Source organism: Acipenser ruthenus, chromosome 14 (genome assembly GCF_902713425.1).
Source record: "Acipenser ruthenus chromosome 14, fAciRut3.2 maternal haplotype, whole genome shotgun sequence".
NCBI classification, from domain to species: Eukaryota; Metazoa; Chordata; class Actinopteri; order Acipenseriformes; family Acipenseridae; genus Acipenser; species Acipenser ruthenus.
Genome location: NC_081202.1, coordinates 8,802,543 through 8,874,631, shown reverse-complemented (window position 1 = coordinate 8,874,631; position 72,089 = coordinate 8,802,543). Strand labels below are relative to the sequence as shown.

At 36.8% G+C, this 72,089-nt stretch overlaps 2 protein-coding genes across 5 annotated transcripts; one reads left to right on the top strand and one right to left on the bottom strand.

Annotated features, from left to right (window-relative positions):
• Nucleotides 1-43,386: 43,386 nt before the first annotated feature.
• LOC117420042 (RNA polymerase II-associated protein 3-like) lies at nucleotides 43,387-63,988 on the bottom strand. Of its 2 annotated transcripts, none has more exons than XM_034033542.3 (17): nucleotides 63,880-63,988; nucleotides 62,625-62,798; nucleotides 62,034-62,180; nucleotides 60,919-61,035; nucleotides 59,517-59,644; nucleotides 59,191-59,312; nucleotides 58,949-59,019; nucleotides 58,179-58,310; nucleotides 57,692-57,819; nucleotides 57,201-57,322; nucleotides 56,575-56,645; nucleotides 55,710-55,826; nucleotides 49,619-49,839; nucleotides 49,038-49,233; nucleotides 47,958-48,055; nucleotides 47,135-47,235; nucleotides 43,387-46,881 (listed from the first exon to the last, which is right to left on the bottom strand). In XM_034033542.3, exons 2-17 carry the CDS (start codon nucleotides 62,778-62,780, stop codon nucleotides 46,796-46,798), a joined length of 2,013 nt encoding a protein of 670 aa, XP_033889433.2. In that variant the 5' UTR covers nucleotides 62,781-62,798; nucleotides 63,880-63,988; the 3' UTR covers nucleotides 43,387-46,795. The 2 variants fall into 2 exon arrangements, with proteins under 2 accessions (XP_033889433.2, XP_033889434.2); XM_034033543.3 differs by having other exon boundaries at nucleotides 62,034-62,177.
• A 35-nt stretch (nucleotides 63,989-64,023) lies between these two features.
• LOC117420043 (mitochondrial inner membrane protease ATP23 homolog) lies at nucleotides 64,024-70,140 on the top strand. Of its 3 annotated transcripts, XM_034033544.2 has the most exons (6): nucleotides 64,433-64,710; nucleotides 64,915-64,960; nucleotides 65,251-65,332; nucleotides 65,632-65,769; nucleotides 66,751-66,834; nucleotides 67,285-70,140. In XM_034033544.2, the coding sequence occupies exons 1-6, from the start codon at nucleotides 64,560-64,562 to the stop codon at nucleotides 67,486-67,488; spliced, it is 705 nt and encodes a 234-aa protein (XP_033889435.1). In that variant the 5' UTR covers nucleotides 64,433-64,559; the 3' UTR covers nucleotides 67,489-70,140. The 3 variants fall into 3 exon arrangements, with proteins under 3 accessions (XP_058841724.1, XP_033889435.1, XP_033889437.1); XM_058985741.1 differs by lacking the exons at nucleotides 64,433-64,710; nucleotides 64,915-64,960 and adding an exon at nucleotides 64,024-64,045; XM_034033546.1 differs by lacking the exon at nucleotides 64,915-64,960 and having other exon boundaries at nucleotides 64,580-64,710.
• The last annotated feature ends 1,949 nt before the right edge of the window (nucleotides 70,141-72,089 follow it).

Here is a 72,089-nt window from a genome sequence, read left to right as displayed (position 1 = left end):
TTTTTTCAGATTAGAATGGCCCAAGATTAAAAGGGTAGAACTGAATAAAAATGTGTATGATACGAGCACCGCATTAAACCTTGCATTAAAGACCTGCTAATCAAATATACAGCATAGAGGTTACTTCATGGACTCTATTGGAGCACAGTAGAGAATCCACGGGTGAGGATGACCGTATAACCGATGAAATAAAGTATGTTTAAACCTAAATTAAACAGCTGCTTAGCAATGCTGTGTTACTCAAGTTATTCAACGCTACAACTTTCAATATAATTATACTCAACTGAAGTTTTAGAAAAATGACAATATACCAACCGTACTGATCTGACAACTGAGCATCCTTTGTATAACAGTTGTTGTTTACAAGAACCCAGCTCAAAGCAGTCTTATAATTGGGCCTACATTGCTGCTCCTGGCATTGCCTGAGCTACTTAGGGGCAAAGAACCGAACACACAAGTAAATTTAATTAACCTCACAAGCCCTCCAAGTGAGAACTGAGGCTCATCTAAAAGAAAGCTGCCCATCTCTCTAGTTGACCTGTATACTGTATAAACAAAACATTGCAATCCATATTGATGTCAATCAATCAGTTCTTAACAGAAATAAAGAACTATAAAGTGATTTAATAAGCTAGCAAAAGAAAATGTAACTACCCCCAACATTTGTGAACACTAGCCATACAATATGAGCATATTGCCCCACAGCCTTGTGCCTCACAATGCTCCCATGTTTACCCTGCCATGAGTATTGCTTACATACAGTACACAAAGCCATTTTATTGTTATAAAACCATTATCTTCCTCAGAGAGAGAGAGAGCAGAATTGAACGAATCCCTTGGCTATGTGAACCTTAACATTGTTTTGTGAATTGCCTTGTATGTGGTGGACTGGTGGTGGGCCAAGCTTGAACTACTTCCGTGTGGGGGGGATGGGAATGAGAAATAAAATGTTTTTAGCTTACCAGCAAAGTAAACCTGAATATGTAGATGTAAACTTCAATGGTTAAGATATGGCTTGCTGCAGTCAGATTCTTCATTATAAAGCTGTGCTATTTCTACTTATACTGGTACTGTAAGTAGATCTCTTCAGATGCACACAAAAGCAAACGAGAACACTCATAGGGAACACAAATATATTTTTAATATATAATAATAAATGTATGATACTTATATTCCTAACATTATTCTTGAATTAAATAGAATATAATAAAAATATATTATCAAGATATTTTATACATTTTATGTATTTAAAATATATAAATGTGTATATATGTTAAATATATTGTTGATGCTTTTAAAATTTAAAATCCATATGAGAAAAATGCATTACACATAATAAAAAACAAACAATATTGCAGACAAGCAGGGAACTTAAAATCACTATTATGGATTAATAAAGAAAACAACTCAGTTCTTCTTATGACAGCAGAGATGTTATTTGGCAGAGATTGCTAAAAGCAGTGACTCAACCCTTACTAACACAAACAGATGCACACAGGCACCTCCCCACTCTTGTGGACGCACACAACACAGGGTGATGTTCGCTGATTAATAACAAATCACAGAAATACTCCCAAATGAACCATAAACATGTAAAACAATAACTTGAACAATATCACAAAAAACAGTAATCAAATATTTACAATAATTGACAAATAATCGCAGTTTCCACACAAAAATGTCCAACCCCCAGCATCCTTTGCAAGCAACTAATTTATAAGTCTGCTCCGGCAATGTCCATATACTGTATGACAAATACATATATAAAATTTTAAATAACCCTTAGAATTAGGCAAAATTCCTGACATAGGAAAAATTACAGGATCAGAAAGTTATGGCCACCTTTTGAACCTGTTCTGGCAAATGTATCATCAGTTTTGTTTACTGCTGGTCATTTAAGCAGTTCAGGGGACATGGAACATTTTAAATTACAAGGAATTAAGCAGCATGTCTTCTTGGCTTGGCATCTTACACATTTCACATTGAGTTATGGATGAGACATGAGATGGTACAGTAGCAACAGTTGGTTATGAGGTAGAGGGTGGTATGTCTGGCATCTTGTGCCATAGGGAGCGCTACTGGGTGAATTCATCATTATAATGAGCAACCTTAAAACTTTGAGCTAAATAGAGGAACTAAAGGAGTAATTTGTGCACGAATATCACAGTCTACATGTTATAATTCTCACCATGCTCACCCTTTGTTGCATACTCTGGGTTTATTGTCTTTGTCCGTCCATGCGGTTGTGGAAGATCGATGGGTTACTAGCCAGGGCTAGTGTTTCCAGTTGGGGTGTTTATAAAATTGTTAACATGGTTTGCTCAAAATATGGCATCTCACAAAATAATTCCAATACAAACTCCTGTGTCTTTAAAAGTTTAGTACACCACTGGAAATGTAAGAGATAAAGGGCTTGTTCACAAAACGGGGGAGAAAGAACATTGTACACGTGACAGGTACCAGGGGGCTGTTTATACAGATGTTCAGGAAAACAAACTTTGGATAATGAGGGTTTTAAAGCTAGTTAACCCACATATTTTTAAGCACACAGTAGCCAAATAGCCTGACAGGAATATAACATCTCCTATTAACAGGACTTTTTTTATTTTTATTTTTTTTACTCATGGCCACATTCATTAATCTCACACTGGTACTTAATCATTTTACAAAACAACTGGCTTCAATTTACAAAACAGAGATTAAATATGCCTACAAAAATGTGTCCCCTTAATTATATTCACGCACTCACAACCATATAACAAATTGTTTTTAACCTAGCATCTCAACTATGGGCAGATATTTCTACAGTCTTTATTGGTGTGGTTCAGTTGTTTACCAACCGCTCTGTGTTCAGATATTATTGTTAAGAGGAAAACAATATTTTAACACAAAGACATTCGTTAAGATATGCATTGAGCACTCACACCCACACAGACGCTGTACTTATGAAAGGAAAACAGCGGCTGGATGTTTGGATAAAGTCGGTATGGGAAGAAAACATCAGACAATTATCAAATGGTAATAGCCAAGGGAGGTTGTTGTGACTGGAAATGATAAAATGTATTATAGTGAACCAAAGGAAGATGCAAGGGAAGTAATCATGCTTAAAGAGCAATTAAACACCTGTCCAGGACAACTTCACAGGAGATTTGATTACAAATGGAGAGGGCAACATGCTCTAGTGAACAATGCTATTGTACACAGAGCAGAAACAAGCCTGGAGTAACAAAAAAAGAACATCAAGTCGCTCAGGAGATGAGGAAGATACTGATCTTACATAGAGTACATAGAGACTGAAGGGCATAATTTTCAACTGAGCTGCAAATGGCTCTTAAATTATATTCATTTTAACATTGCATGTCCCTTAAACTGGAAAACCTAACCTAAACTTATTTGGCAATAACATCAACATTATAAGCAACACTTATTGCACTGTACCCACTATATAAGTCCTTGTCTATTATGTTCGATGCTAGTAATGATACTTACTATGTACCCATGCATCAAACTGCTTTATTTAAACAGTGAACTTACACAACTAAAGGTGTACTGTACATCTGCTTGAGGCAGACTGGCTGGTGGATGACGTCAGACCCGGAAAAAGAAACACACAGACAGGCAGCTGCAGGGCAAGACTGAGATGTAACGGCACTCAGTTCTTTATTAAACAACAAAAATAAAAGGTTTAAACAAAACACACAAAATAAACCGACGTGGTGGCCAAAACAGACACTAACAAACACGGTGAGACCGACAAACAAGTACCGTGCTGGTGCTTCCAGCATGAAATAGCAAATGTTATTTATATTTTAATTAATTCTCCACTCACTGAACACACAACCCAGAGTGAGTGAAACACTGCATCTTTTATGCAGTTGTAACGAGACTCGATTGCTAATCAATCATTCAATTTGAATCTGGGCACAGCTGCACGTGAACTAATTGTGCTTCCCCTTGCTTCCATGCTTATACCCACTTTAATCTGCACGTGGAGTGATTGTGCATTTCCCTGTGCCTAAATACAAATATACACTTTACATCCCCTGTGCTACATAACCCGCACTCTGTGCACCACTACAATAATACATATAACAGACAAATGATCACTCCACATACAACATAAAAGACTATACACAGGGGCAGGGGTACCCCGTCACACTGCTTTCACTGGTCAGTACCTTAACTGGATACTGAACACTTTCCTGTACACAGGTGCTTCTGTGGTGGAGTACAGAGCTTTTGGAAAACCACATGGCTAATTTGCATAAAGCACAAACACACACCAAGTGCAGTTTTCACATTCATCTAACATTCTGCAAATCAGAAAGGTGACTTACACAAGCAAACTAATAATAACAATAAAATAACTTTACAAAAAAATGGTCTTAGCATGTATTTTTTAACATGGAGGTTGGTTATATACAGTCATGATTATTTGACTATTCTCCTAACTTTTACCCATAGAGTCTCCTGTTCCAAATAGAGAGGAAACATAAATAATTTGTTTACAATGTTGACACTGCATCATGATAAACAAGCAATGCATTTTACACTCCACAAGGTGCAATTGCCTAGACCAGTTTACAATAAGAGGAGAAGGAATAGGAAAATAAATGTTTCTGATAATTATATGGAAATATGACAATGGGTTTAAAAAACAAAATAAACTGGTATGTTGGTCTTTGTTTTCCTTGGAACTGATACACTTTCTTCACCAGCCTCCACACTATATGCATTTTATCATGCTCCCTGTTGACAAGCCACAGCCTTACTGGAGTGCATATTGCTCTTTCTCATCATTATCTCGAAGTATTTATTAGCAGAGGAAAGACCACCCTCTGAAGAACAAGGCTAAGGCAGCTGGGTTTTCCATTTACTTCTATCTTTATTCATCACACTGAGTGAGAGCAAATTATCATAATTAAATTGAAAATTGCAGGAACTAGCCTTTCAAATAAAAGTGAACTTCACAAAATAACCATGCAGTGTTCTGCTTGCACCTGACAAGCAAATGCATCAATGTCCAACTGTATCTAGCACAAGCTGGAATAGAAATGATACAGTTTTACTTGCACATTTCTACTTGTATGTTTTCAAATTAAAAGGCATATTTCCTTCCACCAAATCAAATATATCCTTAACAATGTTGGTATCTATAGTGCTGCCTGTAAGTATGGACACCCGGGCCATATTCGATGAATCTTATTAACGTCAAGTCTAAAGCGGGATAGTGACTGGGTAAAAAAAAGAAAAAGACAAAATCAAGTAATCAATATTTCATTCGCCCTCCATCAAAGCACCCCACTGTAAAGCCTGGAGCTGTATATTATTCATTTCCAAAGTTACCATGGTGGTTCCTCCATTATTAAACACTCAATCTAAATTCCTAATCTAGTACTCAACATACTAATATAAAGTAGTGCTGTACTGCCTCCACTACTAGGCATTTCCACAATATCCTTGGTGGGTTTCGTTGCTCCAGTAAAGTATTAAGTTATTATAATTTTTTTCTCTAATTGACTTCACCTGGTTTTGACCGTGTTTTGATCTGCCCTGGAGATCCCATGCCTGCACCGAACAGACTTCTCCATTCTGATCATGTAGAGCACCATCTAGTACATATTTACAGGAACTAACATTAGGTTGGGCCATCATGTGTCATGATTACAGCCTTGGCATACACTCCACAAGGTTCTGAAAGGTGTTTAGAGGGGTGTTAATCAATACAGTCGTTATAATCTCATGCAATCTGAGCAGAGGCTTAGACAGAGGACTGTGATGAGAAAGGTTTTGTTTAAGTCCATGCTCATTAGATTGAGATCCAGGGATTGTGGTGGCCAAGGAAGACACATGAAGTATATTTCATGCTAAAACCATTTGTGCACAATTCTGGCACAGTCGATGGGTGTATTATGATATAATTGCTGCATTGTTGGGATCCAAGATGAATGTTTTTTTTTTGTTTGTTTTTGAAGCAGTATTGACAAGTGTCTCTGTCTATTCCCTCTGCCTATCTAAATGTGGTCAGCACTTTTCCTTATAGCTGATACACTTTGATGACTGATTTCTTGGAGTTGCATACCAACATGACAAGCTCTGCATGCTCCCGCTATCATGCTGATCTTGAATGTTGCCTTTCACAATTTCTGTTAGACTAGTTGCAATTGTGCTGCTCCCACAGCTTCATAGTGATGCTGGGATCACATCACGTCTCATCATGACACGCAGCATGGTCAACCTAATTTGCATCTCCAATTTGAGGGCAATGTCAAATATGCATAGATACAGTGCCTTGCGAAAGTATTCGGCCCCCTTGAACTTTGCGACCTTTTGCCACATTTCAGGCTTCAAACATAAAGATATGAAACTGTAATTTTTTGTGAAGAATCAACAACAAGTGGGACACAATCATGAAGTGGAACGAAATTTATTGGATATTTCAAACTTTTTTAACAAATAAAAAACTGAAAAATTGGGCGTGCAAAATTATTCAGCCCCCTTAAATTAATACTTTGTAGCGCCACCTTTTGCTGCGATTACAGCTGTAAGTCGCTTGGGGTATGTCTCTATCAGTTTTGCACATCGAGAGACTGACATTTTTGCCCATTCCTCCTTGCAAAACAGCTCGAGCTCAGTGAGGTTGGATGGAGAGCATTTGTGAACAGCAGTTTTCAGTTCTTTCCACAGATTCTCGATTGGATTCAGGTCTGGACTTTGACTTGGCCATTCTAACACCTGGATATGTTTATTTGTGAACCATTCCATTGTAGATTTTGCTTTATGTTTTGGATCATTGTCTTGTTGGAAGACAAATCTCCGTCCCAGTCTCAGGTCTTTTGCAGACTCCATCAGGTTTTCTTCCAGAATGGTCCTGTATTTGGCTCCATCCATCTTCCCATCAATTTTAACCATCTTCCCTGTCCCTGCTGAAGAAAAGCAGGCCCAAACCATGATGCTGCCACCACCATGTTTGACAGTGGGGATGGTGTGTTCAGGGTGATGAGCTGTGTTGCTTTTACGCCAAACATAACGTTTTGCATTGTTGCCAAAAAGTTCGATTTTGGTTTCATCTGACCAGAGCACCTTCTTCCACATGTTTGGTGTGTCTCCCAGGTGGCTTGTGGCAAACTGTAAACGACACTTTTTATGGATATCTTTAAGAAATGGCTTTCTTCTTGCCACTCTTCCATAAAGGCCAGATTTGTGCAGTATACGACTGATTGTTGTCCTATGGACAGAGTCTCCCACCTCAGCTGTAGATCTCTGCAGTTCATCCAGAGTGATCATGGGCCTCTTGGCTGCATCTCTGATCAGTCTTCTCCTTGTATGAGCTGAAAGTTTAGAGGGACGGCCAGGTCTTGGTAGATTTGCAGTGGTCTGATACTCCTTCCATTTCAATATTATCGCTTGCACAGTGCTCCTTGGGATGTTTAAAGCTTGGGAAATCTTTTTGTATCCAAATCCGGCTTTAAACTTCTCCACAACAGTATCTCGGACCTGCCTGGTGTGTTCCTTGTTCTTCATGATGCTCTCTGCGCTTTAAACGGACCTCTGAGACTATCACAGTGCAGGTGCATTTATACGGAGACTTGATTACACACAGGTGGATTCTATTTATCATCATTAGTCATTTAGGTCAACATTGGATCATTCAGAGATCCTCACTGAACTTCTGGAGAGAGTTTGCTGCACTGAAAGTAAAGGGGCTGAATAATTTTGCACGCCCAATTTTTCAGTTTTTTATTTGTTAAAAAAGTTTGAAATATCCAATAAATTTCGTTCCACTTCATGATTGTGTCCCACTTGTTGTTGATTCTTCACAAAAAATCACAGTTTCATATCTTTATGTTTGAAGCCTGAAATGTGGCAAAAGGTCGCAAAGTTCAAGGGGGCCGAATACTTTCGCAAGGCACTGTAGTATATATATATATAAAGAGTATGTGGTGCTGGTAGTCTTGAAGGTCAATTTGTCACATGGCTTAAATGGAATGAGATACTAACTCAATTACATCAACTCAAAAATGGAGCAACTGAACCCAGAACCAATTATTATAATTATTGCAAACATTATAATATAGAAAGGGAAACGTTAAAAGGAAATTAAACTGACATTTTTAAATGCTATATTCCATAAACACAATGAACAGGTTAATACAACTGCCATTCATTCTCTGAGAAAAAAAGGGCATTAGTTGACCTACAGGACATCAATTATCATAGAGTGAATGAAGACTTGTGATGAATACACACTGGCTCATCCTGAAGAACTAATTTAAAGAGCTGAAAATCCCAGCAGGTTAAAGACGCTTCCCTGTAACGTCTGCCTCAGAGGTGATGATTAGGCTTTTCTAAAAGCCAGTTACTCGGGTAATATAGAGCCCTGTAGAGAAGCTAACATTTCCAGCGCTGCACAATCAATGAAAAACACTTCTTCTAAAATGATCTTTTTTTTGTAGTCTTTTGTAGACACATCTGGCAGGATTTATCAAGGTCTTTATTCCAATGTTTGCCCCTTCCTTTGTGTAAAAAAACCCCAAAAACACAGATATATTGCTATTACAAAACCAATAACAAGCAGCTCAGAAGGATAATTCATCATGCTATGGCTTAGTATATATTTAAAAATATATGGATTGGAAATGAAAATAAGCAATGACCAAAGTTTCAAATGCAGGTCTTTCTCAGTGTCTGAGAAATAAGAATTATGTTTGTTTGACGCTGAAGTTTGTAAGTTTCTTGCAGAAAACTCTGATTGTAATTATATACACACATTTCATACTCTGTTCGGCCCAATATTTTGTCTGTAAATGTTATCCATTGTCTTTCTCTTACTCTATTTCGCTTTTCATGGTTACCATAAGAGCAGGGTTTTGGTGTTAATAGTTAAGAGTAATTTACAATGGCTGATCTCAATATTATTTCTCTCCAGAAAATAGAGAGGTACTATTGCTCTGCCATAAATTGGGCATTTGTAATTTAATTTTTTACAAAAGGGGACCAGTAATAATGTTAATAAAGCTAATAAAATGTAAAAACAGTATTGAGGTTAGTACAATAAAGGGTTAAAGACTCAAACATGTTTTGCCTTGGCATTTTAAATGCATAAACGTCCTAGCTAATTATGACTGTCTTAAGAAAAAAAATGCATTAAAACATTCTTGTACATTTATTACTGTATATAAAAAGCATATTAATAAGTTATTAGAAATGATGGCATTTTGGCAGTATTTCTATGTTAGTTTAAACAAAAATAAACCAGGAAATCTGCATAACTGGTCTCCTGGGGAGGTAAACATTGTCCTGCTTTATTAATTTATGAAAGAAAATATCCATAAAACATATTATATATTTATACAAAACAGACTTAATCCAATATGCAGGATCTATCTGGCAATGACTTATCAGGCTTGTATGCACTACTATGTTATGCAGTGGGCGATCCCTGACAATTATACAGTCACTTGCATCTGCAGAAAGAAGATACTGTAACAAGGCCATTAATGAAAGAGGTCAAGTCTGCAGGGGAGGGAGTTTATGCTAATGAACCACAATACATCAAAGCTTAACACCAACTATAACTTGAGGATACAGCTCCTTTGTTTACTGTATATAAACAACTTGTTTCATTGTTCATAGTCAGATTACACAGTTTTTTTATGCTTGTTGCATCCTTTAGTTAAACACTTACGTATGTGGTTGAAAGATTCAGACATTGAAGGCGGCGTTTGTCGAAAGTTTACTACTAGAGTAAGATTAGTTTTATTGAGATGTTTAAATTCAAAATAACATATGTGATTCATGGTTTATGATAAGATTACTCTTCCATGTGGACATACCAGAGTAATATATTTTAAATTGCCATTCCGCACATCATATAGCATAATGTGGTTTGATAAGATTATGTGGATGAGACTGAAAGCAGTCTCGTTATGAAACTGGAAACTCATTATGTTAAAAGCTGTCACGTTATTTTCTCTTTATTTTTTGTGTGTGTTCTGTTATTACTTTTATTTCACTATTTCCATAACTATACAACACTTGTGGTATATGTAAAATTTTAATTTAAATTCTGTTTTTGAAAGTAGAAAAACAACTTGTTAAGGTAAAACCAAACAAGTAAGTAATAGAATTCAAGGTTTCTTAAGCACGCTCAAGTTGTTTGTATCTTAGTTTTGAACACATTGAATTCTCTTTTCACAAATAGGAAAACAACAGCACAACATCATCATCTGCTCAGAGCTACACTATCCTGAGAGGTTCCTGGAAAAACTACTCTGAATCTATGTGATTCTCATATAAGATCAAGGCACATGACATAACATTGCTTTTTCTTCTACCAAATTCCATATCATATTTCCATGTGACACAATCCTTAGGCAATGTTTTCATGTACCTCCAGCTAGCTACACAGCATTGCTCTGTAGCAAACATGTCCTTGAATGGTCTAAACAAAAGGAGATGGATCTATAGGGATGTTTGTGGCCCGTGGTTTATTTTGTCAATAGAATTGCACTATTGTATGCTGTATTTGATTCTTATGACTATAAAATAAACTTATGGTGCTCATCTAGAGCGCCTGTCTTAGGCATTGCATTCCGAACTTGCAATGTTACAATGGGTAAAACAGTACATAGACATTTCTATAACTTTCTCATTCTAAATAAACCACAGGCCAGGGAGACAACATGGGTGTGCATTCTGAGAACCTTACGATAATTGTGCACCTTTCCAGTTTTGCAGTTTCTCAGAACCAAAGTTAAAATTTCAACAAATTGGAGCAATTTACACTAAAATAAAAGAAGGGACTGGAACCGCACAGATACCTGCGTCAGGAGCATGAAAGCAGTAGAAGGGAGAAAACATGTATTTTGTAATGTATTAATTGCAGCATCTCATCCAGTTATTTGTTTATTTAGAAACATATAGTAGCTTAATGTGACTGCGTGGTTTGAGGGATCACTCCGATTGGCTAGTGACATTCCGAAAGCGGTAGATTCATCTCTGGGGGACCACTAGCTGCCACCTCATCACACAAACTTAACACATCACTCCAAACTAAAATTCTATAAACTGTTAAAAATAAATTTAAAACGATACTTCTACTGTACCTCTACTTATGTCCTATGTATTAGTTTTAAAAATGTGGCACTGACTAACATCATTCCCTGGTTTTCCAAAATGCTTACAAATAAAATAATATGGAAATTAAGATTCACCACAGTCAGGCCAGTGATTTTTACTGGGTTTCACAAAGTTAAGCTCTGTTAAGTTTATCAAAATGGGCATTGAAAACGTTCAAAACATTACTTTAAAAAGTCAGAAGACGTATGTTGTTTGAATCGTGTCTTCCAGGTCACATTTCAAAATGAGATGTAGATTTTAGTAGTTTTCATCTTGGTTAAACAATAGGTAACTGAACTGAATAAAAACTGCCTTACAACACCCTTGATACTCCCAGGATATTGGGCATCTATATGCTGATTAGTAGAACTGAGTTCCTGCGTTTAAAGTGCAAGGTCATTCTCTTGTACTTTGATTATCAAGTAATTCTAAATCGATTCTTAGCAAACACATAACAGCAGGATTATGTTTGCTGGCTACAATGTCTTATTTTTCAATACTGCTAACGTCAACCCTGTAGGGAGCACTGGATAATCCATTAATGGAATTTAAAAAGTAATAACATTTTTAGGGCCTCTGGTTGATGTCACAAGCTGTGTGTACTTTTAACAAATCTGCCCCAGAGGCAAACCCTTATGTGCCCATGATTCACCCATTACTTTCTATTACCTACCGTGAAATTAAGTAACAAGAACAGCATGATATTAAAATATGTTTTAGCCTAATTACAATATAATTCAGTCTCAATATGAACAAAACAAAAGCCTGGAAGGACGGGAAATGTGGGGCTTTGGTTGAGGTAAAGGGAATCAAATCCAAGAAACACATATTATTTTTGATGTTACACTGACTGCCTCCTTTGTACGGTATTTGAAAGTGCAACACCAGGAGTCACGTCTATCATTATCAGCCTCTACAATTTATGCAGTCAGTGCTTGATTGCTTTATTTGTCTGTCATGTTTTCGAATGTCTGCAATATCAAAGAGGCCATGCTGTTCCCATTCATTTCATTTTCTCAAGTTATATAGCTATAATGTAAATATGTTATTTCTGTAAGATATTGCTTTCTAAAACTCATTTGACAACACTCAGTTTAAAAGATTTATACACTGTCTATATTGGACTGAATCGAATGAATCTTGTCAAGCAGCAAGCACCTCTTATAAATGAACCACCCATGCAGTGGTGTTTCTCAGACTGAGAGTTTGGTAGCAATTGATGAATCCCCACAGATTTGAGTGGCTTTATTCAGGGCTGAACTCAAGCTGGAGACCAATTACCTGAGATTGCATTGTATTTTTTTTCAGGGGCTTGTGGGTTATTCAGCTAATCTTATTTGTGGAATAAATATGCATCTGCATCCTCTATACAATGTACTTCTAAATATATATATATATATATATATATATATATATATATATATAATGTGAAAGAACCGCTGCCACACGGGTTCATTGCCCCTTTAAAAACACGACCCAACACACACAGGAATGGATTTTTTTATGCAACTGACGCGCTATTTTAATTCACAACACAAAACAAACAAAATAAATACCTAGCTCTTTCAGAGCACTAACTAACTTTCGGGAACACCCTGACTACAAGTGGGACGGCTAAGTCATTTCCCCATCAAACACAACAACTCAAAACAAAACCACACAGGATTACACTGCTTATGCTTTTCTCTGGACTGCTCGGAAGCAGAGCACCTCTTCTGCCTCCTTCTACTCAGCGGCCCCGGTCAAACTGACTGCTATCTTTAAATAACCTGCACCTGGTTCTAATTTAACAATAGTTACCAGGTGCAGGGGATAATTAATAATAAAACAATGAACAAATTAAATTCCACAATAAAGCAAAACAATTAAACAATAAACCAAATACAATTAAATTAAACAACCCCTTCCCTGCTGTCTTATATATATATATAAAGGTCCCAAAGGCAAAAGGACAGTTCCTAGGGTCAAATCTTTAATACCGTTTCCCTCTTAACAATATCATGTTTCATTAAAATGCTTCTACACGGTACAAAAAATGTCATCAAATGCTTACTGGCTGGTGACTAGCAAGAGTTGGGAACTGAAACTAATATTTACTGGTTTTCTACTAGATGCCAGGCAGGTATATTAAAAAGTGCTCAGGTTTACACACAGAAACAGAACAATGAGTTTAAATTGACTGTTTTTCTTGAATCATCTTAACCCTCTCAAATTGGTTTAACCAGTAAAAAACCAGAAACCAACAGCTCTGACCTGGTCCTGCTGGGGTTTCCAACAGGACTTAAACAGTTAACATATATATGCCAATTTTACAAAAATATACAATGAATCAAGCACATTAATTCCTTGCCCATAATCCCTTACCATTCACATTTTCATCTTTATTACCTATTTAACATACAAAGCATAGAAAAAGAAGCCACAAAATGAGCATTTACTGTAACATAAAAAACAAATTCTATGTGTGTAAACAGTATAAACAAATCCCATTCCTTTAGCACTGGCAGTGTTTTGACTTTCACTTAAAAACATCTGTCTATAAAAATCGTGTTATGCTTTGGGGGTAGCATATAATTGTAGCTTTAATACCAGACCAGCTGCATGCTGAAAGTGTCCATACAAGTTAAAAAAATGCTTTCCTACAGCATAATACCATAGAGAAAAAGCCTACAATTATGAACACAGCCTCATAGACACTGTAAAGGAAGAGAGATAATACATTAAATGTGTCTGTCTAACTACTGCCCCCAAAGCTTTTCAAATTCAATTAACTTTTTATGCAATAACATAATTTGATTACATTTGAGCTTTTTTTTGGATAATCATTATGTAAATGGTACATTTATTTTGTTTATTAAATTATACTTTAATTTGTTAACTTGAAATGTGTTGGTTTAAAAAATACATCTCTGGGTAACCATTGAAACATTAGGTTATGGATGTAACCCTGGTTCCCTGAAAGAGAAGACAACCACCAACCAATACTTTTGGGATATGTCTGCCACAGTTCAGGTATTTATTGAGAATTCTATGTCAGAGCAGCCGATAGGCCCCTCCAGGGAGTGAAATCCTCGGTCCCACCTCCCGAGGGAACAAACAGTCACTCCAGTGAGCTCACTTCCTTGTTTGCATCGAACCTCCGGAAGCGACCAATGCGACCTTGCAAGGTTTGTTGGTCGTCTTCTCTTTCAGGGAACCAGGGTTACATCCGTAACCTAACATTCCCTTTCAATTCGAAGATGACCACCAACCTTTTGGGAAAAGTATACCAAAGCCACTGCGAGGGAGCGTGAGCGAAGACAGCAGACGAGGGACGTCTCACTACTGCAAAACCAGAGTTTGTGGTGCAAGCGTGGAAACCTCAAGGACCCTTGTGCCTAATGAAGGCATAGAGGGATCTACCAAATTAAGTCGGTAGAACCTGGTGAAAGTATGCGGAGTAGCCCAGCTAGCCGCAGTACATATATCAGCCAATGAGGCTCCTCCAAAGAGGGCCCATGACGTAGCCACTCCTTGGGTAGAGTACGCGGCCACCCGCCCAGGTGGAGGTAGGCTGGCATTAGTATATGCAGTCGAAACTGTGTCCACAATCCAGTGAGACAGCTGCTGCTTTGAGAGGGCTTGACCCAGGGTCCTTACACCACAACAGACAGAGGCAGATGGCTTGCTTGAGAAGTAATGAAGCTACTTCTTGTTTGAGGGCCGAGACCTGAAGAGGGTTGCTCACGGATGTAATCGTGAACCCTCGAAAGGGACGAGGACCTGCGTGGAATTGAAGCACGTAACCAGTGTGTACAGTGGCGAGCACCCAGTTGTTTGAGGTGCAAGTGCACTAATATTGTAGCTGGTGGTGTGTGAAGCTGGTGGGTCTGAGGCCGCAAGCCTTCAGGGGTTCTGCGGGGCTGCTGAGCCTGAGGCGGAGCCCATTGTGGGGGCTGCCTGGGGCGGCGTTGTAACTGCCTCCAAGATCACTGTTGTGCTGGGATCCCACACCCATCGCTTTCCGTCATTGCCTCAAGTCATTACGTGGAGCAGTGGGGATCGGGACCGTCCGCGTCACTGGAGCACGGGAAGGGGCATTTAGGCTATGTGCCGAGACGCCTTGCATTCTCGGTTGGAGCGCTGCAATATCTCCTCCATGGCTGGGGGATATCGCCGCAACCAGCAACGCTGCCTTGTCCTTGTCCGGGACCCTCGCTTGGGACAGTCAAAGCTGCCTGCGAGCTACCACGAGGCTTGCCAAGCTCCGGCCAAGGGCTTGCCCTTGGAAGCCTGATATGTGAAGCAGTGTTTCTGAAAGTAGACAGAGCTCCGAAGCCACCAGTTCAGGGAGGGGCGCCGACTGCATTATGCCATCTATATAAGCAGTCAAGAGGCCTGAAGTGTTGGCCAGGCGTGTGACTGGCACTTCCGCCGCATATGCCCTTTTCAGGTGGGTCTCCGTTACCCTGCATTGACCATTAGGGCATGCAGGGTCCTTGCGTAAACCCCCAACTGGAGGTGCTCGCACCAGGGTCACGATGGTTGAGTCCACCAGTGGAAAATCCACCGGGTGGTTCCAAGTGGACCGTACATAATCCCAGGATATATACTAATGTTTTCTGCCTTATAGTTTAAATTCATTTGTAATCTACAAAAATGCTTTTCTAATTGTACTCCCAAGGTCACATGCTACTGAGCAGTCCTGCTGCCCTGTGGCTTAACTGATAGAGCATCTAGATTGGACTCGGGAGGACCCAGGTTCAGTTATTGAGTAAATCACCCAAAGGCTGTGGTTAAAGGACTGAGAGCCTTGTTGTCTGGCGGTTCCAGTTTAGTCCTGGGAGTCAGGAAATTGGTTTTTGAGGTGGGACTTGAGATCCTTGTGCCTTAATCCCTCTGCAGGTTTATACAACCAATTTTATTCCAGGTGGAAATCGAACAAGAGGCAGCCCAAAGAGCTGCCAGAAAAAAAAAAGATCCACAATGAGGGTGGCAAACTGTGTGTAGCGCTGTGGATTACAAACCGTGGATACAATTGGAGACCTGAAGCAAGAGGAACGACTCACAAACGTGGAGAGCCTTAGTACAGAAAGGACACTGTGGGTAAAAACACAACTAACAATAAAAGCTGTTTGTTAGTTCAGAGGATCCTGTGAAGCATCTTAAAAATGTGATTTAGGATTATTGGATTATTGGTTGTTTTTCTCACAGAAGTAAGTACTAAGAAAAGTAAACTGTGGGCTACATACCTGATGCCAGAGTTTCCTGTTAAAAGCTGTATTGTTCATAGACTGCTGTGTACGTGTGTGGAAAATTGCAGAAAAGAGAAACTCACAATTGGCAGGCAAGTACTGCATTGTACAGTATATGCACTTTATTTTTTATGAAGTTATTACAACTGTGCATTTAAAGTGCTCCACACTGGATTATAGCACTGATTGATCGCACTCTCCCTCACGTTCTCGACAGTTGATCTGAATTACGGGATTAAGTTTGGCTATTACTTCTACGCTCTCCAAGCCAGCGACAGAGATAAAGGACAGAGATTAAGGACACTGGCTGTTTTGTGGCTGTTCTGTGCAGTGTGCAGTCCCTTCATCAAACTACAATGTCACTAAGCCCATCCGACTCCAGGATACAGAGTCACTTTGACATTTTTACATCTGTTTGTTATCTAGTTATATTACTTTAATATGGAGAGTGACAAGCGAGCCTTTGCTTGTGATGTCTGTGAAATGTTTTTGGTAGTTAACATTTTGTGTTTCAGCAACAATTTTATCTGTGATAAGTGCATTTCTATTCAGACCTTAAGAGAAAAAATCATTTTCCCTTGAAAAACAAATTGATACACTTAGATTAATCAGTGCCAATGAACAATTCATTAAAAGTAGTTTTAATTATTGTAATAATCTGTGGACTTTGTTAGACACAGTAGGGCAAACTACACTAGTCAATGACTTCGACTCTGTGCATGAAATCACTCAAACAGATGGTGGAAATAGTTTAAACTTGTTACAGGAGGTTAGCTTCTATCATCAAAAACAAAAACAGTTAGTCACTGAGGTAGTTAAAGAGCCAGACATTGGGAACTGGGCTAGGTAGAACCAGTCAAGAGACTTCTACAAGCATCAGTCTGTCAAATAGATTTCATGTTTTAAGTGCTAATGACTGTGCTGTAGAAGAAGAGAAGAATGAGGTATTTTTAGAATGGGACTCCATTATAAGCTATTTAGACAGTAACTTCTGCCATAGGGAGCATCTAAAAAGAATTGTTACCTGTCTTCCTGGTGCTAAAGTTAAGGACATTGAACAGAGAATCTGTAATATTGTTGGTGCAGATAACAAAGAACCTGTCATTATTGTACATGTTGGTATAAATGACATTAGAAATAGAAATTCTGAAGTATTAAAGGGTCATTTCAAAAACTTAATATCAAAAGGCAAAACTTTTATGTCAGGATTATTACCAGTTATTGGCAAGGGGGATGCAATTTACAGCAGAACAAGATCCCTAAACAAGTGGTCAGCAGACTGGTGTACAAAAGAAGGTATTGGTTTTATAAACAACTGGGATTGTTTTGCGGGAACATCTGTTTATTACAGGAAAGATGGGCTACACCTAAATAAATTGGATATTGGTCTATAATTGTTTAACACATCAGGATCCAGCCCAGGCTTCTTTAACAGAGGAGTGATAGCAGCAACTTTTAAGGCAGAGGGCACACTTCTAGATGTTAGAGACTCATTGATGACATTAAGAATAAAAGGACAGATGACAGGAAAGCAAGCCTTAACAAGAGTGGTAGGGATAGGATCCAGGGGAGAAGTAATAGTTCTCATTTTAGCCATCAGTTCAGACAGATAAACACTATCAATAGTGAGGAAGTGAGAAAGCCTGGTCACCATGGAAGCAGTAGAAGACACAGCAACAGTAGCTTGACTGTCCACTCTAAGTGCAGCAGTAGTTAAACAGGGGAAAGCTAGAAACTGGTTGTTAATTTTACTCATTTTTTCCTGAAAGAAGATTAAGAATTCATTACACTGTTCAGTAGAAGACAGAAAAGAGTTGTTTGTTGGATCAGGTAATTTATTAATGGTGGAGAGCAAGGTTCTAGAATTACTTCTGCCACCCTCAATTAGATTAGCATAGTAGGTGGATCTAGCAGCCTTGAGAGCATCCCTGTATGCCAGTAGATGTTGTTCATATGCCAGTGCATGAACAGTAAGCCCAGTCTTCCTCCTCAACCGTTCAAGCCGGCGTCCTGCTGCTTTCATGGTGTGAAGTTCTGTAGTATACCAGGGGGATGAATGAGAAATGGAGACAGTCCTAGTTTTAACAGGAGCTAAACAGTCAAGAGTAGACATTAACGTGTCATTGTAAAAGTTGACTAAAGCATCAAGTAAATGATGCTGTTCCATGCAAAAAGGCATTTTTGTAAGTGCCTCAGACAGACTAGCTGGGTTAACAGAGTTAAGATTGGAAATGTTATGATACGTTTGCTATTACGAGGAGGTAATGGAATACCCGTATTTAGTAGTATAGCCTTGTGATCAGAGAGGCCCAGATCAATGCCTTCTAATTCAGAAATCCCCAAACCATATGTGCAAACCAAATCAAGAGTATGGCCATGGCTATGCATTGAGATGTTACCATGCTGTGCAAAGCCAAGATTATCAATGGCTGCCAAGAAATCAGCAGCCAGGGTCCATCCTGTCCAACAGAACTAGCCTTTTCAATGTATCCATAGCCAGGAGGTGTAGCCTGGTTCAGCAACATAAATTAATTTGGCTGATGCCATGTCTCAGTTAAACATATTTATTTTCCGAAATAAAGTCATTGAGAAGCAAAGTCTTATTGTTCAAGGAATAAGTATTAAGAAGAGCAAACCTGGCTGAGTTCCGTGTCGGGGGAAATACGGCATTATTGCCGACATCAACCTGGTGTTTTGGGATGTAACGCAAGGAATTAAAATCTACACCACGTCTCTGTGGTACATATTTGGAGCGCTGCGACCACAAAGTGCTGATATTGTGTTTCGAGATAGCACGATAAATAAGTCCACGTCCAGAGCCTCTGTGTAAACACGGGTGCTGGCGCAGAATACTCAGACCACTACATGTGTCATACAAACCACTTCTAGGCATAATAGCCGTGAAGGGTTGAAAACTCAGTAACTTGGTAACAGAGTAAGTGATCATAATTACCATAATTATCAGATATAGACATCAGATACATATAATTGTACAGACCAGTGCCAGAGCTCCAGCCAATTCAGCAATCCAATGCAGATGTTACAGAGTCTCCATTCAAAAGGAGCAGAGCAAACCCGGAGCACACAGAGAGACAAAGCTCAGACGACAACACAGCACCCACAGCAGAGATTATCAGGCAGGCAAACAAGCAGGTAAGCAGGTCGAGCAGGCAGGAAACAGGGCACAGATACTTTCAGTTACCGCCTTAATCCAATGTCTGCTTGACTGAGTAAAAACTATCCTCCCAATCAAATGATCAGATCTGCATAGCTTTACATTTCTTGCAGGGTTTATTTAAAGTCTATTGATTTTTTTCTGAATCTGCAGAAATGTACGTTTTAATAATATCAATCTCAATACCAGGTATCTAATAAATAAATGTAATTCAATGTAGACGTATTGAGAAGATGTGTAGTTTAAAAAAATGCCCTAAATCTTGGGAAAATTGGGAAAAAGAAAGTAAAAAATGGATGCACCTTTAAAACAATAAAAATGATGCTGTTGCTGTAAACCCTGTGGAGTAAAAACATTAAAACAGAAAACACATTTGTTTTATTAATGTATATGTAATATAAAACCAGAAGTACATTTACTGTATATAGCGCCAGCAAAATTGTCAGATGTACAAACATGTCAATAAAAATGTTGTTTTCTAATGCTTTACAAAAAGGAACTGCAATATGTTATTGTCCATAAATGGGGAGTATCGCCTTTCTTAATACAGCACAATACCATTAGGAAAAGCCTCCTGCAATTTAGAAAAATGATACTTTAAAATGCACTTTTCAAAAGGAAATGAATCATAAATTCAATTGGTCTATCTTGCAATTGATCACAATGCTTTTCAAAAATCTATTTATTTTTAAGCTGTTGACTTTGTCAATTTTCTCATGGTAAAATATATGGTAATGGTTAAAGACAAATTATTCTAATTTCCCTTCAAAGTCTACCTATATATATATATATAGAGAGAGAGAGAGAGATATTATTTCTAAAAATAATAGTGGTGGTGACAACTGCTAAAAATTATTATTAGACCTGCTTTTCTACTAACAGATTATACCTCAGCTTTACAACAGTACTGTATGCTGAGGAGCACCAGACTGTGCATTTTTAATGTCACTTTGTATTGTTATTTTTAGCCTCATCTTGTATTGTTCCCTTGAAAAAAAAGTTGTCCCTCCAGACCTTGGTTTGCCCCCACAGACAATCTATATGACATTATGTCTTCCACTTTTTGACCCACCCCAGCCACATAATATAATCACATATAAGATGGTCAAAGTTTTCTTCACAAACTACTAAAATACGTTTTTCAAACATCATTCTTTTCTAATCTAACTTGGATCCGGAATGAAGTTGCGACAGTTGCTATGTGATGTAATTGCTCGAGTCTCAAGGCATCGGCGGCATCCACTCATTTTTGATTGACAGTTCATTGTTGTCCAGTTAGTATATATTGACAATACAGAATTTCACTGCATTCTATTATTTCTATAATAATATAATATTATTGATATCATGATGATTCAAAGGGAAATGTCGGATGTTTGCCACAGCAGGTGGAAAACGTAAGAAATTAAACACAGCGAGACAACAAGGAGGGATTCACTTGCGGAAGAAACTACTATATTTAAGGTGGTACACTACAGTATTAGATACATTATGGTTGAAATGTACTGTTATAATTACTGTTTTAAAATGTTACATTTTTTAAATATGCATGTATATGGAAAGAAATTATTAGACTGTACATTTACAATTGCTCTTATTTGGGTTAGGGAGGGTTTGCATCACCAAATCAAAGGGATCACTACTGGCTCAGTGCCAGACAAAGTCCAGGCAAGCTAAACTCTGTCCTCCAGGGTTCAGTAGGGATCAGTAGGAATATCTGCTGCTTATGTTTGACAGGTGAAAACAGGAGATGGGCAAGACAGAAGGAATGTAGGACACCCTGGCCCAGGTAGGTGGGTTACAGTGGGTGAGGTGACATTCAAACAGAGCTACTGGACTAATGGGGTCATAAAAGCACACTTGTCTGTGAACACCACTACACACTGCAATGTTTTGATCTTAAAATATCAGGTAAAAAGAAATTGCAAATGAAGGAGGAAGCTGGCTATCTATCAAAATGATCTTTGATGACAAATGTTGTTTGATCCATAACCCCTGCAAAAGTCATTTTTTCTTAAGCCTTGATGAAAAATCCCTAAAACTAGACACATCTAGGGTGAAGATTAAGAGCAACAGAGCTTGGGTGATGTTTCATACATCACTAAGGTTTTGAAGTTAAAGGCATCAAAAATAATTACACAAAGAGGGAGAAAATGTAGTTTAACATAAGTGTATAGCTTGGTATCTGAAAACTGTTTAGGCTTTACTTTGTGGCATTGCACAATGTTGATTCCAGTGTTTCAAAGACATTTTTCTGCATTTCTTACCTTTCACTTCTGAGGCTAGAATAAACCACCTTTATTCTGCCTGCCTATTCATCTGTCTGTCACACTCTACATCAGGGTCAGTCAGTTATTTTATTTGAAGGTCTGGAATTCTTGGTTGCAGCAACATTTTCAGCATTTTCACCATGACTCCTATCCCCATATAACAAAAGCTTTATGGGTTATGGGTCACTGAGCTTTATGGGTTTATTGTCACGATTGTGAAAAAGTTTCAAAACAGACTTCCCTAAGTAATCTCAAACCATTTAAATCTATTTAGATATGTATTTATAAAAAAAAAAAAAATCAATAGATACACATCTCCAGATTGTCAATAAAGCCTTTGCTTACAGCTTCTATGATCATTGCATTGAATCTAACTGTGAAAGTATTTAAATACAAAAGTACTTTTCTTTTTCTTTGAAATGACTCGAATTGGTATAATTTTTACCAGACACATTTTGTTTTAACTTGAAATAAGTTAATATTATAGTAAAGCTATTCTGATTGTTGCATTGCTGAGTGAGGAGGGGTAAACATAAAATAAAACACATATTAATAGTATGTAATTACAAAAATAAACCTCAGTGGAAAAAGTAACAGCAATAGCCTTGGCACAACTTCAGCACAACACAGTAACAAACCTTGACGGAATCTTAAGGGAACTATTTAACAAATAATTGCATTTATCCATCCTTAACAAAAAAGCAATGATGACAAATAGAACGCTCTGTCTGTTATAAACCCAGGTAAGTCAAATTGGAATGTTTTCATCAAAGCTGGGAAATGTAAAAACCCCCCTCCAGGGATCCAGGTGCTGGTGCTGTTGTAAGGGTCAGTGCTGCTAGCCATTTTCTGTATCTAAGTGCAAACCAATGTGCATTGTGCTTTAGCTGTTTGTGTTTTCTTTTTTCGTTCAAAAGCCTCAAAAGGGTGTCTGCCTTATTTTTTCTTACAGGTGTGAATACTTTTATATGAACCACAGAAAGGATTCAAATCAATCAAAAGCTCCCTGCAGGGAAAGTACATTTTTAGGGTGAAGTTTGCAAACTTCCCCCTAACTGAACTTCCTTCCAAGTCGATCAACTAAATTTTGTATTACTTCCCGGTGCAAAGTTCATAGGGAGGGGGGCGGGGGGGGGGACAGTATTTATATTAGGGATGGTACCTACTCCCCAGTAGTCGATTAAAACAAATTGGCCAAACTTCCTTCAACTTCCTGTTAAGAAAACATGATGTTAAAAAATAAACAAGCCAAAATCTAACAACTCAGTCCTGGGGACACCCTGTGTCTGCTGGTTTTCATTCCAACCGAGCTCTCAATTACTTAACTAGACCCTTAATATAACTAATAATTTGCTTGATTAGACATTTTTACTTGTTTTCAGCTTTTAAACAGTTGCAGTTCAAGTTTCTTATAAAATGTTACAGCTAACTTGAAATATGTAACTGTAAATATGTAAATATGTGATGAAATCAAATATGTTGGAGAGACTGGGACTACTTTATATAAAATAATTCAGAACCACCTTTCATTAATTAGAAATAAAAAAATGAATGAACCAATAGTACAGCACTTCACCAGTCAGGGACATGACATAAATGATGTAAACTTTGTAGTATTAGAACAGCTCAAATTAGACAATGCGACATATAGAAGAATAAAAGAAAGTAAATGGATAAATAGACTGAACACGATTATGCCAGCGGGACTCAACAGAAAAGAATGAACTAATTAACTTCAATAAATATATAACATTTAAATAAATAAACAAAATTCATTCAAAAGTTGTGCATGCTGATGCGCTGGGGAGGCCAATTCTAGACTGATCCTCAGAGCCAGCATTGCATGATATAATAAAAATATAAGTTTATATAAAGTAGTGTTAATTAGAATTAATACAGATTCAAAGATAGAAGTAAAAATGATGTCACAATATATAGAACACCATTACATCATGTAAGAATAAATCATGAATTTGAATGTAAACAATAACACGTAGTTGTCATGCCGTCAAAAACCTATAAATACCTCCAATGTTTGGATTCAAACACAGGCTCCCTTGAGAAAGATATGTACAACATATCGAAACGTTGGGCAGCTGGCTCTTTGAGCTAAAATATATATATATATATATATGTATGTGTGTGTGTGTGTATATATATATACATATATATATATGTATATATATATATATATATGCATACAAGTCAATGGAATTTACTTTTTCTCAGTGTATTTAACCTACTGATAACAGCTGTGTCATTCGTATTTAATCTTCCTATTTATCCTGAGAGAAATAGCCACACAAATCTGACTTGCTTTAACATCCGTAGGAACAAATGTCACAGTATATTTCCATTACAAAATCTCACTTAGTAATACATTTCTCATTAAGAATCCATTAATAATGTGAGTTTTACATTTTAACTGACAGCTTATAATGACACTGATTAACTTTGTAAAAAAAAGTGTACACGGGTGAATCACTTTCATAATTATTGTCACTTCAGGTGTTAATAACAATTACAGAAAAGGTTTGTGTAAAAGAAATCAATTACCTTTTAGACCTTAAAAGTAAAAATTAATATAGCAGGTGGCAGTCAAGGGCTTAATAATGTTTGTTCACTGACTGTCTAGTTTTCGCAGTAGCAATACAAATATATTCTAGTATTGTCCAAGTAAGTATTACAGATCATGGGTGACAAAACCAATTTGAGTAAAAGCCCATATCTACAGTCATTCTCTAGCAATACAGGCAGAAAATTCAACAATTTTTGCTATTCAAAGCATATCTGTAATATATCAATCATCCACTATCACTTATCACAAGAGTTATCCAAGCTCAAGTGGAACAGCGGTGTGATTACTGAAGATCTTGAAACAAGCTTTAAAATGATATTAACATTGTTTGTGCATGTCCTCTCCAACATTCAGAAAAACACTGTCCAATGTCATGCAATCTTCAGACACAGTCTCTACATGTGTGTTACACAGCTCTTCTGTGCATGCAAACAATACCTGCAGGACACTAGACCCTTTCTCTCCATTACATTTCGTTTATGTATGTCATTTTGTGGGAAATTGGTATGATGTTAAACCAATTTCAGTGTGGAGTAGTGGTTAGGGCTCTGGACTCCTGACCGGAGGGTTGTGGGTTCAATCCCCAGTGGGGGGACACTGCTGTTGTACCCTTGAGCAAGGTACTTTATCTAGATTGCTCCAGTAAAAACCCAGCTGTATAAATGGGTAATTGTATGTAAAATAATGTGATATCTGTATAATGAATGTGAAATAATGTATAATGTGAAATAATGTAAAATGTGATATCTTGTAACAATTGTAAGTCGCCCTGGATAAGGGCGTCTGCTAATAAATAAATAATAAAAATAATAATGATGTTGCAGAAGACAGTGAATATGGTGCTGCACTAATTTAGATAAGTTTTATAAAAAGGTGTGCTGTCCCTTTAAATGTAAAGGACAGTAGCCTAGGAAACTGCTTTGGTTTATAACACAGCCTCTGAGAGTCAGCCAAGTCACAGCTTGGTGTACGATTTCATTGGTAATAAGTAAAATTGTGAATCAACACCACTCTATGATATATTATTCTGTTCAGTGGAACAGTGGTGTCTTAAGTGATCATAAACATTACAAGGTCAACACGTCCTTATTAGGCAGTGTGTAAATACTTGTGATGTTTTATAAGATCTGAACTGGTTTTGAATTTTGTATTGCAATCATGAGTGACCTTTACTGCTGCAGCACGTCTTGATCTTTATCTACATTTCCCAGATCCCAATTTCACACACCCCACCAGAACTGCTTTTTCTTTTAAGCCCACAAAGCCAATGAAATCCTTATTTTGAATCGTATCTATTTTCTAGTTTAAAGCAACACAAACCATACAAGTAATCTTGATTTTGGAAGTAAACAAGCATAGCTCAATCATTTTCCCTTGGGCAGCTTTCACTATGTGTCTTACAAGCTTTTGAACATGATAAAATGATCTGTATTTTGAAAAGGTTCACAACAATGGTGTTTTTTCTTCACATTATTAATTCATTCTGCATGTGTTTGTCCTCTGTGCATTTTTCTAGGCTCTTCAGCACTGAGACAGCATCTCAAGAGCCAGCACATGAATGGAATTCACAGGGAATGATAGTATTAGCAGGCTAGTGTTTCATAGGAGAAAATATTATTGTATTCCAAAATACAATCGCTGCCTTAATTACAAAGACGTGTGCATGCTACAGAATATTTTAATATGATATAAAAATATAGTATACAACTGTAGTGTAATGTTTATATAAATGAAATCATATTCCCTTGTCCATTTGACCTAGATACTGTACAAGGCTGATATTTTTGGTCATTTCTGGTCATTTCTGTCCAAGCAACTTAAAATACCAGGTCGGGAAAGGACAACCTATTAAGACAGGTAATTACAATCAAATTCTGCATCAACTCTGCAGAGCCAAACAAAGGAAAGTAGGTTTCACTCACATTCAGTACATTCACTGTCATGGCATGCAATCTGCAGGCGTGGAAAAACAGGTTTGGGATTCATGAAATACAGTGATTATAAAGACAGTTGGCCATTTTGTAATTGAAAAAAATACATTCACCACAGAGCAATTGATGGCAGTGAATTAACCAAATAAACAACTACAGGTCTTAAAGGGTGATGGAGTCAATGCCTGTTTGTGCAGTAACTCCTTATTGTGGTTACCATTTGTTTTGATAGGAAAGATGCAGCATTCAGGGACTGTTTCAGCACTAAGTAACTAATACAGCCCTGCTTATATGGGGTGGAAAGTCATATAAAAATTATATATGAATTATATATGAGCAGTCCCAAGGCTGGATAACTGAATAAAAAAAAAGGGTTATAACAACATTAAAAACCAACAAATACATCCCACAACTGCCTCTGCAATACTACAATGCCCATTGAGTCAACACAGTCAGTAAACTGACTTGCATTTATATGCCCATATACAGCAGTAAAATGCGTGAATAATTTTGATAAATGAAAGCTTGTTGTGAAATAATCCATTTGTATTTTATAATAACCTAGAAATGATAACTCATTGTAACAAGGTGGACTAATGAGTGCATTTATTTGGGGAGGGTGTGTACAGAGAACTGGTTAATTAAAAAGAAGGAAAAATGAACACATCACTGTGTTGTGTGACCTTGCATCAAATTCAAGTATCTGATAACCAAAGAGGACAAGTTCAACAAAACCACTGAGTAATTTCATATGAGAGATATATGACAAAGATGACAACTTCATATTAAGGTGTCACCTTCATATTAAATAGCTCTATGTAGTCACTGCTCATTTCCTGTAATTAACAGTTTTGGGGCAAATTAATTTTAAAAGGACAAATTCAAATTAAAACCTATAAAGCATCCAAAATGCTGGAGATTATAGATTTTTCAGACCTGCGTTGTATAATATAAAGTTAGATTTGTTTTCCTGCAATTGGAAAGAAATTGTATTACTGCTTATTCTACTTTCAAAGTCTTTCAGACTTCAAATATATTCATTTGTTGTTTGGTTCTAGTCTTGTAAAAATAACAATTTAAGACTTGAGTAAATGCTTTGAAATGGCCCTAGGAGTGTTAGCCAGAATTTAGGACGGAGCCTTATCCTGGATATAAAACCAACTTCAACACCTCAGGGATTCAAAATGACCTAAATCAGCTACAGATTTACTTTTGCTGATTCTTGTTCATAATTAGTTCTCTTTGAATTCAGAACCTGCCTGATGTCAAATAAATATGGTACTTGAATTATGTCTAAATAGAATTCAGTGGGTTGTACAACTCTACTGTGCCAGCTTGAGCTTTCAGAGAGAGAATATTTCCATTTGAATTTGAATACTCTCCCCAGCCCGTGCTAATCCACTTGTCATTTTTAATCTCAAGAACAAGCACATCTACAAAATATTATGCACTGTAGTATCTAGTATGACAACAAAAGATGTATTACCATAGTTACCACTGCAACATTCAGATAAACCCTGAGTATGTTTATAATTACCATAGTTACCAATGCAACATTAAAATAAAGCCCAGATATTGTTTTCGTAATACTTATCTAGGCCCATAAACACATTTTCTATGATTAATATAATTTACAAAACATGTTAAACCAACTTTTGGAAAATGAAGTAATGCAAAAAAAAGGCAAGTTGTATTTAAAGGCCATTTCTGATGCACGGTTATGGTCTGACACGGAGTAAGAAGCCACAACTTCAATAGATAACTTGCATACATTTTTCAAATGAATAACACCTATCAATGTTTCAAAGACATGTAAATACACAGAATCCATTTGAACATGCCAGTCATGGTGGAAATAATTGTGCTGAAGAGGGCACTAAAAACTGCTGCATACAGTACCCTCCAAAAAAGTCTAAGCAAATAAACTGGGCTGTTGTTGCTAATTTTACCCCATTCAGACCCCTTGCTTATGCCCTGAACAGACAATAATAAAAACCCTGTACAAAAAGTTTTTAGTTTTTGTCTGTAATAGCATACCTGAGGAAAATGGTAAATAACACAATATCACACAATGAATTTACCTGCATAGGTTAGATAAATATGTCATCGGATTCGTCATTTGACTGACTGGATTACATTAAATTTAGTCACACTTGTGGTTCAAGCTGAATCCAGGACTAATTGGGGAAGGGAACCTGGCGAAGGGCTAGTCAGAATCCAGGGCAGCAGTGTGGAGTAGTGGTTAGGGCTCTGGACTCTTGACCGGATAAGGGCGTCAGCTAAGAAATAAATAATAATTATAATAATTACTGTCAGACGGAATGCAAATAGGTGCACTTCACAAAAAATAATTTCTAAAATAATGCAAGGTTCATTAACAATATTGCTAATCGGCTATCATAATACATTGGGAATTTTGGAAAGAAGTCTAACATGCATCCTAATGAAGAATGACAGTCCTTGAGGATTCTAAAATCACTGATCTTATACAAGTTTGACAAGGGAGTTGCAGACAAAACACCCTTTGCCAGTCTGGTTCCTCTGGGGTGGTTTCTGCTGAGATGTTGTTTATTTCCTACAAGCCTTATTCCAGGTTATATCAAACTGACAAGAACATGTCTACCAGCTGTTTGTTGGTAGGTTTCGACCAATCTGAACCAACACTGCCGTTGAGTCACTGTAATGCAAATTGACAGAAGTGTTTTCACAGTTCCAATATTAAATTCAAAACCAAACACAATTTAAAATGTAATGTGTTCTTAACTATCTCTACCTACCTAACTTTAGCAGTTAGGGGATTTCCGTAATCATTTCACAAAACAAAAAAATTGTAACACTTAACATTACGTGTCTCTGATTACTGTGTATTTACATAGTAGTTACATAGTAAATGCATATGCACTTACACATAATTACAATGTTATTAAACCAATCCTCGCCCAGGACAACTGGAAGCTGCTAGAGACTGGAAAATGCTGGCAGATGTTGGTCAACGGCTTATTTTTCCACCTGAGACTGCCACCACTAACCTTCGACCAGATATTGTCTTGTGGTCTGGATCTGCACGACTTGTTCACCTGGTAGAGTTAACAGTGCCAAGGGAGGATGCTGTAGATGAGGCGTATGAGAGGAAGAAACTGCGGTATGCTCAACTAGCCACTGAAGCGGAAGGATGGAGAGTCCGGGTTTACCTAGTGGAGGTGGGTTGTCGCGGATTTGTGGCACACTCTACAATCCGGTTTCTCAGAGACGTCGGATTCAGTGGCCAAGAGTTGCGTCGCACAGTGAAGAACTTATCTGAAGCAGCAGAGAGGAGCAGCAACTGGATGTGGTTGAGACGGAAAGATTCTGGCTGGGGATCTCAGGCGCAATAGAAAGAAAGAAACGCTGATGTACAGGTAAGTAAGCTGGACTGAGTTGAGTGGGGGACGGAGGGGGGTGATGCTGGGACGCCAGAATCACCGTCGAGCCCTCTTGAGGTGTTGTGGGTTAGTCGACGAAACACAGAGGTGCCCACTTGAAGACCCCAGAGATGTACCCTACTTAGCTCAATCCAGACGGTTGTCATGCTGATGTGCTGGGGAGGCCGCACTGTGGTTGATCCCTGGAGCCAGCATCACAGCCATTGTGTGTGCTGATGCGCTAGGGAGACAATAAGCTGATCCCTGGAGCCAGCATTACACTTCAGCCATTAGCACCAGACAGAAGGATGTCTACATCATCATATGGAAGGAAACGCAAATGGATGGAGACACATATGGATCACATTAGTTTACTGTAATGCTACGTCTTAGTTGGTGCTTATCTTGGCGAGAGCCAAGTTCAAATCAGCATGAAGTTTTAACATCTACTCTTGTGTAATGGAAATCATGCATAGTTACAATGTACTTAATGTGTACATCTTTTATGTAAGTACACAATTATAAAATGGCTAGGGTTAGGTTTAGGGTTAGGGTTAGGTTTAGAGTTAGGTTTATGGTTAGGTTTAGGGTTAGGATTAGGGTCATATCATACATTGCAGCTATGCATAATAACATTGTAATTATGTGTAAGTACATGTATTTACTAAGTAATTATGATGTTAATGTACTGTAAATAGAGACACAATGTAAAGTGTTACCAAAAAATCTATATATTTACAATAGCAAGTTTAAATGTGCATTCATTGTTGGAAATATCACAAAAGGTTATTGTACTTAATGTCATTAATGACTTGGTTGACAACAGTATCAGCCCCTGATACTCCAGACTTGTACGACTGAATTGCCTGATGTGCTACATGCCTAGCTCCAGGGAGCTAACTAAAGTTATTAAAGCAAGTTTCAAATCACTAGCCCGTACTCCCTCCAGAGTTCAGCAGCTCTCTTCATAGGTAATTCTATTTAAAAGTTACATTTTTGTTCTTTAAAAGGACTTAAATTTAATGAAACAATTTAGTGAAAGCAACCCTGCAATTCATTTAATAATAGGAAGAAAAGATAGCAGCAGATTTGCCTTTTTTGATTAATTTAAAGGATTTCCTACAGGATAGCTCAGCAATTCAAAACGTGTCTCATATTGCTGCTACTCAGTTTTACAGCTGGGAGGTACTGTACATGCAGTAAAGGCACATAGGCATTGACTAACATGTGCAAGGTACTGTGACCAGATGGCTGTGCTGGGATTAGAACATAAGCTATTTTAAAATATGCGATTTGACAGCTTCATGACAGCTGTTACCACTAACATTGATTGTATTCCTTTTTTTAACTATAAAGAACATATATAATGTAAATAAATATTGTACTTGTCCTTTTTTCAATGAATATTGCTATTCTGAATTCATCATGCATTAACATAAAAGTAAAACTACAATCAAAGAGCAACATTTTTCACAAGTGGGTTTAATGGGCGATGGGGCAAGAGTGTAAAATCTGAAGATTAAGTTGTTTCTAGAATAAGAAATAACATGCATTAAGTTTATTGTTCAAGAAGCTATAATATACTACAAGATAAGTATAAATTGCATTTTAAACAAAACAATTGCCTCAAGAGTTTTGGCGCTAACCTATTAATGTCTGTTAAATCTTCTAAAGGGTGTCTGCGTGGTATATTTATGTACAGATATTTTTTTTTATTTTGCTTTAAAAAAAACATTAAATGCAATACATAAATGCACATTTCTAGATTCTGAGGACAATAAATGTTTTTTTACAAGTTTATTCGGCTACAGCTCTTGGGCAAAGTGTGATATGCAAGACAAAATAGTTTATTGAATCGAAGATATTATAGCAGTATGAATATGCAAAAGCACCCTGCAAGTTATAGATTCGTCCACTGGGGGAAAAAATTGTATTTGCAGTTATGCGACCTAAAGGGACTCCTTAGCCTTCAATGTTAGGTTGCTTTTTCGTTTTTGCTGTAAGCCTCTGAATGGCACAAGGGATAATGTCTTGTGGTTACACTGTGTAGAAAGGGGTTCATGTCTGGGAAGGGAATATTCTACTTGTATGTGTTTTTTTTTTAAAGCGGTAAGAATTTGACATTACTTTTTAATTATAATTCCATGTTGAGCAAAATATTTGGATTAGTTTGTTTAGCTTAGGTTTCATTGATTATATCAGGGACTGTAGAATTGCAACTATGTACTGTATATTTTATCGGCCTTCAGTTGGAAACAAGTGATTATTTTAACAATTCATAATACTAGGTTAAGGAAATATTTAAATGGAAGATATTCCTGGAGCATTCTGTACAGGTTCCAATTATTCTTTGTGGTAGGGCGTTAAACACATTCGGTATTAAGTAATGTTACAGAGAATTTCAGAATATATGTCTCTTATTAGACTAAGTTTTGAATTTATAGAGTCCTCTTTCTTTTAATAATAAGTGTAGATCATTACCTGAAAGGGGTCCCCATCTCTTCTTAATTTAAATACAAATTTAGCACCAAAATAGTGCTAGATGTGTTTATTACACTTGGCACAGCTTTTGTTAATCCCAAATGATAGCTAAGGCAGGGATTTAATTTAATTTAATAAAGGAAAAGGCATTAAAACTCTGCACTGCCTTTTTTACTACAGGATGTAAGTAATTCGAAATAAAACTACTCACGTCAGTACTGGTGGTCACCATGGAAGAGGTTTTTCATAAAAAACAGTTACTTTACACATACAGTACATTTTATGGCATGAATATTGTTCTGAGACTGATAAAATAAATGCTCGCAGTTACCATGATAGTAGGTACATGTTGGTGTAGAAAATGTAAAATATAAGTTACCCTAGGCATTAAAGGGTAATGGTTGTGGCCCTTATTGTATCCTTGACCAACAGTAAAAGCCAATTCCAGCAAGGTGCTACAAATCAGGCAAAACTGACCCACAGGAGCCATTTGTGCACCAGGCACCCGAGTTTTCTGCTTATAGAAACGTAATATTGCAATACAATACAATACAATGCAGGCCCCAATACGTTTAGGCTATATATATATATGTGATGTTTCCCTATAGTTGAGATACAGGGTTAAAAACATGAATAAAAGGGCAATATATAAAAGGTTTAGACAAAACCATTTCTGCTAATATGGCACAAGCCTAAACAGAATCAGCTGTGATGTTTAACATTTTAAGAGCAGACTGTTACTGCCTGCCTCACCTCAGTCAATTAGGAAGCAGAAAGGGCTTGGCCATTAATATTTCATTGCTTCAAAGCATCTTTTTCTGCTAAGTGAATGGATAAGGAAAAAGTCAGGTCAGGAATGTGGTATGGACATGGCTGACCAACTCTCAAAGGACCGCAACAAAAATAACATTGTTCTTGAAATCTCATATGTTTTACAAGTTGGCATTGCTTTATATTTTTTATTTTAAACCATTTGCAGGGTGATGCTCTTCCACTAATCCTTGCACTAAAGCTTAGTAAGAATTTCTTAAGAAACTGGGAGGGCTAGACAGTTGTTATAAGCATGTGTAATTTGTCTGTTTTTGAACACAGTCATTGTTTTTGGTCAGATCTAATATATATATATATCACATAGAGTATCCTGTAATGATGCAAAGTGGATTTCTGGATCAATTCCCCACATTCTAGTTATTACAAACATCTATTATTTAAAACCTTTTTTGTAACCATCTACATATAAGAGGAGCAGACAACACATCCTGACATCTGCTGTATGAAATGTTATAAAGGCCCTTGGTGTGTTATTGCTAGAATGTGTGTTTTTTTAAAAAAACTAATTACATAGTTTATATTAAAATACCAAATGTAAAAGGTAAATCATTTCTTACTTGTTATACAGAAGCTTAACGATGGATGGTTACAGAAATGGCTTTTGTATGCACTGTCAAATCTCAAAGAAACGAGTCCATGGCAAAAAGCTCAGATAACAACACCATATTAGAAGATTGTATAACAGTCCCAAGAACAATATTTATTCCAAAGATTTATTCATTATTCTATGGTTTTAGACATGGAAAAATATGCATCAGAAGATTATTCTGGTAACTGGCTAGTCACAATTTAGAATCCATTTATAATACAACACCTATACAAAAGGCGGTTAAATAGCAATGTATTAAAATAACATACAGTATATATAAGCTGTATTTTTAGATTTTATAATTTAGATATCCTGAATGTTAGATATTATTATATAAGTGTACAATAATTGGCTGTGTCAGTTCTACAGCTAACAACAGTAATTATACCATTTTCAAGGTGTACTGATTTATAGTACTAAGTACTCTGCTTCCCTTTCAAGTTTATATAAATGTTTATATAGATGTTAACTTTTAAGGATATAGAATGGTAAAATCATCTTTGTGTTATAATAAACTTATAATAATGAAACTGTATCATGTGTAACAGAAAACAGGCACCTCCATACGACATTGTGGTGTTAAAACATTTCAAGATTGAATTTATTGTTACTGAGAAAGAAAAAGAAAAAATAACAAACAATTAATCAAAAGCAGTGTCCTGTAGCTCTCTTTTGCCAAATAAAAGAGCATTTTTAAGACTGACCAACCATTTCAAAGTCAAGTAATATAAAAATGGAAAATAAATGCAATCTGTGAACTGTACTTTATTATAACTCATCATGTAATAACAAATATTGATCAAGAGCAGCTCAACAAAATATTCTCAAACAGTAATCGTGTTACACATAGAGTTTAGAAGTGCTGTAATGGGTTCTGTTCCCTGTCGGTGAGGTGAGATGAGGTTAATAGCTCTATAACCACAAATACTGACAAGTCAGGTTATTTTGCCGTGTGCAAGATTGTCAGTTCAGGTCTAGCCTTCTTGTTGCATTGGTGCCGTCCGTGACCCAGATCTGCAAGATTGTCAGCAGCTGATCAGTGTGATTGAAAGGGAGAAGACTGTCATGGGCAGCACTGAGTGATGCAGTACCGTTACACATTCTGTCCCATGTCAGTGAGATGAGATTAATTCAGACACTGTTTGTTTTGAACTATGCCGTAACAATTATACATAGGATAAAATGTTCAGGAATTGATTTGATCCATTTCATGCAGGTTAGCGACTCATTCATGTACTGTACTCTACTGTAGAAGAGTAGTGTTATAATTTTGGAGCATTTTAAAAGTATACCGGACGGTTCATGACAAATCTGGGTTGTATTATTATACAGTATGTATTATGATATGTTGTATGTATTATTATATGCAATGACACATGTATGGCATTTGGTATGAAATATCAGGACCTGATAGAACAATTTCCATTACACATTCTCAAAGAGAATGTGACAACAATATTTTAACAATATTTTAAACAGTTGTTGAGCTGAATAAGAGCAAGGCTTACTTTCATAATTACATTTTAAATGATAACATGGGGATGGAGTTCTTTGACGCAAGGTGCATTATCCACAGGTTCCAAGGCACAAATGTAATATCCTTTGTTACATGATATGACATCTCAGTAGGTCATCAGATTATGCATGATGCGCTTGAAACCTTTCTTCTGTCATCTGTTGTTGGCTAGGAACATAATATATTAAATGTGATGCTATCATTTAACCAGGCTTTTATTATTTGTGTATTAAACTGGGTACAGACGAGCCCAGTTGAAAATGAGCGACAGATTAAAAAAAAAAAAAAAAAAACTATAATTCTACAATTCCAAGGTCATGGTATTGTAGTAAAATGTGATTGAAAACAGTTATTGCTACATTGTTCAACTGGCCTGCAAATACTGTTCTTTATTTTACGTGTGTTAAGGGCATGGACGTGGACAACAACCACTATGACTTCGCCTGAGGACCAGTGGGTGCTGGTTTTAGCTCATGCTTGTAAACATTTGCAGAAAAAAAAGTTTTGTGGACATTTGTGAATAATTTCCAGGTGCAAGGGTGTTTATTGATTTATTAGACAATGTCCAGACCCTTTGGGGCAAACACCTGTAAATAAATGATGGAAGTGATACACCGGTGTGTAATCTGCACTTTGTTTGTAATCCTCGGGTTTGACCCGAAACCAATAACAAAGTCCAGGTTCTTTCCTCACCCACACGTACCACAGAACACAAACACAGTGTTTATTTAGCGCGTGAAACTAGTGCTGGTGGTGAAAAGACAGTCGGTTGTGAAACAGGGAAGTGCTGGTGTCTGGGTTTGTTGCTGGCCTGCGGCTGCAGCTCCGGATAGTGTTAGTAGTCTTTTAAAAAAAAAAAAAAAAGTTTTTACTAGACGAAACAAACAAATACAACATTCACGTTTTGTTATCACAGCGGTCTCCTTCTAGGTTGTTCTAACCATTTACAAAGGAATAGATCGCTTACACTACGACCCCTATTTATACCCTTGCTCATGACCCATAGGTTAACGATCACATCCGCTCCTCTAATCCTTGGATGCCGCACCATTTCCTGTCCGAGTTATTGAGTTTGGGTAACGTAGCTCCGCCCCTTTCCTAAATGACCGACTTGCACCTACCCCAAGGAATAAATTGTCATGCCATTTAGTTAAGGATACTCTGTTCCTTTTACACAGCGCCCTCACAGGTCAGGAGTGAGATCTAACACCAAGAATCATTCGATCTCTGTCACACTCTTGAACAAACATTTCAAGGTTGCCAGTCAGAAACTGTACTTTAAGACAGTTGCAGTTATAACATTTAAGAGTACAGGCAGCACTGCATTTCTTTAAGAAAGAAATTGAAAACTTGAAAATCAATTGGAAAAAGGCAGTTAGATATATTATGTTCTCGTCGTGAAATGTGTAAAAATAAAATCAATAGTTCTAGTTCAATGCCTTCCAGGTAACCTATAATTAACCTAATTCCTCATAGCTATTTTAGCTCTCAGGAAAATAATTTTTTCTTCATCAACTTTCTCATAAATGTTTTAATATTTTTTATATTAAAGTCATTGTAATTTGTATGTCCTGGCTGATTACTGTCTTTAGCTCTACTGTAATATTAACATTATAAGGCCTTATATTATTTGATAATTATTTTTCTTTCTCAGTATACTTGTATACTTCAGTATCTAGAAAAACATTGAACAATACCAGGAGCGGGCCAACTAATCTCAGGAACAATAATGACGATAATGTGGTTGTTAAGAACGCTATTTTTTAAAGTTTTCCCTTACAGTACATTTTTGTCATTCAATTCATGGAACTGAACATACAGAACAGTACAATCTTTGTTATTGTGATTTATAATAAGTTAACACATCGTGTGTAGGGTGGCTCTTACTGCAACAAAAATCATTTTGCATAGTTTGAGCAGCCAGAAATCATCCACAGAGCATGACATAAGAACTTAAGAACATAAGAAAGTTTACAAAATGAGAGGAGGTCATTCAGCCCATCTTGCTCGTTTGGTTGTTAGTAGTTTATTGATCCCAGAATCTCATCAAGCAGCTTCTTGAAGGATCCCAGGGTGTCAGCTTCAACAACATTACTGGAGAGTTGGTTCCAGACCCTCACAATTCTCTGTGTAAAAAAGTGCCTCCTATTTTCTGTTCTGAATGCCCCTTTATCTTATCTCCATTTGTGACCCCTGGTCCTTGTTTCTTTTTTCAGGTCAAAAAGTCCCCTGGGTCAACATTGTGGAGTAGTGGTTAGGCTCTGGAGTCTTGACCAGAGGGTCATGGGTTCAATCCCTGGTGGGGGGACACTGCTGCTGTACCCTTGAGCAAGGTACTTTACCTAGATTGCTCCACTAAAAAACCCAACTGTATAAATGGGTAATTGTATGTAAAAAATAATGTGTAAAAAATAATGTAATTGTGTGTAAAAATAATTGTAAGTCGCCCTGGATTAGGGCGTCTGCTAAGAAATAAATAATACCTTTTAGGTATCATTATCGGATCAGATCGCCGCGTAGTCTTCTTTGTTCAAGACTGAATAGATTCAATTCTTTTAGCCTGTCTGTATACGACATGCCTTTTAAACCCGGGATAATTCTGGTTGCTCTTCTTTGCACTCTTTCTAGAGCAGCAATATCCTTTTTGTAACAAGGTTACCAGAACTGAACACAGTATTCTAGGTGAGGTATTACTAATGCATTGTAAAGTTTTAACATTACTTCCCTTGATTTAAATTCAACACTTCTCACAATATATCCGAGCATCTTGTTGGCCTTTTTTATAGCTTCCCCACATTGTCTAGATGAAGACATTTCTGAGTCAACATAAACTCCTAGGTCTTTTTCATAGTTCCCTTCTTCAATTTTAGTATCTCCCATATGATATTTATAATGCACATTTTTATTGCCTGCATGCAATACTTTACACTTTTCTCTATTAAATGTCATTTGTCATGTGTCTGCCCAAGTCTGAATGCTGTCTAGATCATTTTGAATGACCTTTGCTGCTGCAACAGTGTTAGCCACTCCTCCTATTTTTGTGTCATCTGCAAATTTAACAAGTTTGCTTACTATACCAGAATCTAAATCATTAATGTAGATTAGGAATAGCGGAGGACCTAATACTGATCCCTGTGGTACACCACTGGTTACCTCGCTCCATTTTGAGGTTTCTCCTCTAATCAGTACTTTCTGTTTTCTACATGTTAACCACTCCCTAATCCATGTGCATGCATTTCCTTGAATCCCTACTGCATTCAGTTTGAGAATTAATCTTTTACGCGGGACTTTGTCAAAAGCTTTCTGGAAATCTAAATAAACCATGTCGTATGCTTTGCAATTATCCATTGTCAATGTTGCGTCCTCAAAAAAGTCAAGCAGGTTAGTTAGACACGATCTCCCTTTCCTAAAACCATGCTGACTGTCTCCCAGGATATTGTTACCATATAGGTAATTTTACATTTTAGATCTTATTATAGTTTCCATAAGTTTCCATATAATAGAAGTCAGGCTTATTGGTCTGTAGTTACCTGGTTTGGTTTTGTCTCCCTTTTTGTGGATCGGTATTACGTTTGCTATTTTCCAGTCTGTTGGTACAACCCCTGTGTCAAGAGACTGTTGCATGATCTTGGTTAGCGGTTTGTAAATAACTTCTTTCATTTCTTTGAGTACTACTGGGAGGATCTCATGACATGACATCTTGTATAATAAGAGACACCCCAGACGCAAAGCATTCACTTTTAAAGTTTAAGATGATTAAGGCAAGCGCTAAATAACACATTCCTGGTTCACCCTGTCAATCCTCATGTCTCAGTCTGGAACACTGGAACCCATCGGACCACGTTGATGTCTATTTGCATGTATTGCTACTTTTTCAAGGCAAATAGTTAATTAGGCTTCAGATGTGACAGAAAATAATATTTTGACAGCAAAGCAGCCCACTTAATTAACCTGAGGGGGATACAGAGTCACAACCTATCATTCTGCTTTCACACTGCAAACAGTTCCTTAAGGAAATGATCTGACCTTGCATAATGTAAATGCAGCACAATGCGTAACACATACTGTTCTGAAGAGGTTGATAGGTGGTTCGAAGATTCATTCAAAACCAATGAACTGTTTTAGAAGTTCTTTAAACTGCAGTATAAAGAGTGAAAAGGTTAAAGGAAATATATTCAAAGGATTTATGAGGTGGATTCACAAGATACACAAAGCTGTGCAGTTTCTTTTGCTACAGTGCGGTGCTTGAAACATATACATATCCCACATTGAAATAAAAAAAGACAAGCAAAATACATGCTCAGCAAAAGATAATACTGTTAATGCTAACAAATAAAATATCTGAAACGTGTCAATGCCTTTACTTGTTCCAGTTATCTTAATGTTCTCACTGTTGGACTGCAGGTACCCAGCATGTTGTGCCACTGAGCTCCTGTGTTGCACACAGAATGGTGCTGCAGTGCAATAGAAACCATGAAAGGCTTTGGAATCAGCAGGAAGGGGTGTCTTTCTTTCCTAAAACCTGTGTGGACACTTGAACTGTGTGACCAAACCAACTGTCTTCGTCTAATTTAGTTTCCTTTAATAAAGCTCCCTGGTTACGTGGCGTGGTTGAATAGATTTAGCCATACACCTTGGCGATGTACTTCTGTAGGTGGGGGAGATACCCCGTAGTAACAAAAAAAGAGCCGGGGGGGGGGGGGGGGGGAGGGGGAGGGTGCATAGGAGGGAAACTGAACGGATTACTGTATTTATTTGTAGATAAGTAAGAGCACAGTATTTTTATAGTAGAAGTAGCATATATTGCAGCAAGATGACCCACTAGTGGTGTTACTAGAGATTTGCCGTTTTTCAATTAATTAATTAAGATTTACTTGTATGTTCCGCAAAACAAATAATTTACCATCACAATTGCTGGAATTTAGCTTGCGTGCTTTTCCCATGTGGCGCTTTTACTTATCAATTTCATATTTGCTGTAACTCTAATTCCTTTAACAATGTAAAACCATGCAATTCTGAGCATATATAGTTATTTTGTTGTGATACCAACAATAAATACCAGTGTATAGGGTGATTCTGCAATAACTCAAACTCAAGCCCAAATGAAGATACAGCACCAAGAAAGATTCTGTACAGCAGCTCACTGAGCAAAAAAGAAAAAGGTACACTCCATCCATTGGACTGCCCTTTTCTGATGACTTTAAAACAAACCATATTGAACTGTATAGCAGAGGCTGGATCTCTTTTGTTGAAAATTATTTGGACGGCCAGTGATGACAATCATTGTATTTGTGCTAACATCACTACAAACAACACAAGCAAACAGGATACAAAGACGGAAATGCTGGCCATGGAAATCAGTCTGCAGTCAATTTGCGTCCTTCACAGTAATCTCAACTTGAAGCACTGGAAAGTTTATCATAGGGACTAGAAGTAATCAAAAGTCTTTTTTTTTTAACCTGTTTTAGAGACTCTTCAAGACTCAGAATTTGTGATGATGCTGGCTGTACTGATATGCCATAGCATTCACAAGAGATTCTGCCCCTGCAGGATTCAAGAAGTTATAATGCCATTAAAGTACTTTTCTCTACAGACTTTACTAGTAATCACGGCCTTAAAAAAAAAAAATGTCCTAGGACTTGAAGTATTTCAGGGTGCAATATGTTCGAGTGGTGACTGGGGGGTGAGGCATTTATTGCCCAATTAACCCCAATCTTGTTCAATCTACATTTGTGGTATCCCACAATAGATAATTGTCTACCCAAAATGTTATCCATTTACTATCAACAATGACTGCTAAGACTGCTATGAGATTGTGATACTGCAGTCACAGAATAGAAATGTCTCCTCTCAAAAATGTGACAGGAGTCATGAACACCAGTAAATCTATAGGATCCAATTATTGTATATGTATCATGATGCTCTATGAAGAATTTAGCTTATACAGAGAAAATTTGGAGCATTAGTTTAATAATGTTGAGTAATGCACTGTGTCAAATGGTGTAACAGCAGATACATTTACTGGTGTATCTGTAATTCTTAAAATGCCTGAAGCATCTGTCATACCCATAATTTCTTTTTTTGTTATTTTTTTTTACTTTACTGCAGAGCAAGGCAAATTCAAGGTTAGACACATTTCTGATCAGTAAATAATATACGAGGTAAGGTAGGCAACTTCAAAATCACATCCATTAAAAATAAAAATAGGTTTCAGTAGCAGATACGTAATTAAGTATGGGTTAACAACTACAATAAAACTAGACCTTGTCTGAGTCCAAAACTCTCTGTGAGCCAAGTAGACAGAACCCTCTCTTCTGAACATTCCTTTAGCCTACGCTAGAAAGCACTTGGAACACAAAGGAAGTTTCTTTCAGCTGGGATATGTCATTAATGCTTTTGAACCGTTTTGTCGAGATCACAGGATTAATTATCTCTGGATTCTGACATGACTTTTTTTCCCCCCATGTCCTCAATGAGCCACTGTAACAAGCCATTGTCACCTTAATGATTATAAAGTAAAAAAATAAACCACCAGATTTCTAAAGGGTACTTATCTATCTGTCTGCCTATCTATGTGCATCACACAGGGTGAGGCAATCCACACACAGGCAGAGGGAAGGCGCAAACCTAGGACCTCTCGTACTAAAGCATAGCACCGATACCGCTGTACAAAAGAGCCGACTCCTTTGCAACGAGCGTATATCAGGTTTATGTCTTTGCGTGTGATTACATCACCTACCAGCCCTGCTGCTGCCTTCCCCCGTGCACGCTATACTATATCTATCTATCTATCTATCCATCTATATATATATATATATACACACACACACATACACACACAGAAACAGTACATATATCATTTTCAATTAAAATTGAAGGCAACATTTTGTGAACAGTGGTATTAAGTCCTGCCTAAACATTTACATTTGTTCTCTTCATGTGTAAAAGGGCAGACTAAAGTAAAGTAGTACCATTGATTCAAATACCAATTGATAAGGCTGTATAAAAGGTGATTTTCTATGTTTACCATCTGCAACACAGGAACTCAAAACCAGAGCACCATGAGTCAGTTACTGCAGCAACAGGAAAAAGCTTTGATGTTTATAGGATTCTGTAATGACAGGCGCTATGATGACAGATTATTGCTGTATGTTTAAATGTGATAGAAAGCAGTTTTCTCTCCAAATTAGTTTGTTATTACTGTGGACAGCAAAGATGATAGCCACCAACCTAAACTGTCAAACATCTTTTTAACTGGCCTCTTTGTTTGATGTTAGGGTCATGGTTCACAGAAGGGAAAAAAATCAAGCGACATTGTAGCTTTTTAGTTCAGCTCCATGCAGGGTAAATAACAACTGAAGGGCATCATGCATAGGACAATTAAATTGAATGCATTCAACAGAAGAAAAACAAATTTTTGTAGATAATTATTCTTTAGAATTCTGGCTTATTGTTTGTGTTTTTCTAATCACTTAAAGTGACAAGAGATTATTAAGGTTATGTAACCCATACCATTGTGCTATACACAGCAAAAGCTATTATGACTCAAATCTGTATAAATGTTATCATGAAAGATGTGACAAAAACATGTGCAAGAAGTTGAGGGCTCTGTAGGGAACACTCGTCTTCCTGGGCCTGAGCTTTACTAGTGTTTCAATTAACATTTGTGTTGAGCACTGTGTGTTTGGAGGTGCAGTTCTCTCAATAACAAAATGTATGGTCTTGTTCATTTTGGACAGGAAATATATCATTGCAGTATTTCAAAGAAGAACCAAGTGATACTGTAAATCCACCTGTCTTGGATTATATTTATAGAATCAGCTGGACAGGAGATGGGACAATACTGATTGTTAGCAATACCAAGGGCAATTTATTACTGCCTCAAATGTTACTAATATGCAATTAATATTGGAAATTGTTACCTTTCATTTTACTGTCTTCAAGGTACAGTTTGCTTGTAGTTGTTTTATGTGTTTAATGGGAATGAAAAATGCCCCCTATGAAAATCTGCAGTGAAATAGGTCAGATCTGCAGACCAGATAAATTATCCTAGAACATTCTCAGACTATCTATTGTTATTGCACAAAATCCACATCCCTTATCCAATTATATTACAATTGCATAACAGGGATTAATGTGGTTTGCCCTCGGAGCTTGCACTCAAGTGGGCTTAATGATACAGACACAGCTTTTATAAACATTGTCTAAATGCTGTAGAATAAATTCACTTAATGGTCATTTTATGGAAATGAGTCAGAATTTAGTACAATTAATTTTTAATTTAGATGCAAACAAAGAAAATGCTTAATGACAGCCCTTTTTTATAATGGCTACATTGTTGAATTAGTTTTGATGCATGTTTTTCACCAGCAGAGAAATGATCAGATAGTGTTTTTAAGGGAAAACCTGACTGCGAGTGGTCTTAATGAAGTCTCTTTATATTGAGCTGGCTGGAAGGAACTCGTTGACTGAATAATGTATTTTCTTATTGAAAAGTGTGTTTTTAAATGCGAAGGTAGAACAGGAATATAAATTCAGCTTACAGTAATTGGTTGTTTTGCACTGCCTGATACATGCACCTCAAGAACTGACAAGTATAAACACTTTTACCAGAATTCAGTAGCAGCTCCAGCTCTAGTTGCCATACTGTCTTTCATCACAAACGTATGTACAGTAAGGGTGACTATACCAGCTGCATATTTGTAAGAGACAGCACCATCTAGTGAACAGGTATTGTGTGCAGGTACTGTGTACTGACAGCAATACAAAAGGAAACTTGATTTTGTTGATGGTGTTGGCTCTTAAAACCCAAACAGACACTTTGCTGATCTAGCTTTATGTCTATGGTGAAAGAGAATCTGGCAGCTAGAACTCAAGTTGCTCCTGAATTCAGGTTAAAGCACCTTCAGAGTATGAAAAAATTGGCACAAGTTATGAGTAATTGCATTAATAAACACTCATGTTGGAAACATCACAAAAACAACAGTAAATTAAATATTAAAATGTAATTTTAAGCTACTTGCTCTGAAATCCACAATGCTTTGGGCCTTTGTAGTAAAACAACAGCCAACTCAATATTCCATAAAATGCTATAAATGACAATGACTGGGCTTAAGTGTGATCCTTTGTCTTCTATTTATATATCTAGAAGTAAAATGTTACCTGTCAATTTGGGGTAGAATAAAACAGATGAGATTATAAAAGACAGATGCTTACTGTTATCTGGGATGGCAGCTGTCCTGCGGTAAATTACTTATATAAAGGTTATATTGGTACATCATTCAGTGATAGAATATATACTGTACAGGATAAATGTTGAACTGCTATACAAATTGAATCCTGGGGAAGAGACAACTTTTGGTTTTTTTTTTTGCAGACGCCTTTATCCAAGGCGATTTACAGAGACTAATGCATCAGCTGCAGAGTCACTTACAATTATGTCTCACCCGAAAGACAGCGCACAAGGAGGTTAAATGACTTGCTCAGGGTCACACAATGAGTCAGTGGTTGAGGTGGGATTTGAACTGGGGAAATTAATACACCAGAAACTTAATCTGACACACCTTTTTCAGACATTTTGCACTTTATGGAGGCTGTGTGGTCCAGTGGTTAAAGAAAAGGGCTTGTAACCAGGAGGTCCCCGGTTCAAATCCCACCTCAGCCACTGACTCACTGTGTGACCCTGAGCAAGTCACTTAACCTCCTTGTGTCTTTTGGGTGAGACGTAATTGTAAGTGACTGTGCAGCTGATGCATAGTTCACACACCCTAGTCTCTGTAAGTCGCCTTGGATAAAGGTGTCTGCTAAATAAGCAAATAATAATAATCATCACAATGCTGAATGTACCACCACATGATGGCCTTCTCAAGAAAAAATAATTTTCAGCTATATGGTGTTAATCCTTTTCATGAAACATACTTTGGCAGAACTGCAATCTTCTCCTTCTGCATCACAGTGGGGTTTAAACTCAGGTAAAACATGGGTCAGGAAAGCACTTTGAGCCAGATACAACACAACTTCATTATGGGTAGAAACACAGGGGTCTGGGGTAGTCACTCTAGGATGGCCTGTTCTGGGTTTGCTCTGGACAGATCTGGTCTGTGCTTCACCTTACATCTGATCTCAATCTCTTTCCCTGTGACTGGTATTTAACATTGTGGGCTCCAGTGACGTAGAATTGTCCATTTAATGTGTATATTTTTTATGTGTGAAATTCAGTTCCCAATGAATGACCTAGTGGGGCAATCACATTTTATAAATATAGAAATCAATACAGCCAGGTTACCTGATTCCTATGTACACACGTAGCCCTATCTACTACCTTTTTGCCATTATTGGGGGATATGTGATGAAACAGATCTAACAGCATGTTTCCTCATCCCATTAGGTTAGCTGTTGTTTTATGGTGGTACGGGGATTAGTTATTCTTCAGATATACCTGTACAGTAAAGAGATCACTAGACAGTTGTGACAGTATCTGGATACTAAGCGGGTGCAAACTAATAATGTAATGTAAGGATTTTGCCTTGTGCTTAGGCAATTGCTGACCCTTCAGAAACTTTACACATCTTCTTACAAGGTGCAAACCATTGAGAAGCGAGTAACTAAGAGCTGTATAAAAGCACACACCTGCAGAGACCTGTCATTGGCTTCAGGATGGTTGCTGTGGTACACTTCCTGATGCAGTGACACTTAGCTCTTGTTGAGGAGAGACAGGAACACGTGCAGAGGAGAAAGGCAAGATGCAGAAGACCCTGCATATTCATTCCCAGGGTCACTTTGTTTGGGATGCCTGAGGATACGGTGCTAAAGCGTTATCCCATTCCGCAGGTCATCCTAGACCTCATAGCTGAATTGAGGGATAAGCTAGACCCCAACATCAATCTGGGGACCCCTATCCCAGCACATGTGAAAGTGCTGTGTTCTCTGCACTACTTAGCCTCTGGTTCCTTTCAGACCAATCCACCTTTTCTAGCGTGCTAGGCAAATTTCTGGATCATGCTAAAAAGGGCAAGCAAATACATATCATTTCCAAAGGATTGCCTGGCTGCAATGCAATTTTAATTTTGCATCTGCAATTATTTGCACTGTGCCTATACTTACATCGAACCCAATATGTGCCTAATTTATACATTTAACTTGTGATGTTTATCAATATATTTTATTAATAACTAATCACACTTGCTCTCTTTTTATAAAAAATGTAAGATGCAAGATAAAACCATGTCAAGCTCGCAGAACCTAGAAAGCCAAGATTTGCACCAGTTTTATTTTTTTTATTTTTTTTAGTGGGACTGGCTTTCTTTAGTGAATGGTAATAATACTTCATTAAGAAAATTAAAGAATGTAGCTGTGCACCAAACATTAAGACAATAACTACAGTGTACTATCTCCATGCAGCTGGAACTTCACAATGTACCTCAATATGGCAGCCATATTAGGTCAGAAAAGTAAAAGCATTACTAAACTACACCATTTATAAATATACATGATTTTATGAAACAAACTTATTATTGTTTGTATTCACTCCAGATTTATAACAAATCAACCCTTTCTGTGTATTTAGGTTTTAAAAATAATACGTAGTCAGTGTTTATTCTGTACAATCTAAACAATGACTGGCCTGCAAATGTGTTTTCAACCAACTGGAATTGCTGTACAAATAAAATCAAATGCCATATTTCTTCTTCAGAGATTTGACAAGGTCATCTTCTAAACCAGCTTGATGAATACAGTTGAATAATTCTCGCACAACTGAAAGAGAAAATGGATTTTAGACAAATCATCAGCCTGTTTCCAGAGGAATTAAATCAATGTAATGTTATAAAACTTGCAAGACACAACTCTTAACAATACAATAAAGTTAACGTATAGTGATGCTGTTATAGTTGTTTGTATTACTTTCAGAAAATGTGCCTTTGATTTTGTATTTACTTTAAAATAGCGCCTAAAAATGACCTTTCACTTGCTTCAGAACAGGCTTCAGACTACTTTGATAAGTACTTACCAGTCTTTTCTGCCACAGACATAAACATGACTGCCATGTCAAACCTTTTCACTTCTGCAAGGTTCTTAAGAATCTCTAAAATAACCGAATGCTTGTCATACCTATAATGTGTAAAAAATACAAATAAAAATAAAAATTCATTTGAAAAATCATTTTTGATTTACTGCTGTTGCACACAAAGGCAGTGATATTAAAAGGTCAAGTCTTTGAGAACATTATGACAAAGTCTTTCTTGAGGTCTTTAAATGGATAAATGAGTTGTCAGTCACATTTTTATTTCAGAGGGTTTGGTGTTGTCTCAACCCTCAAGTCGTAAAGTCTGACAATCTCTTAATAGCCCCATTAAGAGAAATTGAGTGCATGCTGGTCTTAACCTTGTATATGTGGGAATAAGCCAATTATTCCTAAGTACTCACGTCAATGGCAGAAACATATTCTGTTCCTAGAATGTAGTTTTTTTTTTGTGTGTGCGTGTGTTTCTTTTTATACTTAAAAGGTATTCCTTGCTGCTTGATCTGGTAGCTTGACTGACTCAATTGCACAATTATAATAATTATACAAAGGTAGTGCTACTTGAATGAATGAGGTTGGCCAAAATCAGCAAAGGTTTAGTACTGGAGAACAAAAGGTAAAGGCAACACTGGGTGTTACAAGTTTTTTTTTTATCAATACATATGAGACATATAAATCTGACTTGACATTTTGTACCTGATATAAGATTTCACCCCTCTGTGTTCTTTCTCCCCTCCTTCATTGATTATTTTTAGGTTACCCTGCCATGTACTGTGCAGAGAAATGACAAGCCTACTAGAGAGTTACTTACATGGTATACGAAGTGTGTAGAATATTTAAAATCTGGTTCAAAATGTCAGGTTCCAATGACTTCTGACATATTTTGGGGTAGGCGGATGGCTCAATTTGCTGGCAAATAAAGAAAAAGTGATGCCAATTAGTTACTTAACATGGCAGAAGACAAAGTCCAAATTACAAAAGATCCCTTATCTAGACAATTTAAATACGTATGTTTGTAACATGCTGGACATCCAACACCACAGTTGGAAAACATTTTAAACACGATATTTACAGCTGGAAATTGGAACACAGACTTGATAACGTTTAGCATGAGCCTAATACAGCACGCATATCAAACATCAACACATTTCCATATGTGAAACATGCATTTATAGTATAGTAAGTCAGCTACATGCCTCTTACCTTCACAGCTCTATGCATTTTGCAAATAAAGACTATTTATGCCATATAACCAGATTCTGATGCTATTAAAAGTTGTGCTAAAGAATGCTTCTACCAGGTTTTATTACAATGGGAGAAGTATAGGGCAGCTGATTCAATGGTAATAGAATATTTACCTAATAAGTGATGTCACCGCAAATAGTCTATGGCAGTGGTGCACAACTCAGGTCATGGAGGAGCCGGTCCCTCCTGGTTTTTTGTTCTAACCATATCCTAAATTAGTTAATTTGACCAATTAAGCTTCTAATAAGGTCCACTAGAGTATTTTAGGGTGCTGTTGGAATAAAAACCTGCAGGGACCGAGTTGTGCACCACTGCTCTACGGCATGCAAACCACAGATCCCAGGGGTATATAAATTATCATGATACCCTGGAATTATCTACATATCTATACTAGAAGTATTAACTTCATTTACTTTGGTTTATATCAAGTGGCTCGTGCTATGAACCAGAAAGCCATTTGGCATTCTTCTATCAAACCTATAGTTTCTGATTACCTGTAAACTAGTTATAATTAGGTTTATATACTGAATAAAAAGCCATGCAAGTAATATTTAAAAAAAATAATAATACAATTTGGGTCAATGTCATGGTCATTACCACATTTAGCATGCCGTGCTTCTATAATGCTTCTAATAGTGCAGTATACCTTGAGATACTTGTATTTCATTTCTGGGTAGGCTTTTAGCTTCCTCAAATCTGCTTCTAGCTGAAAGGAGTTTGCAGGAGGTGAAGGCATGGACAAAGACTCGGATATGGAAGGTGGTTTCTTCTGATCTGCAGTATTTTCCACAGTAACAAATCTTTCAGTTGACTGCTTCTCTGCGTTGTCTTCAAGATGCTCTCTGTTATACAAAAAGGCATGTCATGATCTTAAGATGTCACAACCATGTGTGGACAAGGCTGGATGAAGTAGACCTTGATTAAAAAAAATTCGATGTATCTAATACAAAATTTTACTCTTATGAAAGTTTTTTTTTTTGTATGTGAAAGTATTAGACTTCAGTATGTACAATCCATCAAGATTAAGTACTTCATTCTGAGCGTCTGTTTATATAAACTTGTTTCATGTTACTTCAGAAGTTTGAGGCTATGCTCAGTTGTTCTACGTATAGGTTAAAAGTAAGCGTTATATTACGTAAAAAAAGCTACATACTGGTAGCAGCCTTCTATAGAATGACTGTAAAATTGAATTAATTTGTGTTTTATCTCCAAGCACACCTTCCTTACCTTTCACCGGAATCTGCTGGAATATCAGAGATCTCCTCTATTTTAAGCATTTTGGCACTGGGGGCACATTCCATTGGTACCACTGCTTCTTTGCTTCCAGTAAGTTCTGTGATCATGGAGAATGGCACTTTACATTCTGCTGAGGTGTTTGATATTAATTGAAGGTCAGTGCCAGGCAGTTCACCTCCAACTTCTTCAATAACCACTCGTCTCAGTGGCTTCTAGGGAGGGAGGGAGGGAGGGAGGGAGAGAGAGAGAGAGAAAGTGAGACAGAGAGAGAGAGAGAGAGAGAGAGAGAGAGAAATGTTCAATACTTGAGCATACATCCCTTTTTTCTAAATGTGCCCCAATGTTATTGTATAGCTACAATTGCCAGGTTTTTACCAGTTTTGCTTGAATAATGATATAATAATGATCAAATGTACCTTTATGTCCTTTAATGTTAAGGTAACACACACACATTTTAAGAAATATTTGATCACTTTGGCTTAAACCACTACAAAATGCATTTTCTGTTTTTTTATTGCACCAAGCCATGACTTTAGAGGCTCATAATCCACATTTAGTTCTTTCAGAGACACATCAATACTTTGTTTTGCAAAGAACACCTTTCAACAGTGGTAATTATTATTATTGCTTTCATCAAAATGGTATAAGCAAATGTTCTTCATTTCTTTAAATGAAATACTGCATTTTAAAAATGTGTCATTTCATTTTGTGATGATGTATTTCACTGGTGTTTTGACACAGCTACAAATAAATGTTTCTAGGACGAAAAAACCAAAAAACAAAACAAACAACAAAAACACACTGTTGGTAGCTATGGAAACAGGTACTTCACATCAGAGATCATATCGAGAGAGACCAGAGAAGATATTGACAAAAAAGGTATTTAACCACTGATACTGTGCTAAATATACCAACCTCCATCAAAAGTAATTAGCCAATTTAATACCGGTAATACTTATGTTATGCCATAACATTTTCAAAACGACCTTCAGCAGAAGCAAAATAATGAGGGGTTGATTTAATAATAAAATAGGAATATGTGTTCCCTTGTTTGTGTGTGACAATGAATCTAAATTGTATACTGTCAGTATATGCATCTGAATGTGAATTAAATTGTTCGCCACTGCAGCTACTACAAATAGCACTACAGACCAGTTAAATTGTGAATAAATAAATAAAAACAGATTCATTCACAGAAAGCATTGTTGAATGCTACTGAGTAGTGGCACTCAGATAATATGTCCTTAGGACATCAAATCCATTTTTATGATTTTAACAACAGTGGTATTTAGATCTGCCAGCGTTTTGATTAATTATTCAAAAAATAAACCTGATTGCGGAAAATGTTTCTCAAACGTGTCTCAAAGAAGTCAGGTCTACTGGAAGCAGGTTTCATGGAACATGTTTCCTTGTGTATGCTAGGCTTCAGTAACAAACATATTCCCCTGCCAAGTACAAAAATAACACCTTACAGGGGTCAGTCACCAAGACCTACATCTACAACATGTGGAATAAAATCTCATGGCAAAAGCCAGTGCACAGTATAATGCATTCATCTCTCAAAAGGGATAATCAACACTGAAGCAGGAGCATTAATAGCAGTGTTGGAAAATCTACTTTGCATCATCGATAATGAAACAGCGTTTAAGCTGCTGCATTACCTTGTGGGCTTATTAAAATGCCTTTCTCTTTAACCCTAGAAAACTGTTCCCTAGCATATTTCTATAAAATAAACCTATTTGCCCTGTGCACAAAATATCTATTTATGCTTCAAATGTTCCAGTGCACTTAATAAAAGTAGTTCAAAGGGTACTTGAGCCCTGGTTTGTTCATCTTGTGTCCTTGTTGACTATAAATTAGCTCCAATAAATCCTTACTAATTTAAGAGTACTTCATTTGCCCTGGATGACTGGAAACATGACAGTGTTTTATTTTATAAATTTTATTTTAGCTAATTCAGTGACTAAGTTTGTGGCTTCAAGCAGCTTATATGATGAGACAATGGTGGCTGTTGTGTATTCACAACACAATAATTCAAATTGCAATTTAGAATTACACTAGATGTGGTACAAAGATTACTGGTACAATTTATACAAATTTGTCAGTAAAATATATATACCCCACCATGCATATAAGGACCAAATGTCTCTATATAGCCAGATTGTTACTATATATTGTTACTATATACAGTGGGGTCCAGGGGCAAAGCCCCAGGGGAGCTCTTCACATTTACAGTGCCAGTGAAGTCAATTCTACACCTAAAAAGATGAAGACACTGATCTATAGATATTATTTGGGGAGCCAGGTCCATGAAAAATCATACTGTTAGTTGGATGGGAGTATCTTTATTTGCATTTAAATAATGATATTATGGATTGGAACTAAGTTTAAAGCTACCAATAACCAGTATAATAATTAGAGACTCTCACCCTCTAAACTAGGGGGGCTATCCTTGCCTGTTCTTGAGAAATATTATTTGGCTGCAAGGCTATTGGTGCAATACTGCGTTTTAAAAAATGTTAATGCGGGATGTACCCACCACATGAAACCATTTGGGAAAATAATCTGACTATTCACATCTCCTGGTCCCCCAAAAAATTGTTTCAACATTTAAAATAAATTGTATTTTGCATACACTAAATGTCTGGTATAATGTTTACGTTTTATTTTAGAATTAGACAATAGTTTAAAACTGGAGAACAAAGATATTTCATCTACAAAATAAAAAAGTATGGCATCAACACACTGCAGGACATCTCAGGATGGCACAGTGTTATCCTTTGACATGCACAGTCAAGCACACTACAATAGCAAAGGCATGCAGTTCAAGTCCTCAAAATGACCACACTATAGCCTAACCAGGGGTGAGCAATTCTGGTCCTGAAGGGCCAGCGTCCCTCCTGGTGTATGTTCCAACTGCCCAATTAAGCTTCTAATAAGCACTTAATTGGTGCAATTAAGTAATTTAGGGTACAGTTTGAACAAAAACCAAGACCGGAATTGCCTACCCCTGGCCTACACACTAATAGCACACATCCAATTGAAGAAACATTATTGCTGCATGCCAAGCCAGGTAAAATCTTCTCCAAAATGTTCAATATTCTAATATCTAATAACAAAATACTTAAGCTAAATAAAACCTGATTAACATGTTTAAAGAGGATCAGAGCAGGACAGTTGGAAACTTGTTAATACTATAGGAATGTCTTCATGTAAACTAATTGGTTTTTAACTGATAAAAAAAATCGAGGGGGTTTCTGCCTTAAAATTCGATATTTTAATCATTCAATTTAAATAACACTGGCTTAAACGTAAAAAGAGCAAAATGTGTACAAAAATTAAAAATAAACAAAATCACCCGTCTCAACAGCACTCATTACAATACCTAATGCCTTTCTAAACAGAATAAAAGACCACACATTAAATAAATCCACATCACTGATGTTGGGCTGACGTGAAGGGCAGCCAGCTTTCTCACATCTTACTTCTCAACAGCGAGACTCAACACTGATTCAGCTCCTCAATCACCATCTGCTGCTGCACTGAAGAGCTCCGTCTATCTAATGGGACTGGACTGCACTTCTGCATTACCTGAATCTTAAAGGTGCACAAGACATCTACTATTACGTTACATTATATGTATTAGTCTAACATTAAACCTACATGTAATATATTGAAGGTTTATGCGTTGCTCAAGTGAGATTCTAAATGCTTTTATTTTATAGAAACTGAAAGTTACTGTAGCCTACCGTATTTGAGTGCTGTTTCTTTTTAATTTCCGAATATAAACGCTTTTAGCAAATCATAATAAAAAAATCAAAAAAATACCCTAGAAGTACACAAAAAACAAAAATTGAAAAATAACTTAATATAAAAAAAATTTAAAAAAAACTAGAGCCTACCAAAATAAATTGCGAATTTTACCTATACAACACACGATAAAGCACAAAGCCATCATATTAAGTTGTATGCATAAAAATAGCAAGTCACAAATAAAAAACAACACGGCAGTTTACATGCAATAAAATAAAGAACGGAAGGCTTTATATAGCCTATAGTAAAACAGATGTGCAGTGTCTTTGTAAACATTGATATGTAAATTTCGCTTTGTATTCTGCGCGTTCACAATTATTTTCAGCATATCGAGAGATCTTGCTCGGAACGCAGGGAGGCATTGGAACAAATGCTATTTTTCATCGAATCGGTTTGGATAGTGTTTGTTAATTTTGGAAGGGAAAAAACAAGTTCAGCTGTTTTACTAATTTTCACTTAGTTTATTTTAGAAATGTGGAACCAAATCAACACATATTATTATGTGATAACATTCTTTAAAAATAAATAAATAAATAAGTGCAGTTTGTCAATTTCAGTACAAATCGAGCTGCTGTTTCGCTAGGGTGCACATGCAGACGCAACAAAAGCAAAAGTTGAGCCGGGAACATTAAACAAAGTATTGGGGAGAATGTAGATGTAGTGTAAAAAATGGTGTTTCACCAAAAATAGTGGATGGACTCCGTCCACCCTTCCAAAAAAAGTGAGTGGAAAAAGCTGTCACATTTAAAAACTGGCAGGGCTCTTACTCCTAAGAAAAGTCAACACTAGATTTAAATGTCAATGTCAATGTCATGTTCAATGCATTTAACATCAAGGGAAAAACAGAATAAATATCACATTCCTAATAAATATGACATTCAGGTTGCATAGACTCAGTCAGATACAAAGTAAACTGATCAAATGAAGTAACAGCCTCGGAAACTTGTTGTACAATTAACAGGTTTCATGATGTTTCAATGAAGAACTTGAGATTTTTTTATTTATTATTATTATTTTTTTAATGGCATTCTGGATACTCTGCTTTCTGAAGATGAGCTTCAACAAAATCTAAAACACAAAAAATGAAAACATCTACTGCCATGTTTCAGCAATATCGGCAGAAACACAGACTTTGTGAGTCTTGGAGAATTACACGCCTAAGACCTGAACCGCCTTCCGAGAGAATTCTGCACCCAGAAACCGAATGCAGATAAAGCTGTCTTTCAAGGTGTAATAAAACATATAGACTGAATATTTTGTGTTTTGTGGAAAACTATTATCCCCTCATGTTCATGGGCGGCAGTGTGGAATAGTGGTTCGGGCTCTGGACTCTTGACCGGAGGGTCGTGGGTTCAGTCCCAGGTGGGGACACTGCTGCTGTACCCTTGAGCAGGTACTTTACCTAGGTTGTTCCAGTAAAAACCCAATTGTATAAATGGGTAATTGTATGTAAAAAATAATGTAATAATGTGTATACGATAATCGAGTATAAGAAATTAGGTTGCCGACTGCACTACTATTTTTTATAGTGTTCACAGTAATGATATTTTCCACCTCTCAGCTCTGTGCTCTAATATATTCCCTTAGACGTTCATCTAAATTATTTGTACCATTTTATTTGACTTCTTGTCCTGACTTGTGTGTGTCTGTAGCTCAATTGGTTCCTTGTTCTGCTTTTATTACATATTGATAAGGGAGACAGAATGGGCCATAATAGCACACTTCAGGGGCAGAACAAAATGGATTCTAGCAAAAGCAGGGCCACTCTGCAGCATTCTTTATTTTCAGTGGTTTATCATCATCCTAAGACACCTGCAGACAAAACACTGTGCGAAAGCACTGTTCAGAAGCACGAGAATGACCCATAAATCAAAAGTTGCACAATTCCCAACTACTGGACACTTTTTTCCCCATTCACTTATTTTTTCATTATTACATAGCCAATATATCGATTAGACTACATGTTAACTGGAAAGGGCTCATCCGTGATCATCATTTAATAAACAGAAGAAATACAGAGTACGCCATGGCTGTTTATTGAGCACCTATTAGTAGTTTACAGTGCATGTGAGGACAGCCAGATCAAACTTTATGTTTTATGCTTGTGTTACTATACCTCACTTAATGTTTAATTTGAGGTAGTGACTAACTGGCCTATATGGGTTTAACGTATAAAAATCCATGGTCTTGTGATTGAATTTGTAGACTATTCCGGTGGAAAGACATTTGAAATGTAATTTTCTGTAACAGCATGTCATTATTTACTTACTGTTGATCGCAGGTGAGGTGGTTTATTTATTGGTTGTACAATTCTTCTTTGCTCAGTATTCTTTGCTTGTTGGTCTGCAAGCTGTTCCTTTGACAAGAGGCCTTTTGCAACCATTTCCTTTAATTAGAAAGGGGAAAAAAATAAACCAAAATAAACACATTTTAAACATAATAAAATACTACAATGTAAATTTTCGACCCAACTTGAAATGCCTAATTCGAATGTCACCTCACCGACTTACTAATCAGGAAGACTCAACATTGGGTAAGCAACATACATTCCTCCTGTCTTGCCAATCACCCGTCAAACCTGAACAGCAGATGGTTTACTGAACAATAGAGGCAAGGGCCCATCCTGGGACATGTCTGTCTGGTCAGGTGGGGAGCCTGGCCAGCAGGCTACTGAAGTACAATGAGGAAAACTAACCACAGATGATATTCCCCTCCCAAATAGCAGGAGTGCAAAATTCTACTTTAGTGTTTCCTGTCAGCCCCAAATCAAGATTGACAAAAAAGACAAAGATTTGAATCAGCAAGCTCTTGATCACCAGACTCACTCTGCTTTACTGGATGAGCCACTGGGGACCCCAGCAGAACACAGTAATTAGAGATGTGCTTCAAAACTTTAATGAGTAATGACAGAAAATTGATAACACTCTGGAAACACAATGTCTATGAATTGACAATTTGCCTTCATGGCTGTATAATGCATTTGAGCCTTAGTTGTATTTTAGAGATGAACTATACCTCTGATAGGCCCATTCTTATGTCTTTAACTTGGTTATATCCATTTACACGTCGATATCAACGTACTCCATATTTTGTTTAATATCTATCACATACTGTGTATAAAAATGCATACATACATTATTGATTTTTTCAAGCTCATTCAAAGCTAGTTTGTTTCCTGGTTCCTGGTTCAAAACTGTTTCAAAGTCTGCAAAACACATAAATAAAGATGCATGACATATCTAACACAATAAATATATATATTTTGTTGAACTGTCTAAAATATCATCAAAATCTAATTGCCTGACTGGAATATATATATAAAATGACTTACAAGTGGTTGTAGCAAACAAACAAAAAAATCTTACCAGTCATGCACATTCACTGTATAGAACTCAAATGTGCATTTTGGAAAGAAATATGTGTTACAGCAAACATGACACTAGGTTACAGAAAGTTCTCAGTCTCTTTGCCTTGCATTTCACCACAGCAATCATTAGGGGAAGTAGCTAGTTGTTTACTGAAAGCAAAGATGGTCCTGAAAGGACGAGGAAATGACAAAGGGAGTCTGTGACAATCTGAAAACAGAGATTTCTTTAACCTAGTGTATTACCAGATAGCATGCTTTAAAATAAAATACATCTTTGTTGTGACAAGCGTTTGTTTTAAAACTGCGAATTTGACATCTACATAGTGAATAGATGTGCTTGTGAACTGCAATCACTTTCAGAGTTAAACATTCCATCTCCCTTTTCAATCTTACCTTCTTTGGCCTCTTTTAGTTTCCCAAGTGCTGCTCTTGCAGTCCCCCGCCTGGCAAAAGCCTTTGAGTATGTGCCATCCAGTGCTATAGCACTGCTACAGTCATCTTCTGCCTCAGCATACCTGTTTGAAGAAAAGTATCATAGCAACACTATGGAGGGAAACGTGTCTTTTCCCCGAAAGATCTCAATGCATTTTGTTGGCCCAGCATATTTAATTAAAAAGAATATTAAAATGGGTATGTATTGTTTTACACGGTTGTATGATAAAACATTACTTAGCAAGATTGTCGGTCATAAATTCAATGAGTTATAATATAGACTTATTCTATTAGCCTAAATAAGTCAATACATGAAAAGAAAGAAAGAATGAATGAATGAATGAATGAATGAATGAATGAATGAAGCAACAAATAAACTAGCATAAGGGTGTCTGCTAAGAAAAAATAATAATAATGATTTTTGTTTATTCCCATGTGAAAAAATATCTTACTTTTGAAGCTTTAAAAAGGCCATGGCCCTGTTTGCTGGTAAAAGTGCATTAGTGCCATCTGCTGCCATTCCTTTGGCATAGCACTCTATCGCTGCTTCATATTTTCCTTCTTTGAAATAACCATTGCCCTGAAGAAAAACAAAAACACAATTACAATCCACATTCCTTTGATGAAAGGACCTATGCAGTTTTGTTAGAGTTAAAGAACATTTGTCTAAATGTGCATTTATTGTTAAGTATTTAGTTTTAAAATCTAGATCCCATTTATCAATCAATCAATCTTTATTTTATATAGCGCATTTCATAATTTGTTATTGAGGAATAAATGCTTTCCTTAACCATTCAGCAATATTATAGTAGACACTATATTAGCAAGATATACTGTATGTATGTTCTATCTGAATAACATGACAATGTACACAGTACCAAAAGATGGCTCCTGGAGACGGTCCCATCTAATTGTGCAAATATTTGTAGCCCTACTTACAAGATCTTTCTGAGTAATTGCCTGCTGTTTAGCCTGCTGTTTTTCTATTCTTTTCTTCTCGTTCTCATCAACCACTGCTTCCTTTTCTTTGATATCTGTTTTTTCTGACACATGCTCATGTGAAGCCAGAACCTACAAAAAAAAAAATATGTAAAAATGTAAAAAAAACAAAGTCAAACTAAAAGAACGTTAATATTTTATAACATTAAAAAACACACTGTATCTTGCTAAAATAATTGCCACACTAGACCAAATCCTAACCTGGTTTAATTATATTATCCGTTCGCAAATGGACATTGTGATACGGCAATAAACTGTAGGTCACTTGTCATGTCTATTTTAAAAGAATATTGAGGGCCTCTTTCCAGACCCTATCATCTACCTGATAACTTTGTATGCACTGGCTTAAAGCCAAGTAATGGATAGCAATGGAGACTAACCACCCACTGAGAAGTTAACCCATAAAGAGAATGTAAGCACTTTGTTGGGACTGTGTTATTGTTAATGGCCATCTTCTTCAGTCAGTGTGACATGTTTTGCAAGCATGACAAAAATAAACTAGTAATCAAGGCATGTCAGCAACATACATTTACCAAGCTAAGGATATAAATAACATTAGAGTTGAAAAGTAGTTAATCAGAGTCAACCAGCAATTAGTACTGTGAAAAACTAGATCACAGAGTTTACACAATGTGAAATATCATGTTATAACAAACGTCTGTATCATCTGTAACAAATATCTAAGCCATATGTAAAGACCACTTACGCACCTCGTGTATTTTCTTCAGTTCATTCTGTGCTTCAAAGTTTTCAGGATCCAGCTTCAGAACCATCCCATAATCTTAAAAAACAAAAGTCAACTGATGTTTGAATGAAGGCAAATATTACATTATCTTTTCTGACTTCTACAAATACAAACACAATAGCACCACATTACTGTAATACGTACATGTTGTAAGGATAAGTTTGACAGGTGACTCAATGTATATTTCTACCAATGTAGACGACATACCTTCTTTAGCACCCTCGGTTTTTTTCTGAGCAAATCGAGCCGCTCCTCTTCTTGCATAAGCCTTGGTATAGTTTGTGTCGAGCGCAATGGCTAAATTACAGTCTGACTCAGCTACAGCATACCTTCAAAAATAAATTACCAGCAGAACAATATTTTATTTACAAAATTACACCAGCATGACATTTAAAAAGTGGGGTAAATATTCAACTTGCCATTAAAAAGAAATGATGATAGCTTTAACTATTACAAATATACTAAATAAATATCACCCAAATACTTGCAATTCAAAGTATTCAAAATTAAGGACTATTGTCCCAGTTACTTACTTCTTTAGACGGAAGAAAGCAGCGGCTCTGTTTGTGGGGAGGACTGGATTGTAAGGATCTGCAGTCATACCTCTTGTGTAACATTCTATTGCATCGTCATATTTTCCTTCTTTGAAGAGGTCATTGCCCTATACATTAAACAATTGTAATAAAAAATGCTCATACAGTTTGTGTTAGTTAAGTTATGCTTATGTCATAGATGTAGGTTCAACAGTAAAGATGAACGTAAAACAAAATAGTGTTAGCTATATTTGATCAAAATGCCTGTTGGAAAACGAGTGGTCCTCAAAACTGTGACCTTAAACAAATATGTACCTGCGCAACTAGTGTTGTGCCAGTGACACTAACAATGTGGAAACAGTTTATTTTGTTTAGATCAGGGGGGGCCTATTATGATCCTGGAGACCAGATTTAGGTCTGGATGGAGGGTTTTTTTTTATTATTATTTTATATAATTTAGTCTTTGCCAATGTTTTTTTTTGTTGTTGTTTACCTCAGTTTTCTCCCCAATTTGGAATGCCCAATTATTATTTTTTATCCCGGTTCACCGATGCAACCCCGCGGTGACTCAGGAAACACGCGTCCTCCGAAACGTGTTCCTGCCAATCCGTCATTTTTTGCACTGCGGATGCACAGCGAAGCCACCAGACCTATAGTGCCGGAGGACAACACAGATCTGAATGGCTCCACTGCAGACCCGCAGGCACCCTATCAGCCACAGGGGTTGCTGGTGCGCAGTGAACCATGGATTGCCCTGCTGACCTTTGTGGCTTCAAGCTGCATCCCTGAAGTTCACTTAATTGTTATTTTTGGTAAGGAATTTCCTGACTTTTGTGGTTTCAAGCTTAAACCATAACTATTTTAACTACGTTTTTTGTAATGAATAAAGACAGATAATCACTATATGCAATCTGTGGCTTTTGTTTCAGTGTAAACTACACTGAAGTATACCATGCACTTTGTATACAACACACAACCTGTGTAGAGCATGCCACAATGCTTCTAAAACTTGTGGAAGTGTGCGCGTTTTATTCCGATAATTACAGTATCCCATTATATTTTCTGCATAAGCCTCTTTTCTTATACTGAAATCTGCCAGATACAGCAGGCCAGTTGTAATTTGCACAAAGGAAAAACAAGAAATAACTACATAATCATTAATTTTTTAAATAATCTTTTAGTTGGTGGTAACTAGATTTGCAACATTAACAGTTTTATAGGATGCCTCAAATAGTATGAGCACAAAATAGGATTCACTGATGAGCTAAGAAAATGTATTTTTATTTAAGCCAGAAGGTCCTAATTAGTAATTCAAAGGTACAGCGATATTTATATCTCCCACCGCTTAGATAAATCCAACCGCACTGTCTAATAACTTATCAGCATAAATAATTAAACCCACTTTTTCTTTCTCAGAAAGTGCTTTATCTTTGTCTATATGAATCCCATCTTCTTCAGAGTCTGATTCATGTGATTCCTGTATGCCGTCTTCTTTATCTAGATTTTCAAGTACTTTATCCTAGAAAGGAGGGGAAAAAAAAGTTGAATATTGTATATCCCCGCATTGAAGATCCTGTTAGTTTGCTCTCTGTGCACCGCTATAGTTTTTTTTGGAAGACAAGAAAAAAAAAAAAAAATCACAAAAACTTGAACAAGAATATTTATTACTTGATGCAGCATTAACATGCCAAAGACATACTAGGTGTATAAGGTTACTGTTAGCATGTTTATGGAGGAAGCAAGATATTTGCAACATCTTATGGCAGCAAACAAGTGATGACATGTATAAGATTCAGCTATTAACGGTTAATCTATTCAGGTGTCGTTGTTTGTACAAGTTTATCACATTTATACAGCAAGGCTCTTCAAGATTATCATTAGTTCCAGTAAAATGTTCTCATTTGAAACGCAATGTCCTTTGTTGGGACAACATACTGAAGTTACAAATAAAAAATAAAAATAAATAATTTTGATTAAAAGAACGTAGCTGTATCTATTTTCAGGAATCTACTTCAGGAAAAGTCATTTATTTTCTTCAGAGAAAACATACAATTCTGTAATGTAATTAAGCTACATCCTGTTGCAAGTCAGTGGGCAAGACTGAAGTACAATTATAAAAAAAGGTCAAGGCTATCCTTTCCCATCTAATGCTGTGATCAGTTAGCCCGAAACAGCAGATATGACTTTGATAAAAGCTCAGTTGGCAGGGCTTCCACATACAAGGCTGAACATATCATTGATGTTTCACAAGAAAAAGTCTCAATGTGATGACTGTCAGGGTTCCCCCAGAACAATTTACAGTAAACACTTTGACACATTAAATTAGTGCCATCTACTGCCCATAGTGTCCCTATAATATTTACATGTGTGTTTGTACAGTAACTTGTTCAGTCTCTGTGCCCATGCTTCAAAAGGTACAACAATTATGTTTTTGGTTTCTTATCAGTACAATATTTTCAGAACATTTACCATACAGATTTTAAGAGCTTTTGACCACATAAATGTGGGCTTACTTACTACATCAAATTTGTCCCATGCTTGGTAATCATATGATTTAATTCTGGAAGCTTTCTCCTTCTCATTCTTTGCATTTTTGGCAGCCACTTTGCTTTTGTCTTTTTTCTTCCTCTTGTAATCCTTATTTCTTACTGGAGGTAAACTCTGCTGAAAAGGTTGTTGGCATGAAAACAACTTTAAAAATACAAATCAGTTTAAATGTAACCATTCGACAATATTATGCAGTACAGTAATCTATCCATTTAAAAAATAAGAAAACAATGAGAAGCAATAGTGTGTGTTCCTTTATTAAAAACATGTTTGCAGTGTGAAACTGAAAAACATGCATGGAATGAATACTGAATATGATAATATAATATATAATTACAAGCACATTTGAATATGGTGAAATACACGCTTAACACTTGGCTAACAAAGTATTTACTACATTTGCACCATTTTTTGTTGAGTCAAAAAGATCTAACTGCTAATGTTACATTTATTTTCTGTTTAGAAAAAAGAAAATGTTACTTTCGCTTGAAAGCAAATGTTTTGTGAATATGGCCCTTAAAGTCTAAATGATTAAAATCCCCATTAAAATAAATAAATTACCATTTCAGGCTCAACTCCACTCTCCTTCAGCAGCTCCCTGTCTTTTTTCTTGATATCCTTTTCCCAACTCCCCAGATCCCTCATGAAATCCTGCAGCTCTTCTGCATTCTGTCGCATTTGCAGCTGAAGCTCAATCGCTTTATTTTGTGATGCCATGATTGCAAATCTAATTACCTATAACCCACAAAAATGTGAAGGTTTAAAAGCATGGTTTGATTTAAGTTCCTATAATCAAAAGTAGAGAACACCTCTCATAGCTCCCAATATCAGCATTACATGAAGCAACTTCTAAATATAAATCAGTTAAAATAAAACAAAAAGTAAACTGTTGTTTTTTATTTTATTTGCATACAGAATTATTACAATTGAGATCGTAAACCTTAAGTAAAATATATTTTTGTTTACTCACTCTGCATGTTAACCCGTAAGACCATTAACACAATCAGACAGCCTTATGCACCTTTAAATAGTTAGTTTGCTGTGATGCATCAGTCAAACAAAACCCCCTACCTGGGAGGGGTTGGGTGTTACTATTCTTTTGCATAACCGACTCCTTTAATGTGCTTGAAACTTTACAGACAGAAAAGTCTCCTCTTATATTTCCATGAATACATGGGATTACCCGATTTAGAACTGGCTGCTAAATCATTTCTCATTTAGTTAGAAGCAAACATGCACACAAGTCACACAGACCTCCCTCCCCCTTCTTTTAAACCAAGGACAGTTAAGGAAATTAGCAGCCAGTCGTTTTAAGTTTTGAAAACAAACAACTTAAGATCACATTTTTAATGGCGCAAACGACTATGGCGTAAGCCTGAAGTTTAAACCAATTTAAATGCAATGTATCTTGGTGCATAAATCTTGTTTTGTTCGAGTGGTACGATAAGTAAGCTCTGAACCTCGAGCTTTTTAGGTTACTGTAAGGTAGTGACTTACTGTTTTCGATGGGAAACACTTTTCAAAACCTTAGTTAATGATAATGTCAGAAGACTCAAAGCACAAAATAAATAAATAAATAAAAAAAGAAAAACATGAAACATCTCCGGTGCAGCCCCAATCACTGTTGATAAGTTATGATTCAGAGACCAAGTAGATATTATTTTTATTGTTGTACTGCCGAGATGCAAAGCGCAATAATTTTGACAAGCCATGCCTTGCACTGATTCTCAGTATGCGACAAAAGCATCATATATATATATATATAATCAGCTACTACATCTATGGCGTCAGCTGTACAGGCACTATAATTGCTCACCTGAATCGGCGACGACTACACAGTTTTCAGTAGTTCCAGCTAATTCTGCCACAGCCGTTTGGTGTTTCTGTGTGCAGCGCCATGACAGCAGTTCCCAGAATTCACACTGCTACAAAAAAAAGCAGTTGACATGGAAACTGCGTCATTCTCCGGAAGTACATTAAAGGTACAGTCAAAATGAATGTCTTTGTAGTATTTTTGTCATTGGTACAGTCACTAATATGATATCAACTTAACCAAGCTATTATACAGAAACTCCGTACATAACTCCATATATTATTACTGTTGATTTGTTAAGGACCTGCCAACCAGTTCTCGTTTACAGTATTTAAATTCATAACGTCTGAGAACTAGAAATAAACTTCACAAAATGTGCAATTATACTAGTTGACCGTGCTTCCTCGGCATCTACAATTTAGACGTGACTCCAAAATGTTACGCTGCTTATTTTCGGAAACACAGTCCTTGGTTTGCACAATAAAGATCAATACAAAACATTTAAACATTTTCAACTTTCTTAGTGGAACACTAAGTGTTAAATGTATGTATGCCCTTTTTTACCTTCTACCCTTGGCATAGCACTTGGTCTGCGAAACGCGGAATGACCTGAACGGGATCGTTAGTATACAGAACGGAAAGGTTGCCAAGCGCAGAAGGGTTCAAGGAGTCGAGCATATGCAATGGACCAAAATAAACAAAACCCAGAAGATTATGGTTATCAGTTATTTCCGGAGAGAAATTCAGGGAGATTTAAAAAAGGATCTGTAGCAGAAAGCCTGTTCACTTTCAATCACAAGTGTCAGGTCATGCTGAAAGTTGCACTGGACACAAGTGCGTTCTGTTTATTTTACTTCTTGTTAATCCTATTTGATAATAATCAGGGAACCGCTGAAATCTCCACATGTTTCGATATGGATGAGGGCACAGCACATTCGTATCAATTGCCATAACGCACAATACGTGTCGCGTTCATTATACTGTATGGCTTTACAAGCGTCAAATGTTTACCAGTTCATATTGCTTTTTTCTCACTAGGTCCGTATGCAAAATTGCTTCTTAGTGCAATGAAGCAATCAGGATGGTATGTACACACCTTATGATAAACACGTCACATTGCAAAAAAAAGATCATTTCCTCGAATGGGGGCGACCCGACTTCAGTCGTTTAAACAACCTGAACTCTTATAGGTCTACTTTCGATAAAGCTGAATGTAGGGGCGCTAGACAATGGAAAGGTGTTGAAAATAGTGGCTCGATATATTGTAAAAATGAACATTATTGTGAGTTAGGCAATGAAGTGGCTATTCTCTTTTGTGTAACTAGTGTGAGGCTAATGCATTTTACTTGTTTTTATTGTATTACGTTACTGTAGTACTGTTTATAAAGAGAGGCATTTCTCCTGTGAAGACTGTGATGGGATTGTCAGTGGTGGATTTGATGCTACAACCTCCCAGGTAGGAAACACTGGTCCAAATTAAATCATTTAAGTCTGTGCCCACTCGTGGATATTTGACAACTTTGATAAAGTCATTTGCATATTTGATCTTTAGGGTACTCTCCAAGCAAACTTGAGCAAGGTTGTATTTCTGCAGTCAGGCCAGAATAAAAGCATGCAATATAATGGGATAATAAAATAAATTCAGAGGGTATACATTTTAAAACTCATGGAATACTAATGTAATGTATACTTTTGTTTAAAATAAAGTGAAATAACAATATTACAGTAAACAAACGTGTTGTGTTTATTTTTCAGATAGTGTTGTGCCAGAATAACATTCACCAGCAGGCCCATATGAACAGGGTAGTAACCCATGAACTGATTCACTCATTTGATCACTGCCGTGCTCATGTTGATTGGTTTGATAATTTCAAACACTTGGCCTGTTCAGAGGTAAGAGTGTGCAAACTCAGTAGTTAGAGCACTGTGTAATTATCTTCTGTCTTAATAATATAAAGAGCGGTGCTACCCAGCTCCTGGTCCAGGCCCTGGTACTCTCCCGCCTAGACTACTGCAACTCCCTCCTGGCTGGCCTCCCTGCGTCCGCCACCCGTCCGCTCCAGCTCATCCAGAACTCTGCTGCTCGCCTGGTGTTCTCTTTACCTCGCTTCGCCCACGCTACTCCACTACTCCGCTCGCTCCACTGGCTCCCGATCACCGCTCGCATCCAGTTCAAGACTCTTGTACTAGCCTACAGATGCCTTGATCAGACTGCACCCAGCTACCTCCAGACCCTCATCTCTCCCTACACCCCCACTCGACCTCTCCGCTCCGCCTGCACTAGAAGACTGGCTCTACCTCCGCTACGCTCCCCTGCCTCCCGAGCCCGCTCCTTCTCCACCCTTGCTCCGCAGTGGTGGAACGACCTTCCTACAGATGTCAGGACTGCCCAGTCCCTGACCACATTCCGGCGCCTCCTTAAGACTCACCTCTTCAAACAGCACCTGTAGAACTCCTCTGTTGTATCCTGGGACACTATCACCCTTCATTTAAATATGCTTTATTTTGCTCTTATCTGCCCCCTATTTTACTGCATTTAATCCTGTACCTCAGAATATTGTAATCTCCCAAGTGTTTAATCTGTAGTATTTTGTACTTAATCATATCCTGATGTAACTATCACTACTTAATCATATCCTGATGTAACTTTCACTATTATCTGCTGTATTATTGAATTGTGGTTTGTCACACTTGAGAATTATTGTATTTCTTGTTCTTATTGTATGACTTATATTGTAACACTTGAATGTATTTGTATTTGCTTGCGATTGTAAGTCGCCCTGGATAAGGGCGTCTGCTAAGAAATAAATAATAATAATAATAATGTTTTTTTTAAAAATATTATTATTTCTCTGATTTTGATTTTGTTTCCAGGTCCGAGCTGCCAATCTTAGTGGAGACTGTTCTTTCAGTAATGAGCTGAGTAGGTTTAAATTTGGACTAAAACAACATCACCAGGTAATTATAAAGTTTTGTGCATCAGTTTTTATTCCTGTTTTCCTTTGTATGTACCGCTCGCTTCATCTGTATTCTTAATTATGCTGTGTTTTCTTATCCTTTCTATATATGCTTTAGTACTGTGTGACGATGATGTGTAAGATGCTGTCCATTATTAATGCTGCAAATATTTGAAAACAAGCCTGAAACAGTTTTCTTTTTTTATAATTATAGAAATCAAGCTTTCCTTTTTTTTTTGTGGGAAGGGGGTTAGACAAATAGCTGAGTAAGATATTGTAAGCTGCTTGTTAGATTTCAATGCGTTCAGCATTGATAATTTTTGTCATAACATTGAGTGCCAGACGGCAGACCCTGTGTAACCATAGTAATTTCTGCTAATAGGTTTTCATGGGGACGTACCTGTATACTATATAATACATTTCCATTGGATTGGTTTCTTCCAAACCACAGGAATGTGTGCGGGACCGAGCCCTTCGTTCAGTCCTAGCTGTTCGAAAAGTGAGTCGGGAAGAAGCGGAGAAAGCTGTGGATGAAGTTTTTGAAAGCTGTTTTAATGACCATGAACCATTTGGAAGGATCCCACACAGCAAAAATGATGCGAAATATGCGTACAGAGATTTTCAAAATCGAGATCGATACTATGCCAATCTTTGAAAAACAGACAGTTTTAAGGAAAAAGGTTCTACAAGTAATACACAGAACAGTGTTGTTGTAAAAGTCGCTGTATTTGAGCTGCGTTTTACACGCAACATAGGTTTTCTGCTACTTTTTGCAACTGGTACAAAAAATGTACTAGTGATTAATAATATTAAATTGTGTGTTAAAGAAAAAGAGAAGTAAAAATACAAAAAAATGTATATGTAGCTGATTAAAAATATTTAAAGAGTAATTCGTGATAAAGAAAATTTGCCTTCTTGAATTAGTTGGATACACATTTCAGCAGTTTTTATTTTAACAGTAGCCAACACTCTAGTTATGCTACCATACCAGCAGCTGTTATTACAACCAGTCCACCCTTTATTATAACTTTAGTTTTGGTTTAATCAGATTTAATCAGCCATGGATGCATGTCATGCATTATGTTTGCGCTGCAACCTGCATGTGTGAGTTGGGCATGTTGGTAAAATTGAACTTTTCCACATATTCAGGCAGTTTTCCTGATTTGAAATTCATATCGCCTTAAAAGTTAAACTTAAAAATCTTTAACCTTGTACAGTACGATGTGTCTCAGAAGTTATTTGACAGCATATTTTAATGGTTGATAGAAAACCTGACTGCTTCTCAGGTTTTTTAAACTTCATTTTTATTTTAGTATTTTTTTTATTCAGACAGTTAATGTAACAAATTGAGGGCTTTGAATTACCATAAATGATTCTCAAGTCGGACAAAAGATAATTGACAACTAGTGCCACCCAGTGGACAACCACCACTACCATTGTGAGAATCCCAACACGCATGAAAACTAGCGATGTGTGCAAAGACATAAAAAGTTGAATTCAATATTACAGTCACATGTTAAGCAGAGGAAACCAAATGTAAAAAGAATACAACTGAATAAAACTCAAAGGATATCAGTTACTTTAAGGTTTCCTCTCGCCCACCTTGAGGGACCAGTAACATTCCTGCTGTTTTTAAATTGTATTATTATTTATTTTTTAGCTGACGACCTTTTCCAGGGCAACTTACAATTGTTACAAGATATCACATTATTTTTACATACACTTACCCATTTATACAGTTGGGTTTTTACTGGACCAATCTAGGTAAAGTACCTTGCTCAAGGGTACAGCAGCAGTGTCCCCCGCACCTGGGATTGAATTGTGTGTTTTGTGACGGTTGTGACTACTGTCCACTGATTTATTGAGAGCATTACCAACAATCCATTGTGATCTAAAAAAATTGCTATAGCCCAGTGAGTCACCCACCCACCCCAGTGAGTCACCCAACAGTTTCATATTTCTGAATGCTCATGGCAATAGATGGTTGGGCAGAAATTGGGTGACATGTCTTTGAAGCGATGGTTTGTAATCTATTGGAATGAAAGGCCTGTACCTGCTTTAATCAAAAAGTGCCTCTTGAAGAGAATGCATATTTAAAGTACTAAAATATTAAAATTATATCCCTGTTGCATAATCACAGTATTCAATGTGAGACCACCTACAGTAGGTTGGTACAATATGGAATAACTGGGGTCATTATTTATATAAATAATTTTAAAATCTCCATTGCAAATTCTAATTGAATCCAGACCATGAATTTAATTAGACAAGATGTTGTTAAAAAGTACAGTCTTACAGGCATTTAACAAAAACAACCGTGGGGAAGATTCAGTCTCAGTCTTGTGTGCCACCAATTATAGAGTCCGAAAGTGATAACTTTAAAGAAGACACAGACATTTTTGTCCTTAGCATTGAATTTTAATTATATAAAGAGACAGTAGTCAAATACGCTCTTGGTTGCTATAAATTCTGTAATAAAAGTTTTGCATTTTGTAGGCTTCATTTGAAAAATATTTAATATAACATATTTGCCTGGCGTATTACCAGTAACACATATCTTTTTGTATTTATTTTTTTCAGTATTGGGTCTTCAGATGTTGTTTGAGTGAATGTAAGTCTAAGCATGTTTATAAAGGTTGCCTTAAAACTAATTGTGGTGGTTACGTGAAGTCCTAAAATGCATTTTATCATGAGAGCAGAGATAGCACAGTGTCAGTATGTCAATAGGAATTGCATTCTGCCCTGCTACAGAGTGCTAGTGACACGCCTCAACAGTCCTCTTATTTACAGGTGAACTTTGTCAAAGAAAAAAACATTTTAAAGAGTAAGAAGCTGTCATTTTGTATGATGTTTGTAATTAATAACTTAAGTACTGCTTTTTTGTTTTTGTTTTGCTTAATAACTTTGTGTTAAGGTACTTAACATAGACTGCTCTTCGGTTCTAGTTGCCTCCCATAGATGTAAACCTTGGCTAGATCAATGTGATTTTCGAAATGAGAGCCAGTACCTTCTAATGATCTGCCAAAGTTCAGTAAATACACTGGATGGTGCTGATGCTTACTAATACAGTCTAAATATGTTTGGACTGATCAAGCATACATTACATGTTTATGGCAGGCAAAAACAACTGATGATCAGCAACTGAACTTGTGAAAAAAAAAACATATTCAAGTAATCACAATAAGAACCACTAAGAATGGTTGAAAACATAATAAAAAAGAGTAGACAACAGTACAAAAACTAAGACAATGTAAATTGTAACTACCTACTCTTTAATTTTAATAAACTGGTAGCATGCAACTCTCAACTGTTTGAAACTCATTGTGTAACATCCTTTATATACTGCTTTACCACACTTCTCTGCTTTTATTATGCCTTACTACACTTTACAATGCTTTTACCCTGGTATGTACTGTAGAAGCAGTGGCGTCATGCCCATGAAAACATTTCTAAGAACAACCATGACACAAGATTGCTTTAATGACCTAATGGTAATTGCAGTTGAAGCAGAGAGAACTCATTCAGCAGACCTGCAGCATGTTAGGGATGCCTTCTGGAAGTTAACTGATAAGGCGCTAGGTGAGAAGGAAAAATACTATTGAATATTTATACATTTATGTAGAGCGGTGAATTAAATTACATGTAGATTTAAAAATACCAATAAATACCTTCCAAATGTGCCTTTAAACACACTAAATACCGTCATTGAAAATGTTAGCTGCATGACGCCCTTGTGTATAAGAAATGAAAAAGATTGTCCTTTCACAAAAAAAAAAAAAAAATTGCACTATGGTAAATCATTTTGATAACTGTGTGTGTATATATATATATATTATTATTATTATTATTTATTTCTTAGCAGACACCCTTATCCAGGGCGACTTACAATCGTAAGCAAATACATTTCAAGTATCACAGTACAGATATACAGTTTCTAAGCCTCGTCTGAGACGCTACAGCTTCTTGTTTTCAGCCGAACAGGAGAGGGAGCTTTCAGACCACATTTAACATTTATAACAGATGCATGATGTATTCAAATCTCCACAACATTGTGAAAGGATGGCTTTGTAGACTTGGTGTTGACTCTGTGTTATTATTCTTCTTTGATGCATACACTAGTACTTTAAAATCCGTGCAAACATTTCTGCCTACTTTTAGAATTTTAAATGACAGAATTAAAAAAAAAAATTATATGTGTAGCTGAAAGCAATAGAAGAACATGCATGTAACACAATGTACATATATGAAGGTAATGAGACTAACAGCTACCCTAAAACATCTCTCCAGCATATCACATTTACTGTTCTTGTAGTATGATATAAAAAACTGCTACCTGTGGCTCTCGAAATGTCAACCAATGCTAAGAGCAACGGTCTTAACTATAAACAAACATAAGAATATACAAACATCAGAAAATACACTGGTATAGAGTATTTGGCCAGAAAAAAAATGTGTATTGTAACATTTCACTGATAATCAGGCACAAGCTATACATAGCACATACTTTTATAAATGGCATAACCGATATGAATTCCGCAGACAAGTATATAAAAGCTGCTTATCCCTGTGGCAAGTCAGTCTCACTCACAACAGGCATGACTGCAATCTGAGGGGCATAAAGGAATTAAAGGCAGTAATCATTGAGAATACTGCCCTCAAGAAAAACTATTATTTTGAATCAACCATATTGACCCTGCAGCATATTGACAGTGATGTGAGGGTTTTCTATCTTTAACATCAATGTTATCATCATGTGCGTCAACTTCATTACTGGAACAATCAATATTTCACGAGTCTATGCATATCAGGAATAATGTGTGTATATGAAAATGTAATTGAAAATATGTGAAATGCAGGCAGTATTGCAGTCGTGGATTGAAGTTCAGGAGGAAGTATACATCAATCAGTCCAAGGCCATGACCTTTCTAAACATTCACTGACATTTATCTACTTGCCATGGTATGATAAAAAGCATTTTTCTTGCTTCAGATGGCAACTGCTCTGCTAAACCTACCTGTTTATCTATCTTAAAATCATAGTGCTCTTCTTCCATGTCACATTCTAGAAATGAAATTCAGCTTCCAAAGATAATTTTTTAGCTGCCTTACTGTGCCTCACTACTGCACTACCAGCATTGCATCTTCACTCACTTGTGGTCTGTCTCCTATCTTTGTTCTTATTGAGAATAGTCAGTGTCAGTTGTATACTGTGTACTATTCAACTTGTTTATCAGGATCTCCGTGGTTGAATTGTTTT

What these genes read in the sequence shown, in the direction of transcription:
- LOC117420042 (XM_034033542.3), bottom strand. Translation starts at nt 62,780, where the DNA reads ATGGCATCACAAAATAAAGCGATTGAGCTTCAGCTGCAAATGCGACAG. An exon ending in CATGGGACAAATTTGATGTA is followed by an intron (nt 61,036 to 62,033) that starts GTAAGTAAGCCC and finishes CCTCCTTTCTAG; the next exon opens with GATAAAGTACTTGAAAATCT. An exon ending in CTACACACTTCGTATACCAT is followed by an intron (nt 47,236 to 47,957) that starts GTAAGTAACTCT and finishes TACACATTATAG; the next exon opens with GTATGACAAGCATTCGGTTA.
- LOC117420043 (XM_034033544.2), top strand. Translation starts at nt 64,560, where the DNA reads ATGGACCAAAATAAACAAAACCCAGAAGATTATGGTTATCAGTTATTT. An exon ending in GAAAGTTGCACTGGACACAA is followed by an intron (nt 64,711 to 64,914) that starts GTGCGTTCTGTT and finishes TTTTCTCACTAG; the next exon opens with GTCCGTATGCAAAATTGCTT. An exon ending in TTGATGCTACAACCTCCCAG is followed by an intron (nt 65,333 to 65,631) that starts GTAGGAAACACT and finishes TTTATTTTTCAG; the next exon opens with ATAGTGTTGTGCCAGAATAA.